At 46.1% G+C, this 72,089-nt stretch overlaps 1 long non-coding RNA gene across 1 annotated transcript; it reads right to left on the bottom strand.

The window, feature by feature from the left end:
• Positions 1-29,445: 29,445 nt before the first annotated feature.
• LOC134736689 (uncharacterized) lies at positions 29,446-57,454 on the bottom strand. Its single transcript, XR_010120940.1, has 3 exons — positions 56,916-57,454; positions 54,589-54,724; positions 29,446-29,667 (listed from the first exon to the last, which is right to left on the bottom strand). It is a non-coding gene; the product is annotated as an uncharacterized lncRNA (long non-coding RNA).
• Positions 57,455-72,089: the final 14,635 nt, after the last annotated feature.

The raw sequence follows: 72,089 nt of genomic DNA, 5'->3' as shown, positions 1-72,089 counted from the left end.
GAGCGAGACTCCGTCTCAAAAAAAAAAAAAAAAAAAAATGTGGTGCCCTATCTGTGTTTGAACTAGCTGTCTGTCAAATTGGACTAACTTTAGTCCAGGGGACTGTCAGGTAAACAGAGGGAAGCAATGGCAATGTACTCACAATAAAATAAAGAAACAAACGGTGAAAAAGGCACATTGGAATTCTTGAGGAAGGACCCCATTTTTTTTTTTTTTTTTTTTTTTTTTTTTTGAGACAGAGTCTCACTCTGTCGCCAGGCTGGAGTGCAGTGGTGCGATCTCGGCTTACTGCAACCTCCACCTCCTGGGCTCAGGTGATTCTACTGCCTCAGCCTCCCGAGTACCTGGGACTACAGGTGCCTGTCACCACGCCCAGCTAATTTTTGTATTTTTAGTAGAGATAGGGTTTCACCATGTTGGCCAGGATGGTCTTGATCTCTTGACCTCGTAATCCGCCCACCTCAGCCTCCCAAAGTGCTGGGATTACAGGTGTGAGCCACCGCGCCCGGCCAGGACCCCATTCTTAAGTTGTCAGCGAATGCATTATCTTTTTAAGACTGTTTTGCTTTCTCTCTCTCTCTCTCTCCCTCTTTTTTTTTTTTTTTTTTTTTTTTTTTAAAACTCCGGCAACGTTGGCCTTTGGGAGGCCGCGTATTGTTACCGAGGGGTGGTTTCTTTTCCTGCAGTCCCGATGTGTGATTGCAGATGGAAAACAAAGTATTTTATACCTACGTTTCTAAAATAGAAGAAATGGACTTGGTGAAAAGAAGCCAGTCTGTAAAGGACATAGTAAGAGAATTTCAGGTACCACCACCGGAGAGAAGTTGAGAGCACGTTTGACTTTTGGTTTTGCCAAACGCGACGTTTTCCGTTTCCTTCCGGGCCAAGTTGAACCTGCCCAGCCCCCGTAGGCCGTGGGTCAGACGTGCCGGTCAAAATGGAATTGAATCCCCCTAAACAGGAGCACCTGCTGGCGCTAAAAGGTCCTGTTTCGAGAAAAAAAAAAAAAAAAAAAAAAGACTGTTTTGCCATTGTCAGTGGTAATTAATCTCAATTATTCTTTTTAAAAATATCTTACGAGGAACATGTACAGTAATTATGCATTTGTAAAAGTCCGCAAAGAGATGCACTGAAAATGGTAAGGGAATTATTTCTGTGTCATGGAATCATAATCCGGTTTTCTTTTTTATTCTATTTTTACATTCTGTTTTTTTCTCTATTGATCATGTGTTAATTATATAATTTCTTAAAAGGTTAAAAAAAGGAAAAGGAACAAATTTAAATTTTTTCTTTTCTGGAAATGGCCAGTAAAGGAGAAAGTGTGTTTATGATGTGCCCCAAACATATTCTGCAGACACTGGTCTCCATGGTAGTGGCAACGGGATCCATGTTAAATAAATGTGGAAAGAATTGCCTTAGACAAAATTATAACTCAAAAAACACATACAACTGTGAGAGTTATTAGAGTTAATATCCTAAAAAGAGGGTAAATAGCTTTCCCAAACACAAGGACCACTGATTTCTTTTTTCTAGACAAGTGTTCCTTGGGAATTGTTGTTCTAGGCCATGAGTGCCAAGGCAAAAATTCTGCTGAAGTAAACCCAAGTAGGTGAGGTAGGCGAACTGGGCTGTTGCCAGCCAGGATACCTAAGGAAGTCTGCATTGCCTCTTCTGGCTTTGTGGATCCCCCATAACCTCTCCCATCTTCTTCATCCTGTGTACTCTCCCCTCTGTCCTCACAAAGCCATGGGAAGCAAGCTGGCAATAGCTGGGCTTGTACAGAATCCTCTCTCTAAGCTAGATGCTGCTCACCTGCTATGAGCTGAATAGCATCCACCAAAATTCATATGTTGAAGTCCTAACTCCCAATGTGATTATACTTGGAGATGGGGCCTTTGAGAGCTGATTGGGTTTAGATGAGGTCATGAAGGTGGGGCCGCAGGATAAAATTAGTGCCCTTAAAGGAAGAGACACCAGAGAGCTTTCTCCCTCTCTGCACCCTTCATGTGAGGACACAGTGAGGAGTTGACTGCCCGCAACCCAAGGAGAGAAGCCTCTCCAGACCCTGATACTGCTGGCACCTTGATCTTGGACTTCTAGGCTCCAGAACTGTGAGAAATAAATGTCTGTTGTGTAAGCCACCCAATCGATGGTATTTTGTTGTGGTAGCCCCAGCTAACCAACACATCATCTATGTTCTCGGCAGGCTGCACTGTCCTTTTACGTAATACACAGCATATTATTCATCCATTCAGTCTGTCATTCTTTCAAAGGATGTGTGCCTTATATGAGTCAGGCACTGTGCTGGGCACCAGGGATAAACTGGTGAGAAAAACAAACACTCTAGAAAATTTATAAAAGACAATGAATCAATAAGATTAGTCATGAGTAGATAGTGTTAAAACTGGGCAGTGGACACATGGAGTTATTTTTACTATTTACCCTACTTTTGCAAATGTTTGAAAATTTCCATAGTAAATGGTTTTTTTTTTTTTTTTAAAGTAAATACAAGAATCACACAACTAAATGCACAATTACAACTTTGGCAAGTATTCTGCAGAAGAGATCGATGGTGCCATAAGGGCACATAATGGGGAGAATCACTGTAAGAGATGGTGTGCTCAGATGCTGCAATGAATGAGCTGATTTTTATTTTTGTTTTTTATTTTTTGAGACGGAGTCTCGCTCTGTCACCAGGCTGGAGTGCAGTGGCGTGATCTCAGCTCACTGCAACCTCTGACTCCCTGGTTCAAGCGATTCTCCTGCCTCAGCCTCCCAAGTAGCTGGGATTACAGTCTCGAGCCACCACTCCCAGCTAATTTTTGTATTTTTAGTAGAAACAGGGTTTCACCGTGTTCGCCAGGATGGTCTCGATCTCCTGACCTCGTGATCCGCCTGCCTTGGCCTTCCAAAGTGCTGGATCTATAGGCGTGAGCCACCGTGCCCGGCCTCCTTTGTCTTATTTCTCTGAGGGATCTGAATCAGGGTAGGAAAGAGGAGTCCTATTGACTGGGCCTTCTCAGAGACCTTATATAGATGTACCCACCACCCCTCCCAGGGAGCACCAACCTCTAGGGCTCCCAGCGATGTCCTGGACACCTGTCTATGACTTCCAGGTCACTGCTATGCCTCCCCCTAAACTTCCTATCTCTTTGCTTTTAATCCTTGCTGGAAGGTCTGACCCTTACTTTGATTCATTTATTTAATAATTAAGATTGGGAAGATTCCTTTTCTCATAGGGTTTACCATTTTATGAGAGGACAGTCACAAGAAAGAAGTACATTTTTTTAAAAAAAAGATAATTTCAGAGAGTGGCAAATACTATAAAAGTAAAATGAGGAAATTTGAGGCAATGTAATGGAGAATATCTGTGGGCAATTTTAGATTGGGTGGTCAGGAAATGGTACGTCAAAGGACGCCTGAATGACAGGAAGTCGCCATGTAAGCATCTGGAGGAAGGGCATTCTGGACAGAGGGAATAGCATCTGCAAAGGCTCTGAGGCAGGAAGGAGCTTGGTAAGTTTGAGAAGCAGAAATAAAAGATGTTCTGGCTGAAGCACCATGAAAGAAATGAGCATGACACAGGGTGGAGTGAGAGAGGTTGGCAGGAAATAGATCACAAGGAGCCTTGTGGGCTGTGGTGAAGAGTGAGGGGTTTTGGTTGAAGTGCAAGGGGAAGCCATTGTTCACTTTCTTGACTAGAAGCTCCTGGAACTTTGGTGTTCTTGACCCTACACTATATTCCATCTACTTTGAACCTCTTTGTGACATATCAGGAAGAACCCTGGGTTTTTCCTGTGATAATTACTGTTCCCATGACAAGTCATCACTCCTGTCAAGTTTGTTGTTTTGTTTTGATTTTTTAAAAATATAATAAAGAGTTCACGCTTAACCCAAAGAAGTGAGTCACTAACAGTAAAATATCAGGGAAATCTGAGGAAAAACCTTAGGGATCCCTTCAGATCTCCAGACTAGGCAACGCCCTGCTTGGTGTGTGCATAATTCTAGACTCAAGGACAAGTACAGCGAAAATGGGAAGGAAGAGTAAAAAGAATGGGAGGCTGAGACAGGGGAATCGCTTGAACCTGGGAGGTGAAGGTTGCAGTGAGCCAAGATCGTGCCACTGCACTCCGGCCTGGGTGACAGAGCAAGACTCCATCTTAAAAAAAAAAGAAAGAAAGAAAGAAAGAAATGCTGATTATCTCAGCAAAGAACGCAAAAAATTGGAAGTGCATCTCCCAAAGACAGAAAGAACTCATGCCACACTCCTGGGGAAATCCCCTCCTTAACCAGTTTAACACTTTTTAAAGGCAGAGCTGAACAGAAAAAGGAGATAAATCATATCATCTAAGCAGTCTTATGGAGTTTTTGTTCAGAGTAGATGATGTTGGAGAACGTGGGTGGCAGAAGATTCTCGTGCTCATTTGAAATACATCCCATCCAAACTGAAAAACCCCATTTTTTTTTTTTACTCTGGCCTGCCAAAACCAAGCTCCAAGCTGGTGGCTCCTCACCTGTGACCAATGCGGGCGCTGCAGATGCACAGAGAAAGGCACCCACTAGGAAGCGCCCGAACTCTAAAAGCAGCCAGAAATTGGCTTCGTGCCAGGCTAACCTCATTGGCTGTAGAACCCTTCAGATTCATCTGGAGATGAGGATGAGGGTTTTGTTTCCAGTAACTGAGTCTCCAGCTAGGAAGAGGCTTCAGAGGTCATAGCCTGCCTATATGATACGACAATTGGAATTTCTCCGGCTCCTAAAACGTCCCAGAATCATAAGGGTCTCTAATTCATAGAACTTTAGAAAACCTCAGTGAGGTGCCCTCTGCTCTGCTCTAAGCTGCATACTTTCTAGATTCGCACACTTTCCAAATAGTTCTCGTGCAGCTGGAGGCAGAAGCTTTCAGCATTATTTGGAGCACTTCTTCCTTTGATCTGTGTGCCATGCTATCAGGAGCAGAAATCAGAAAGAAGCATTCTGATTTGCTACTCAGCCAAATGAGGAAGCACTAAATCCCCTGGAAGGTCCCTCTCTCTTGATGTGCCACAGGGACAGCTTGGCCCAGAGCCCAGCAGAGGAAGCTGGGAGCCTCTTCTTCTCTCCTTCAAGATCTCTATCTACAAATTGCAGTCTGAAACCTGCCATACAGAGATAGTGAGAGCTATAGACCTGGATAAGCCAGGTACCAGTGCAATCAAAAGTGAACAAAACTATTACAAAAAGCAAGTGAGGTATGCAGGGAAGAAGGAATGTCCCACGCTTGTTTGAGTTTAGTTCCTGTCTGAGCATGAAGCAGGATGGGGTTTCTGAAATGCCTTCCTTCTCCTCCCCCTTTCTAAGTTCAATTCCTTTCAACCCAACAAACTTCTATTAAATGTCTGTACTGTGCCAAGCTGACTCTAACATGGTCCCAGGCCCTGGAGAGCTTACGATGAGGTGGAAGAATCAGCTAGCAAGAACAGGGCTTAACAAACTAGGGATCATTGGCCTAATCCAGCCTGCTGCCTGTTTTTGCATGGCCTATAAACTAAAAATGATTGGCTGGGCGTGGTGGCTTACGCCTGTAATCCCAGCACTTTGGGAGGCCAAGGCGGGTAGATCACGAGGTCAGGAGTTCAAGACCAACCTGGCCAAGATGGTGAAACCCCATCTCTACTAAAAATACAAAATTAGCCAGGCCTGATGGCAGGCGCCTGTAGTCCCAGCTACTTGGGAGGCTGAGGCAGAGAATTGCTTGAACCTGGGAGGCGGAGGTTGCAGTGAGCCAAGATCGCACCACTGCACTCCAGCCTGGGTGACAGAGCAAGACTGTCTCCAAAAAAAAAAAAAAAACAAAAAGATTTTCACTTTTTTTTTCTTAAATCAAAAGAGGAAGTATATGTTGTGGCATATGAATATGATATGAAAGTAAAATTTGAGTGTCCCATGCCCATGTTCCCCTATTGCCCACGACTGCTTTTGCCCTGAGTGGCTGAGTTGGTGCAACCAAGACCATAAGGCCAGGAAAGCCTAAAATATTTACTATCTAGCCATTGACATAAAAAGTCTTCTGACTCCTGAGCTAGAATTACGTCCCCAGCAGCTTTTGCACGAAAAATCATACTATAAGGTCATTTCCAAAGTTAAGAAAAATTCAGTGTTCCCCAAGCATTCTTGTGTATACTATTATGTATAACAAATTACTTAATGACCTGGCTTAATTGCCTCTCCGTTATGTAGATTGGGTGTGGGCTGGTACAGTACAGCAGAAGGTACTGGAGGTCATAAGGGTCATGGGTGATGCTCATATTCGGACTGCCCAGGTTCAAATCCAAGCCCCGCTGCTAACGAGAGCGTGACCTTAGGCAACTTGCTTCACTTCACTCTGCTTCAGTTTCATGATCTATAAGTTTGACATAATAAACAATCTACCTAATACAGTTTTCCTAAAGATTATTTCATTAAAAAGGTATAAAGCACCTAAAACAGTGCCTGACACACAGGAAGTATTAGCCATTATTATTATGAGAAACGGTGCATTTTTGTGTTTCTTTAAAGCTTGCTGTACTTACACACCATTGTTTAGTTATTAGTGATGCTGGCTAATATTTACTGTGCTTTTCCGATGAAGTTGGTTTGCTTGTTTGTTTTAAAACAATCCTTGGCAATCAGTGAAGGGAAACTCAACTAGTTGCAAAATCAAGGGGAAACCTCTCCAGGGAAAATCCATAACAAAGACATGACATAAGTTCATTTTCTACAATGTAGACACATACAGGGACCAGCAAAGAGCTAACCAAACAAGATAAGCAGGATGTGTTTTTCTGTCTAACATTAAAGACGTTTCTTTATGGCAGCTAAATACAGAGCAAAGAATTCAAAAAGTTAAAGGGAGAAATTTAAAAAACAACTGCACATTTATAAACAACCAGAACAGAACAGAAAAGCTAGTGATTGGCTATTCACAATAGAATGCAGACCCCTCCAGTAGGTGAAAATGTTATTTAGAACTGTTCAACAACTTTGAAGTTAAGTACCAAGATACCTAACACTTTCCCATGTATTATATTATTTTGAACTCTGATCTAATTTCAAACAAGTAGAAATGAGAGAGTAATTTAAATGGGTGTTGTGAACCTAATAAAGAACAACATTTTTGTAGAAGATGCACTGAAGAGCAGACCTCAAACGGTATGGCCACTTTTTAAAGTTATCTTCACCTATGGGAAAAACTTGAGGCCTCTAGACTCTGTGGGCAGACATCGGCATTCTTTGAGGGTACCCAAAGTGCACAAAAACCACTAGGAAGAGCTCATCAGCTTCTGAGACGCTTGCTCTGTGATCTCCAACCTTTGAGAGACAGTCAATATCGTGAAGTGACAAAGAGGGTGGTGATCCTGGTTAAGAAGTTAGAAACACCAACTCTCACCATGTAGCTATGTGACCTTCAACTAACCATTCACCTCCCTGACCTCAGTATGCTCATCTAAAGCAAGAGGGGAAGCCGACTGGTCGAACTTTAGGTTTCCTCTAAATTTTCAGATACCGTGACCTTTAAGTTGCAAACTAGCAATATGACTTTTGTCATCTCTGCTACTGTATTTGGTCAACTCTTGAGGGCTGATAGCAGAGGCAGGTGGAAGGAAAAGGAATGGGTAAAATGAGTAAGGCAACTTACAGATATTCTGAACCTTTGTTTTCTCCTGTTAGAGAAACTCATAAGAAACAAAGAAGATTGAATTCAGTTTGACCTTTCCTCCTTCTATTAAACATCTGTCATGGCCAAGCTGAAAAGTGCCATGGTCCATGCCCTTAATGGGCTCACAATGAGCTGGAAGAATTGCTTATAATAATTATAATTAAACATAATGTCCATGGCAAGTTTCTGTACTAACTGATTGTACGATGGCAAGGTAGGAGCCAGGGAAACCTGGGTAATCCATGAAGCAGATCCCTTTAGTTGCAGAAAGTAAAGCATTTATAATTTCTTTTGAACCGCAATTTGGCATGCCCCATTTGTTTTCCCATCCTCATCTCTCCTGACTTCCCCACTCACCTTCTTAACTTTAGTCAAGCAAATCCACTACTCTGCTTTGCCCTTGCAAAGTTCAGGCTACTTTCTTACACATTAGATATGATACTTGGCTCTTCAGCAGTGGGGATGACTGTAACCACCAAGTGCAATCATATTGCTTTAAAAAGACAAAAATAAAGAAGTTCCCAGGCTGAGGATGGCCACTATAGACCTGTTAGAGCTGCACTTCTCAGACCTGTGGAGCCTATCACAGCAACCCTGTTTTGAAACACAAGAAAGAAAAATAATAAATATCCTCAGAAAGAGAGGTTCTCCTGAAATTATGGGCCACCACCTTCCAAGCTGTGTAGTGACAGCAACAACTGGACATGGTGGGAGTAATCAAAAGGCAAATCAGAGCTTAAAAAGCAAATTTTTATTTTGTAAATGAGTTAAAACTGGCAAGTTTTAACTGGAGAGAGGTACAGTACTTTTCAATGATATGGGGAGGAAGAAGGACACAGGTGAGGGAATGTGAGAGATTTTCAGAAGGTATTAGAGGCCCTGAGGAAGCAGGAGAAATATGGGGGTTGGGAGCTGCAAGATCTGTAAGGCCTAAAGCCATCTGATGCAATTTGGAAGGTCAATGGAATGGGCAGCACTGGGAAAGGTATCTTAACCAAGGAAAGGAAAGCAGCTGTAAAAGTTTCAAGCAATTAAATAAAACCAAGCTGCTGGCTGGGCACGTGGTGGCTCATGCCTGTAATCCCAGCACTTTGGGAGGGCAAGACGAGTAGATCACGAGGTCAGGAGTTCAAGACCAGCCTGGCCAACATGGTGAAACCCCCGTCTCTACTAAAAATACAAAAATTAGCAGGGTGTGGTGGTGGGCACCTGTAATCCCAGCTACTTGGGAGGCTGAAGCAGAGAATTGCTTGAACCCGGGAGGCGGAGGCTGCAGTGAGCCAAGATGGCGCCACTGCACTCCAGCCTGGGCGACAAAGCGAGACTCCATCTGAAAAACAAAAACAAAAACAAACCAAGCTGCCCTGAGCAGCTGCAGATGGAGAAATCTGTACCTGGCTTGGACCTGGAATTCTCCCCACACAAGCATTTGCACACAAACTAGGTAGCTATTTGTATGATGATAAAGAATCCCTGAGGGGAAGCGTTACCCCTGGAAAGGTGAAGATGAGCGGCTTCATCCTGGAACTACTGCCTTTGAAGGAGTACTGTGCTCCCACCATGAGAACATCTTTACACCCCACAAAGGCAGGGATTAAAAAATATTTATTTGTTTGTTTTTGGAGAGGCGGAGTTTTTTTTTTTTTTTTTTTTTTTTTTTTTTTTTGAGACGGAGTCTCGCTCTGTCGCCCAGGTTGGAGAGCGGTGGCGCGATCTCGGCTCACTGCAAGCTCCGCCTCCCGGGTTCACACCATTCTCCTGCCTCAGCCTCTCCGAGTAGCTGGGACTACAGGCGCCCGCCACCACGCCCGGCTAATTTTTTTTTTTGTATTTTTAGTAGAGACGGGGTTTCACCGTGTTAGCCAGGATGGTCTCGATATCCTGACCTCATGATCCGCCCGCCTCGGCCTCCCAAAGTGCTGGGATTACAGGCGTGAGCCACCGCGCCCGGCCTGGAGACGGAGTTTTGCTCTTATTGCCCAGGCTGGAGTGCAGCAGCACAATCTCGGCTCACTGCAACCTCTGCCTCCCGGGTTCAAGCGGTTCTCCTGTCTCAGCCTCCTGAGTAGCTGGGATTACAGGCGCCCTCCACCACACAAGGCTAATTTTTTGTATTTTTAGTAGAGTCGGGGTTTCACCATGTTGGCCAGGCTGGTCTCAAACTCCTGTCCTCAGGTTATCCACCTGCTTTGGCCTCCCAAAGTGCAGGGATTACAGGCGTGAGCCACCGGTGTGGCCTAAAAAAAAATGTTTACATCGATGTTTTCATTGGTAGAACCCACGTACTCAGAACAGTGTACATAGCAGGTACTCAGTAAATTTGTTGAATAAATGAATGATATCAATTCTCAGGAAACCATCTCTTTGAATTTGTCTGAGGCTTGCCAAAAACCCAAGTCACACAGACTAGAGACAGGTGGCAGCAGACCCTACCCCTTCTCATGGATTACTGCCCTGAGTGGGTGTCTTAGGTCAGTTCTTCAGGAGACAGAGGTTTGTTTACAGAAAGTTTACTGGGGAATTATTGCAGAAAAAAATATTACTGGGGAGTGGAGGAAGTAAAACAGAGCAAAGGCGAAGCTGAACTGCAATATAGTTATGACGGCCTCAGACGATCTCAAGAGGAGCTCTGGGACCAAAATGGCTTCTGAGAGTGATCCTGTCCTGAGGGAAGTGGAGTGGATCTCTACGTACCCCCATCCACCTACACTTCCAGCAGCTGGAGGAATGTATGCTTCATCCTGAAGTACATCTGGGCAGTACGTCACAGCATTCATCACAGTGGTTTTTTTCTGTGAGTTTGGGGGTGGGGAGGAGAATTACATCATTTGTGTACCCCACATTGGAGGTGACTGTTTCATCTTTGCTCTTGGTAGCAGCTCATAGAAACCAATTCTGGCTCCCTTCAGCTACTTATGAAATAAGAGAGAGATCATAAATGGATAAGAAGCTGCAGAACTAGACATGGACACAGAAGAGGGATCAGAACTGGCATCAGAGCACCTTCTGGATCACCTCGTTTATTTCTTTTTTTTGAGACAGAGTCTCACTCTGTCGCCCAGGCTGGAGTGCAGTGGAGCAATCTTGTCTCACTGCAAGCTCCGCCTCCCAGGCCCACGCCATTCTCCTGCCTCAGCCTCCTGAGTAGCTGGGACTACAGGCGCCCACCACCGCGCCTGGCTAATTTTCTGTATTTTTAGTAGAGACAGGGTTTCACCGTGTTAGCCAGGATGGTCTCGATCTCCTGACCTCGTGATCTACCTGCCTCGGCCTCCCAAAGTGCTGGGATTACAAGCATGAGCCACCATGCCCGGCCAATTTTTTTTTATTTTTATTTTTTGTTTTTGAGACAGAGTCTCACTCTGTCACCAGGCTGGAGTTTAGTGGTGTGATCTCAGCTCGCTGCAACAACCTCCACCTCCCAGGTTGAAGCAATTCTCCTGCCTCAGCCTCCCCGGTAGCTGGGACTACAGGCGCCCACAACCGCACCCAGCTAATTTTTGTATTTTTAATAGAGACGGGGTTTCACCGTGTTGGCCAGGGTGGTCTCGATCTCCTGACCTCATGATCCACCCACCTTGGCCTCCCAAAGTGCTGGGATTACAGGCATGAGCCACAGCGCCCAGCCTCTTCAAGATCTTGAGTGTCAGAATAGATCATCTAATTGCCTTAGCTTAGTTCATGTACCCACCATTAGCTAGGGATGGACATAGAATGGTCCCATTAAAATTGCACAGTGGGGGTGGGGAGAATGTATGCTGAAATACACACACATATTTACATATACATAATTTCAAAACATGCCAAATAACCAGCTAGAAGGATAAATTCCTTCTCCCCCACCTAGGCAAAAAAGTATGAACAATTGACTCATACATCACTGTTGCAGAGAGGGTGGGAAATATCTCATGAAGAGTCACATCACACTTCCAGGTCATCAAAGAGGATGGCCTTTTAAAATTAGCAAGATACAATTCTAATAATCTAAACAGGTTTCTTTTCTAAAGGGAAAAATAAGAGCAATGTCCTCATTTTCCAGAGAACAAAATAGCAAAACTTGTTTTCAAGAGTAAGCAAATTAAAATCAGACCTTTCTGCAATTTTTTGCTGCTCTTTTCCCTTTGCCTTTGTTTGCTTGTTTCCTTTTATACCTAGTCCTGCAGACCCTTTGCCTTTTTAAGTAGATTATCCCATGGAGGTTAAGACTAAGCAAGGCAATGAAAAGGAGATAAGAGTTTCTTTTTTTTTTTTTTGAGACGGAGTCTCACTGTCGCCCAGGCTGGAGTGCAGTGGCGTGATCTCGGCTCACTGCAGGCTCCGCCCCCCGGGGTTCACGCCATTCTCCTGCCTCAGCCTCCTGAGTAGCTGGGATTACAGGCACCTGCCACCTCGCCTGGCTAATTTTTTTGTATTTTTAGTAGAGACGGGGTTTCACCGTGTTAGCCAGGATGGTCTCGATCTCCTGACCTTGTGATCCGCCAGCCTCGGCCTCCCAAAGTGCTGGGATTACAGGTGTGAGCCACCGCGCCCGGCCAAGAGTTTCTATTCATTGCTCATAAGTGCTAGTTAGGCCAAGGCTTACAGCAGGTGGTCTTCAGATTCCTTCTATAGTGTCGTAAGTTACATTTGATGCTGCTCTTTCCCCAGGAAACAGGGAGGTCTCATCACTGAGACAGCACAGTATCAGACACTGAGTAGCCACTCAATATGTGTTGGAAAAAAGTAAGGAACAGAGAAAGAGAGGAAAGGAGAGAGGAGGAGAGAAAGGGGCAAGGAAGGTTACCCTTTGACTCATAGGCTTTTAGGTTACAGGTGGATAACACATCTTACTCACATATGACCTTTTCTGACTACCAACCATGTGGCAAGATCTATAGAGACTTGGGGGATGGGAGCCAGGAACTATTGAGAAATCTCCTTCTGATTAGTTGAAGAGTATGGGTTTTTGTAAGTATAGAGTAGAGCACATTCTGAGAATCTTTTACTGATTGGTGATTTATTCAAAAAACTATTGAAAGGCGGCTGGGCGCGGTGGCTCACACCTGTAATCCCAGCACTTTGGGAGGCCAAGGCGGGTGGATCACGAGCTCAGGAGATCGAGACCATCCTGGCTAACACGGTGAAACCCTGTCTCTACTAAAAATACAAAAAAAAAAAAAAAAAAAAATTAGCCGGGTGTGGTGGCGGGTGCCTGTAGTCCCAGCTACTCGGGAGGCTGAGGCAGGAGAATGGCATGAACCTGGGAGGTGGAGCTTGCAGTAAGCCAAGATTGCGCCACTGCACTCCAGCCTGGGCAACAGAGTAAGACTCTGTCTCAAAAAAAAAAAAAAAAAAAAAAAAAAAACTATTGAAAGGCTAACAGTTTTGAAGGGTAGACATGGAAAAATAGAAATTCATAAATGATTTCTAATCCAACAATCTTGTTTTACAGATGAGAATGCTGAGGACTAGAAAAGTAAGGCAAGACTTCTGCTTCTAGCCAAAATGGAGTAGCAGAGACCATATTTACCTCCCACTCACACTGGACAAAATAAAAGTCTGTATCTATAGCTACATATTTACACCAATCAATGGTTTTCTGACATTTGATATCAGGCAACACAGGATGGTGATCCACAAGATAAGGAAAACAAATGGGTTGAGTTTCCCAGGTTCCTGCCTGGAAAGAGTTTCAAGGGTACAGTACAAGGAGGGGAAATCCAAGCAGAGCCCAGCAGTCTCTCTAAGTTGAGGAAGTGAATCTGGGAATCCGGGAGGATCAATGGAGCTAGAGTTCCCAGGGCAGAATATCAGCATACTAGAGAGGAGAGAGCTGCACAGAGAGAGCAGCAGAGGTCTGCAGAGGGTTCCCCAAAAGTCTTCAGCTGGGTACCAATCAGTGAATGTGTGTGAGGAAACTGTCCAGATCAATTGGAAAGAAGCAGATGATACTCCTGATGCTCACACAGGGCTGCAAATATTTCATGATCCCATTCCTACCAGAGTAGAAAACTTCGTAATTCATGGAGCAATGGGTAGAGTACTTACAAAGTGTTGCATCAGTGATGGAGAAAAATACCCCTAAATTAAAGACTTCCTGGTTTTACCTAATGAAGCTCAAAATAATGCCCCAAAGGGGTCAAACTGTTTCCAAGTAACATAACTTTAGGACAAAGTTTAAAATTATTTCTAGGAATACAAAAATAGCTAGTGCCCAATGAGGTCAAATTCTTGATGTCTACCGTTAAGTAAAAAATTACCAGCCATAAAAAAAAAGAAACAAACAACAAAAAAAAAAACAGAAAAGTAACACTAATAAAGAAGAAAAGAAACTGATCAATAGAAGGAGATCCAGGAATCATACAGATGATACAGTTAACAGATAAGGACAATGAGACAGTTATAATCTACACATTCAAGAAGCAAAAGAGCATGTTGAGTAGAGATATGAAAAATTCAAAAGGACTCAAATTGAATTTCTAATGATGAAAAATATAATACATGTAATAAAAAATGCACTGGATTGAATTAATATCAGATTAGACATTGTAAAAGAATAAAGTCAGTCGGGCATGGTGGCTCACGCCTATAATCCCAGCACTTTGGGAGGCAGAGGCGGGAAGATCACCTGAGGTTAAGAGTTCAAGACCAGCCTGACCAACGTGGTGAAATCCCGTCTCTACTAAAAATACAAAATTAGCCAGTCACGGTGGTGCATGCCTGTAATCCCAGCTATGCAGGAAGCTGAGGCAGAAGAATTACTTGAACCCAGGAGACAGAGGTTGCAGCAAGCCAAGATCGCGCCCTTGCACTCCAGCCTGGGCACCAAGGGCAAAACTCTGTCTCAGAAAAAAAAAAAAAAAAAAAAAAAAGGATAAAGTCATAGCAATAGCAACTATCCAAAATGAAACAGAAGAAAAGACTGAAAAAAATAAAAAGGGCAGAGTGAGCTATAGGACAACTTCGGGCAGCCTTTATATTAATATGTATAATTAGAAACACTAAGGGCAAGGAATAAAAAGTATATTTACAGAAATATTAGATAAAAAGCTTCCAAATATGGCAAAGTTAAAACTCCACAATTCCAAGAACTTCAAAGAACCCCAAGCACAAGAAACATGAATAAAATTACACAAAAACACATCATAAAGAAATTACCTAAAACCGGCCAGGCACAGTGGCTCACACCTGCAATCCCAGCACTTTGGGAGGCCGAGGCGGGTGGATCACAAAGTCCAGAGATCAAGACCATCCTGGCTATCATGGTGAAACCCTATCTCTATTAAAAATACAAAAACATTAGCCAGGCGTGGTGGTGGGCGCCTGTAGTTGCAGCTACTCAGGAGGCTGAGGCAGGAGAATGGCGTGAACCCGGGAGGCAGAGCTTGCAGTGAGCAGAGATTGTGCCTCTGCCCTCCAGCCTGGGCAACAGAGTGAGACTCCGTCTCAAAAAAAATAAAATAAAAAATAGAAATTACCAAAACCTATGATAGTCCAGGTGCAGTGGCCCATGTTTGTAATCCCAGCATTTTGAGAGGCCAAGGCAGGAGAGTTGTTTGAGTCCAAGAGTTTGAGACCAGCCTGGGCAACAAGATCCCAGCTCTACAAACAAATAAAAAATTAGCTGGGTGTGATGACACACACCTGCAGTCCCAGCTCCTCAGGAGGCTGAAGTAGCAGGATCTCTTGAGCCTGGAAGGTTGAGGCTACAGTGATCTATATTCGTGCCACTGCACTCAGCCTGGGTGACAGAGTGAGACCTTGTCACACACAAAAATTAAAACTTATGATAAACAGAAAATCTTAAAGGTAGGCATAGAAAAAAGTCCCATTACGTACAAAGGAACAAATACACAAGTGACAGTAGATTTCTTATTTTGTTTTTTTTTGAGACGGAGTCTCGCTCTGTTGCCCAGGCTGGAGTGCAGAGGCACAATCTCTGCTCACTGCAAGCTCCACCTCCCAGGTTCATATCATTTTCCTGTCTCAGCCTCCCGAGTAGCTGGGACTACAGGCACCCACCACCATGCCCAGCTAATTTTTTTGTATTTTTAGTAGAGTCAGGGTTTCACCGTGTTAGCCAGGATGGTCTTGATCTCCTGACCTCGTGATCCACCCGCCTCGGCCTCCCAAAGTGCTGGGATTACAGGCGTGAGCCACCGCGCCCGGCCAGAACAATATTTTTTTAAGTACTAAAAGGAAAAAATTAGTCAACCTAGAAATCTCTACCCCATGAAAATATCTTTCCTTTTATATTTATATTTTTATTTTTATTTTTATTTTGAGATGGAGTCTTGCTCTGTCTTCCAGGCTGCAGTGCAGTAACGCAATCTCGGCTCACTACAACCTCCGCCTCCTGGACTCAAGCAATTCTCGTGCCTCAGCCTCCTGAGTAGCTGGGACTACAGGCACCTGCCACCTCACCTGGCTAATTTTTTGTATTTTTAGTAGAGACGGGGTCTCACCACATTGGCCAGGCTGGCCTTGAACTCCTGACCTTAAGTGATCTGCCCGCCTAGGCCTCCTAAGTTCTGGGATGACAGGTGTGAACCACCATGCCCAGCCATATCTTTCAAAAATTAAGTCAGGCCGGACACAGTGGCTCACACCTGGAATCCCAGCACTTTGGGAGGCTGAGGTGGGTGGACCACCTAAGGTCAGGAGTTCGAGACCAACCTGGGCAACATGGTGAAACTCCATCTCTACTAAAAACACAAAAATCAGCCAGATGCGGTGGTGTGTGCCTGATGTCCCAGCTACTTGGGAAGCTGAGGCAAGAGAATCACTTGAACCTGGGAGGTGGAGGTTGCAATGAGCAGAGATTGTGCCACTGCACTCCAGCCTGGGTGACAGAATGAGACTCCATTTCAAAAAAAAAAAAAAATTAAGACAAAGTGTGGCCAGGTGCAGTGGCTCACACCCATAATCCCAGGACTTTGGGAGGCTGAGGCAGGCGGATCACGAGGTCAGGAGATCCAGACCATCCTGGCTAACATGGTGAAACCCCATCTCTACTAAAAATAAAAATTAAAAAAAATTAGCCAGGTGTGGTCGTGGGCGCCTGTAGTCCCAGCTACTTGGGAGGCTGAGGCAGGAGAATGGCGTGAACTGGGGAGGCGGAAGCCAGAGCTTGCAGTGAGCTGAGATCGCGCCACTGCACTCCAGCCTGGGGGACAGAGTGAGACTCCGTCTCAAAAAAAAAAAAGACAAAGTGCACAACCTTGTGAATATACTAAATGCCACCGAACTGTTTACTATAAAATAGTTAATCTATGATATGTGAGTTTTGTCTCAGTAAAAAAAGTGAAAAATAAAGAATTTTATTTGAATGGGTAGTTTTAAAACTACCTATTGATTACTATGCTTACAACCTGAGTGACAGATTCTGTTGAACTCCAAACCACAATATCACACAATATACTTTTGTAACAAACCTGTACATGTACCCCCATTCTAAAATAAAAGTTGAAAAGAATTATTATATATATATACAGATTTTTTTTTTTTGAGATGGAGTCTTGCAGTGTTGCCCAGGCAGGAGTGCAGTGGCACGATCTCGGCTGACTGCAAGCTCCGCCTCCCAGGTTCACACCATTCTCCTGCCTAAGTTTCCCAAGTAGCTGGGACTATAGGAACTCGCCACCATGCCTGGTTAATTTTTTGTATTTTTAATAGAGATGGGGTTTCAAAATGTTGGCCAGGATGGTCTCGATCCCCTGACCTCATGATCCACCCACCTCAGCCTCCCAAAGTGCTGGGATTACAGGCCTGAGCCACCATGCCTGGCCCAGAGTTTTTTTTTTAATAAAAAATTTTCTGGCCAGGCACGGTGACTCATACCTATAATCCCAGCACTTTGGGAGGCCAAGGTGGCTGGATTATCCAAGGTCAGGAGTTCAAGACCAGCCTGATCAATATGGTGAAACTCCATCTCTACTAAAAATAGAAGGCCAGGCACGGTGGCTCGCGCCTGTAATCCCAGCACTTTGGGAGACCAAGGCAGGTGGATCACGAGGTCAGGAGATCGAGACCATCCTGGCTAACACGGTGAAACCCCGTCTCTACTAAAAAATACAAAAAATTAGCCGGGCATGGTGGCGAGCATCTGTAGTCCCAGCTACTCGGGAGGCTGAGGCAGGAGAATGGCGTGAACCTGGAGGCAGAGCTTGCAGTGAGCCGAGATTGCGCCACTGCACTCCAGCCTGGGCGACAGAGCGAGACTCCATCTCAAAAGAAACAAACAAACAAACAAACAAACAAAATTAGCTGGGCATGGTGGTACATACCTGTGATTCCAGCTACTGGGGAGGCTGAGGCAGGAAAATCACTTGAACCTGGGAGGTGGAGGTTGTGGTGAGCCAAGATCGTGCCACTGCACTCCAGCCTGGGCAACGGAGTGAGACTCAAAAAAAAAAAAAAAAAGAATTTTTCAAACAAATAAAAGCTGAAGTAATTGTAATTCATCACTAACAGACTTGAACCACAGGAACTATTAATGGAAGTATTTCAGGTGGAAAATAAATAATACCACCAGATGGGATCTTGGATCCACAAAAAAAAAAATTAGAAAGCCAGAAATGGTAAATATGTATATGGGAGAGAATGATAAAATATTTTTCTTAAATTAAAAATCACTTCAAAAGATAATTGATTATTTAAATAGACTTATGACAATGTATTTTGAAGTACATAGCAAATGTAGATGTAAAATATATGATAATCATAGCACAAAGGTCAGGAGAGGGGAGTGGAGAGGTGCTGTTGTAAGGCAGTTATACTGTGTAAAATAGTATATTACTTGAAGGTATATTGTGATAAGTTAAAGATTTTTTACTATAAGTCCTAACGGAAGCTCAAGTAAAAACTTCTCAATTCATAAGGCAGAAAAAAAGGAAAACAGAGAACAAAGAACAGATAAGACATAGAGAAAAATAATAGTACCATGATACATCAATAGTCACATTTGGTGGGGCGTGGTGGCTCACGCCTGTAGTCCCAGCACTTTGGAAGGCCGAGGTGGTCAGATCACGAGGTCAGGAGATTGAGACCATCCTGGCTAACATCGTGAAACCTCGTCTCTACTAAAATACAAAAAATTAGCCCAGTGTGGTGGCGGGCCCCCGTAGTCCCAGCTACTCAGGAGGCTGAGGCAGGGGAATCGTTTGAACCTGGGAGGCAGAGGTTGCAGTGACTCGAGATTGCACCACTGCACTCCAGCCTGGCAAAAGAGCAAGACTTTGTCTCAAAAAAAAAAAAAAGTCACATTCAATGTAAATGGTCTGAACAGCAATTAAAGGGCAGAGATTGTCTGACTGACTAGCAACCAAGCAAGACCTAATTATATGGTGCTTATAAGAACATATAGATAGATATAGATACAGGAATGAATTAAAAGAAAGCCACAGCAACTATATTATTATCAGACCAAGTAGAATTCAGAGCAAAGAATATTTACTAATGGCAAAGATAACAATTCCTCAAGACAGTCTGAAATATTTATGCACCTAATAACAGAGCATCAAAATAGGTGAAGCAAAAATTTACTAAACTGCAAGAAAAGCAGAGAAATCCAGTTATAGTCTAGGATTTCAACAATTCTTTCTCAATAATTGATAGAACAAGGAAATAGATAATCAGTAAGTATATAGAAGACTTGGAAAACTCTATCAACCAACTTGACATACGTGATATTTATAGAACACTCCACCCAACAACAGCAGAATACACATTCTTTTCAGGTACACTCAGAACATATACTAAGATAGGCCAAGTCTTAATAAATTTAGAAGGATTTGAGTTATACCAACTATATTCTAAGTATATTCTCCTGACCATAATGGAACTGAATTAGAAATCCAGGAGTAGACTTACCCATGTATGGTCAGTTGGTTTTTGACAAAAATGTCAAGGTAATTTAATAGGGAAAGTAATTTTTCACTGAATCATTCTGGAAATTTTAGTTAACTATACGAAAAAAAAGAAGAAGAAGGAGGAGGAGGAGGGAAGAAATTCAACCCTTACTTCACACCATTTACAAAAATGTAAGAGCTAAAACCATAAAACATAAAGAAATCACAAAAATCACAGAGGGAAATATTAGATATCTTGTGTTTAGCAAAGATTTCTTATATATGATACACAAGAAAACAAATTTTGAAAGACAATAACGGCAAAGGTAAGTACCTGAAAGCTCTGTCAGTCTTCTCATGATTGAGGGTCTCTCTGAATCATCATGGCCAGCTTGCTTTCAGTGGTGCCAGGCCACACTTGATTAATGACATGCCAGTGCTACTCATTCCTCTCCCAGGGTCTATAAGAAACCCTCCTTGCTTTTCCTACATTTTCCTGTGAGGGTCCTCATTGCTGTGCTTTAATTTACTTTATTTTTAGTATAAAGTATGTGAGATACACAGAAAGCTTAAAGAATACCCATGAGCCCACCACCTAGCTTAATATCTCATTTTTTAAAACTATTTTTAAAATTATTTTTATTATTAATTATTGTGGGTGTATATATTTATAAGGAAGAGATATCTGCATTCCCATGTTTTTTGTAGCACTATTCACAATAGCCAAGATATGGGATCAACCTAAGTATCCATAAATGGACGAATGGATAAAGAAAATGTGCCATGTATGTACAAAGGAGTATTATTCAGCCATAAAAAAGAAGGAAATTCTGTCATGTGCAATAACATGTGTGGAACTAGAGGACATTGTGTCAAGCGGAATAAGCCAGGCGCATAAAATTATCTTCTACACAGCTGTTTTTCTGCCGTCAATAATTTTTTGCTTCTCAAGGACAGGGAGCATGACTTGAGTCTTACTGTCAACTCTAGCACAATGCCCAACAGACAGTGGGTATGAAGTAAATGCTTGAAGAGAGAGAAAGAGAGAGAGACAGAGAGGTTGCAAGCACTCAACTACCCTCTGGATTAACAATTGCCTCTCTTTGTGAGGACTTAAGAGGATGGAACAAGTGAGGCATGAGACACACTTGCAGGACTCTTAGAGTGAGGGTCTCCTTTAGCACTTCCCTTGCCTTGAGAGGAGGGCTGTGTGTGGTTGAGATAAAGCTCCAGGTAAAGAGGTAAAGTTCTTAACTCTGTGCTCTGAGCTCCACTTCCCTTTGTTGCCTCTCTTATGTGGTTCCAGTTTAGACTCTACTTTTAATAACACATACACTCACACCAGCCTCCCCGTCTCTTCCAGCAGTCCTCCCCGCACCCATCGACTGCCACTCAGCTGCCATTACTCAGGTGCCCCACTGTGGCTGCTGCCTTGAGCCAAGCTGTGGTCGAGCCCACCTCCCCACCGTGTCGTTCTGCCAGAGCTCACTTCACTGTCTTCCTGGTGCACTGGCTACCTGGCTTTCCTAGAAACTGTCCTGCTTTCCTTTTCTTCCCCCAGCATTGCAAGTTGTACTCAGGGCCCCTATGATTCATGTCCAAACCCTGCCTTCCACCTTCTGGGGGGAGTACTCAACGTAGAGAATGTGTGATCAGATTGGGCTGAGCTGGCCTTGTCCCTTTTGTGGAGATGATGACATGGAGGATTGGGTGGGTTTGGGAAGGGTGTACGAGGCGGGAATGCGCTAAGAGACAAGCTAAATGCCACTGTGGTTAGAAGTCTCTGTTTTCTAGCAATTGTGAAGCAGTGGGACTGCCCCTCTTTCTAGAAGTCAAAACAAACCTTAGAAAACCAGCGCAAATGAGCCTTTCTGCCCCGTATTTCTCAAGACCCACTGCTTTGCTTGTAACCAAAGTCCTCTACAGAGAGATACCAGTTCCTAGCCCAGGCCCTGGGTCACTCTCCTGCCCAGACAGAGGAAGGACAGATTCCTTTCCCTTATCAAAGCCAAGGATCTGACTTAAGATAACAGAATCTTGGGTTGGGAGGGCTCCCTCAAGAAACATGTCATCCATTCCCCTGCCTTCAGCTGAGTTTTCATTTACTCCTCAGTGAAGACACCCTTGGCTGTCTGCCCTCCCCGAAAGCAGCCCCTACTTACTCACACATTTTTGTTGATTGGCAACTCCATGAACATGGCACAGACTGGAAGAATACCTTTCTGAGATATGATCTAGATGTCACTGCTTTAATGCAAGACTAGTTTCTCTTGTCTTGTTCCTCATGGAGAAGGGAATAGAAAAGATAGGGGGCTGGTAGGGGGTCAGAGGGAGGAATAGAGATGGAAACCGAGACAACTGTGTCCAAGGCTGAAGGCACTCAGTTTTACCTAAACTCTTGCTATTCAAAATGTGGCCCATGGGACAGGTGCATGAGCCTCACCTGGGAGCTCAGTAGAAATGCAGAATCTGGGGCCCCACTGCAGACCCACTGAATCGGATTTTTGTCAAGATCACCAAGTGATTCATTTGTGCATTAAGTTTGAGGAGCACTGGGCTGGGGCTTATTCTCCATCACTCACTGTAAGTGTTGGGTCCAGAGCCTCAGCCCAGAGCTGGATTCTGTGTCAGAGCATCTGAATCTGTCTCTATGCAACACACACTGCCTTCAGCCCTCTCCAGGGCTCAGCTACAGAATTATCAAAGCCATCCAGCGCAACCCTTTTGACTTTGAAGGAGAGCGGGAGTGTTCCCCCAGATGGATGGATCAACTTGACTTTGATCACATGGAAAAGCCCTTCGTATATGCTGAGCTATGGCCGTGCCCACCACACCCCCAACAGAGCTCCACCTTGGAGCTGGTTTTGAGCTTATTACAGGGAACTGCATTTTGTTGGGTGGTGATGTTTTTTTCTTTATGTGTGCATGATTGATTTGGATTGCTTCTTTTTGTTTTTTAACAAGGGGTAGTTTTTGTGTTTTTGAATGACACCCTTGTGGCCCCCATTACCCCAACCCCCTTTGATGCAAGGCCTCTGTTTTTAAGCATCAGGGTTCTGCCACCCGGACCTGGTGAGGCATATTTAAAGCTGTTTAAATTGACAGACCGGGCAAACAGGATTAACTCGGTGGGCCCAGAAGGGGAGGTGGGGGCAGGGGGAGAGTTGCAGAATGGTTTACATGGATGAGCAGGACAGCCGGCTGGGCTGGGAAGGGGCCTATTGCTCGAGCCGGCCAAGAATTCTCGATCTGGGAGGTAGGCAGAGAGTTTGCAATCTGCCGGTGATTGGATTAGACATGGTGTGAAATTCGGAGCAGGGCTACGCGGCTGGGGCTGGGGCCCAGGCTGCTGTGGGGCCAGGCTGCCGAGGCCCCGCTGAGGAGACCGTGTCGGGATGCCTGTCCCTGCCCCAGCAGGCCTTGGCGACAGCGTCAATGTCACAGCCCTTGGAGGCTCCCCCACAGCTGGGCCGTGTTGTCTTCCCACACCACTGAGCCTTCAGTGCTTTCTCAGGGAAAGCAGAGGCCGCCTGGGCCCCATTCACAGGCCCCCTCACCCTTGGCCTCTCAGCGGTGGCCCGAGCTTCGGAGGAGTAAGACGCCTCCGTCTTTCAAGTCTTTGGGTTCTGAACAGCTTCCCTCTTGATATCTTTTTTTCGCCTTTTTCTTTCTTTGTCTCTCTTTCTCATCTTTCGAGTTTTCTCGCTCCCTCTGGCACAATCTGTTTCATTCAGTAGGATGCCGCTCCATCTGGATTTGTTCAAGGGCCCAAATCAACTTGGGTTTTCCACTTTTTCAGGGATTTGGAGGTTCTGATTAGCCTCTTTGAGGATTTTGAATCTTATTCCAGAACCCTAATCAGGCAACTGTGGGGTTGGGGGGTAGGGAAGCAGGGTGTGGAATTCATCATCGCTGGGACGTTGACAATTGGTGACAGAGGCAGTAACACAAGGTGCAAGGCTAAAGTGACGGGCGGTTGGGGGCCTGAGAGGATGAAGATGAAGGATGGAAGTGGATTTGAATGGGCATTCCTAAAGCCCATCCAATAATGAAATGGGCTCTTTTTGTCAGGAGAGCCAGTCCACCGGTAGTGAGAGCCAGAGTATGGACACCTGGATCCCTGGCAGAGAACTGTGAAGCTAGATGTCTCTTGATCTCCTTTCTGACTCTTGTCTATAAAAGGCAAATTTTAAAAACAAAAAACAAAGCAAACAAACAAGCAGACAACTCTAAGCTATCTTGCCCGCCTAGAGAAGTCTTTAATTCTAACTCTGTCTCCTCAGCTACTGCACAAGTATAGCTTTGGCCAAGTTTCTTTCTTCTCCATCTCGGCTTCACTGTGTCTGAAGCAGAGGTGTGAGTGATCACATTCACTTCGTCTGCTTTGAAAAGTCCTCCATCTGTTGATCCAGGAAAGACCTCCCAAGCGCATCTAGTTATATGACTGTAGTATTTCAGAGCAGAGAAAGATCATAGAAACAAGCTCTATTTCTTCACAAATAATGAACTTGAGAACGCTTCGGTCCCGGTGTCACTTCATAGTGTCCAGTCATCTCACCAGCTCCCCCTTGTTAAATGGTCAGTCCTCTTAACAGTTGGGGCAAAGCTTGAAATAGAACACAGGTCTCATACTTCTTGTTCAGGGCTCTTTTCTCTTCTGCCTGCTGGGTCCACATGGCTCTGCCTCCAAGGACACCTGAGCTTGGTTCCCAATAAACCACGAAAGCCTTGTTCTTTCTGTGATAGCCAGGAAAGTAGCTGTCAGGATGATACCTTTCTCTCTTCCCCTCTCCTATATTCTCGCTTGCTCTGAGTGCAAACCTAGGTGAAGGAGAACAAGTCCGGCCTCTCCCGGTCACAGGCATAGTTACTGACTTCTCTCGGCATGGGACTTTAGTGCCTCCTTGATGTCTTTTAGAGTGGATAACCTGTATTAGTAAATATATTTCATGTCATGGGCCAATTTGGATCTATTTGCATTGTCTACTCATGTTCCAAGTCCAACTCTGGGTTTACTACAGAAGAGTGTTGGAACTAGTAGGAATGCTCACCATGGATGAGGAAAAACTGCAACTTCTGAGCTTGGTATCAAAGGCAGGTTGGCACACCTCTGAGAGGACATGTGTCCCCAGATCTGCAATGGTCCCACCCATATTTCCAAAACCAGCCACTTCTCCTTCTAACGAGCGTCCCTCCCCTCTCTTGCTACAGCCTGCAGCATGCTCAGGGCTTCCCTTGCCTTTGTGTGGTCATTAAAACGAGCGGTTTTTCTGGTGGAGAGAAAAAACTTTTTGAACACTTCAATCACCAATATGCAAATCAAAACCCAATTATAGAGACACCGACAGATCACGGGGCTTGCTGAAAATGTTCCCAATTCTGCAGGCATCTTCTACCTGCAGTTGTCAGTGCACTGTGTGTGGCAGCAAGTCTCCAAAGGTGGCATCCCAATCATTCTTCACTTCCCTGTACTTGTATATGTTTCTCTAATTGACACGAGGAGACAGAGTCTATTTCCACTCCTCTGATTCTGAGCTGGCCTGTGACTTGCTTGGACCCATAGAATTTGGCAAAAGTAACTTTTTGGAATTTCCAAGCCCGGGTCTTCAGAGGATTTGTAGCTTCTGCTTCCTCTCTCTTTGGAAGCCAGCTGGGATGTGAGGAGTCCAGCTCGCTTAAGCCCACAACGCTGTGAGGAAACCCAAGGTGGCCACGTGGAGGAGCACCAAGGCATCAGACACATGAATAAAATCTTCTTGGGTTTTCAGCCCAGCCCAGGCACTGGTGGAATGCAGGCAAGTGAATGACCCCAGACAATAGGTTATGGTCAGAACTGCCTGGCTGAGTCCTGCCCGAATTCCTGACCCAGAGAATCATGAAAAATCATAAATTATTGTCATTTTAAGCCACTAAGTTTTGGAGTGCTTTGCTACACATAAATAGATAACTGGAAATACTGTCTTCTGTGATCGTAGATGTGGCACAGTCCCGGTGGAGACCCTCACTTCTTTGACCGTCTTGTTTTGCTCTTGCCTGGGTAGGCTGGAGATTGCCTAGAGCAAGAAATGCTGCACAGGTGCAAGGTGAGTCCACCAGTCATCACAACTTCTTTAAAAAAGTCAGTCTACCACTGGTGTTTGTTGCTTTGGCTGCAAACCACCAATATAACTGCCTTGGTCCTCGGAATTGAGGGAATCACCCAGCTTTCTGGACTTTGTGTACCGAGGATGAGGACAGGGCTGGAATGGTAGGGCACAGCTTTGGAAAGGAACATTTGGGTCTGTTACGTTTCTTTGAAGCCCACTGCCTGATGTCTCTTTCAATCTTCATTTCCTTTGGTCCTTCACTTCTTAGGTGTGTGTGCCCCTCTAAGAGTGGTGCAGCTTCAATTACGTGCAGGTAATTTCTAGTTTAATGTCAGGGTCATTGTTTTGATCCGTCCTCCCAGAAAGTCTCATCATTCCCCTCCGAGCAGTTCTGGAGTAAAAGCTCTTCTTGTTATGTCAGTTCCCAGAGTCTGAACAGATCTCGTTCTAAGATCCAATGCTCTGTCCCTGCCCTCCATCATGCATTCTGCTGTCCTGAGGGCATTCTGAGCTCTTTTGTGTGCAGCTGACCCTCAAGAGTGAGTCCCCAAGAATTGCTGTGGTAGGTATCAGGCAGATAAACCTCCAATGGTTCAGTAACACTATTGTTTTTTTATTTTTTTGAGATAGGGTCTTACTGTGTCACCCAAGCTGGAGTACAGTGCTACAATCTCAGCTCATTGCAACCTCCACTTCCCGGGCTCAAGTGAATCTCCCACCTCAGCCTCCTGAATAGCTGGGACTACATGCAGGCATGACCATACCTACCCAATTTTTTAGTAGAGACAGGGTCCCACTATACTACCCAGGCTGGTGCCAAACTCCTGGGCTCAAGCAATTCTCCCTCCTTGACCTCCCAAAGTGCTGGGATTACAGGCGTGAGCCACTGCACCCGGCCCCATAACACTATTTTAAACAGTATTAGAAGGTGGCTAAAACTGAGAAGGAGAGAGCAAAAATATTTTACTAATATAAGCTCAAGAGTACTTATTCTAAACAAACCTAGTTTCTATCCATAGAAGGCTGGTTAAATAAACCACAATATTATCACATGATGGAATATTAACAGCTATAAAAAGAATGAGGAACTTTAAAAATATATTGATATGGAAAATTATCCAATGTATACTGCTACATGGTGGGGGAAAGGCTCAAAATGGTGTATATAGCATGCTTCCCTTTTGCCTAAAGGGGAAGAACAACAATAATGTCCATTTACATGTGTCCATATTTGCATAAAGAAATACCAAGAGAATACACGTGGCATTTTAACAACGATTACCTGTGGCAGAGGGGAGAGGGAAAAGGGTAGAGATGGCTGACATGGAGGATTGACATTAACTTTAAACTTCTTTATTGTTTTGATTTTTGAACCACACAAATTGCATTACCTAGTCCAAAACAATGTTGGGGGTGGAGAAAGGATTTGTACTTTGCCTAATTTGATTAAAGACCAGCACAAGAAGAAAACCCAGGCCGGGCGCGGTGGCTCATGTCTGTAATCCCAGCACTTTGGGAGGCCGAAGCGGACAGATCACGAGGTCAGGAGATCGAGACCATCCTGGCTAATACGGTGAAACCCCGAAACTCCGTCTCTACTAAAAATACAAAAAATTAGCCGGGCAAGGTGGCGGGCGCCTGTAGTCCCAGCTACTCGGGAGGCTGAGGCAAGAGAATGGCATGAACCCGGGAGGCAGAGCTTGCAGTGAGCCGAGATCATGCCACTGCACTCCAGCCTGGGCGAGAGAGCGAGACTCCATCTCAAAAAAAAAAAAAAAGAAAAAAAAGAAAAGAAAACCCAGCATCAGAAGGTTTGAATGGAATCATGCCTGTTTAATTTGCCTGGAATAACCCCAATATGAACAAACTTGAAAATAATATGAAGGAGGCTAGGCAAAGGGGAATGCTACATCACTGTTTCCAAGAATCCGAAGGATGTGTGCCTGAGGCGAGAGCTGGAAGAAACAGGCTTCTCTAACCTGAAGGATTACAGTAGTCTTGAAGACTTGTGAAAATGGGTTTCCCATCTGGCCTTGGAATCTCACACTCTGATTTATGTGAATTTTGTCTGACCTTCTGGACCCATGATTCCATGAAAGTTATTCCAGTGCAGATGCTCCTTGACAGGGAGAAAGAGGTCTCTAGCTGTGTTTCTGAGCATCCCAATCAAGGGTGCAGGGCAGTGGGTCAGAAGCTGTGCTCTGTGGTTCAGGGGGCTTGCAACTTGGGTATTAATCCTGGACATGGTGAAATCAATTGTACTCATTAAATTAGCATTCCTGTCCACTTTTTAGATAGATAATAACTTCTCGAGACCAGGGCATACACATCCTAACTCATTTCAGTTAGTACTTGTTGAATGAACGAATAAATATGAAATACACTTTATTTGCAAATTGTTTGAAAAAGTATTTGCGATAAGTATTCAAAATTTTTTATCTGAAGCAATGAAGGCTCTATCCAGGCATATCTGATACTGGAAAGATGATATTGTTGCCAGTAGAGGGCAGTGGTGCCTTTATCAATTAATAAAAGAGAGCGGGAGCGTGTGTGTGTGTGTGTGTGTGTGTGTGTGTGTGCGCGTGTGTGTGTGTGTGTGTGTGTGTGTGTGCGCGCTTGATTTTAAAAATCCAAACAATTAATGTATTATCAATTAATAAAAGAACATGCACACACACTCACACACCCACACACCTCTCTATTCTTTCTTTCCCAAATTAGCTTCTTCCTATTGTTTCATCAAGACAGAAGGACCTGTACATATACTTCAGTGATGGACAGTTGAAGTCATAGTCATTGACCACAAAGCCCCCTTGGCCAACTTGGTAAACCCACTGTGTGCTGGAATGAACTTGAATTCTACATCAATACCTTCTTAATAATACTCAGAAATTGTGGGGACTGGAAGATACCAACCTCCTTCCTTCTTCCCTCTCAGGGCCTCTGACCCACCCCTCTGGCTCCTACAGGGTCCACATCTAATCATGGGAGTCAGGGGTAGCCTCTGCAAGACCTGAGTTCTTCCCGAGTGGCGAAAGCAGGCAGGGACATGCAAGCGGCCATGACTGCAGGCTGCTCAAATATTTCAGGGTACAAAGAAGCAGCTGTCAAACCAGTGTGGCTCAGTGAGGGAGAAACAAGTCGGCCTGAAAATTACCTGTGCTGATTCCTGCCATAGAGGATTTCTCATCCCCCTGCAGCGCCTTGTACCCAACCTACCACGTTCAAATTAGCACCAGATGTTGTTGCCCTGAATTCCTTTCATCAAAAACTCTGGGAAATAAGACTTTCTGCTCTAGAGTAGTAAACTGGTGCTCCATAGACCTTGGGAAAGTCCTTCACCCTTGAGTTCTTCTGGATTTCGGTTACTCGATCTGATACATAGGACAATTAAATTCACCAATTCACCACTTCCAAACCTGTTGTGTGTGCACAGCCCCTGTGGTCTGCTAAGTGCCCTTGTTGGGTGCCTCCTGTGCTTGAAGGGCACATGTCAACAGATTGAGGAGCCGCATGGTGCCTAGCAGAATGCAAATGGTGGCCCACTAAGACCAAATGAATTCCAGAAAGTCAGGTATATGTAAAGTCAGATTAGACCTAAGCGGGTAGAGTATAGAATGGAATGTAATGAGGGAATGAAGGGGTGTCAGAAGGAAAGGGAGGATCGCTGCAGTATTCAAATAAAATATCTTAGTGCAACTCCTTGCAAAGTGCTTCCACGCCCACACCTCACTAAAACCTCAGGCTGGATGGTAATGTAGGCCAGGGTATGGTGCTCCCCATTTTAAAGGGAAATTGTTGCAAACACAGGTTAAGTGACCTCCCCACGTTTATACAACTCACTTATGTCAGAGCCAGCTCTCCTGGGTCTATCCTTTCTGTTTCTAGGAATGAGTAGAAGGTGCTTTTGGAAATGAATAAGATTTCGGTGTTTCACATAGCGAGGACACGAAGTTCAGTCTGGAGGATCCGGGAAAGGCCTTCAAAGCGGGAGGCCCCCACAGGCACACCAGATTGCCGCCAAGCACTGCCGGTGGGAAGGTGCTCGCTAGCGGTGAGCCCGGCTGTTACAGAGCTGAAAGGAAGAGAAGAAAAAGGAGAAGCCATCAGTCTCACTTTTCAGAGGTACAGATCAGGAGCTGTTTGGTGTTTAGGGTTCATTTTACTCCAACACTGCAAATAACTACAACCCTACATATACACTGAGTCCAGAAGAAATTACGCAAAGGAGTAGAGGGTACGAAGCAAGTGTCATCTACTGCCCTCCTCCTCCCCAGTAATGAAGATACCTCTCCTCTCCCTGGTGTTAGATGGGTCTTCACAAATAGTAATTATTGGGAGCCTATAGGATTACTGCTGAGAGCACTGGCTTATCGTTGACCTGAAAGAGGTGGAAGGAGAGGTGTACCCTGTGGCAGGAAGCCACTGTAAGTGCGGTCGCTACCACTGTCTGTGGCTGGTACAAATCTCTGTCCTGAAGATATTTTAGAAACATTGTGAGACACAGTTGACTGGGTATATTACTCCTCCCAGGCAAGAAATTACTGAAAATAATAATTATTATATTGTCAATACCTTGGTGTATTACATTTCATAGCTTAAAGTTTTCATACGCATCTTATCTTGCTTGATCCTCAACCATCTAGAATACATACAAGGCAGGATTTATTACTGTTCTTCTACAGACAAGGAAACTGAGACCTACGGAAGTGAAGTGGTTTGGCCAAGGTTTTGTAGCTGGTACATCACTGGGTGGAACTCAAACATAGGACTTCTGACTCCAAATAGTCCCAGTGACGTTGAGTAGTGTTGAGCGAAGGAAGGGCCCAGCTGCCACCGTGGGCCTCCAGCCCCTTTGGAGAGCCTCGTTGGATCCGGCTCCTAGGGAAAGGCAGTGCAGAGCTGTCTGTGTGCAGGCTGAGGCGCCTGGCAGAGCTCCTCATGATTTCAGGAATGTTGCTTGGCCTCTCCACTGGAGCATGAGGAAAAGGGAAGGGTTGAGTATGAGGGGTGGAGAGGGGTGCAGAAAAGAATGAAGAAAACGCATCAGACTGAGTGGTCTCAGAGTCCTGTTCTGACTGTACTGTAGCCTGGGGCAATCCCCTTCTCCCTGAGCCTCAGGTTCACCTTGTGTCGAATAAGGTGCTAAAGCAAAGGATTCTAAGGTCCCTCCTAGCTCTCAAGTGTTAGAATGATGACAGGCACACGTGTACATACAGTGTTGCAACCAGCTTCTGAATTGTAACATTAATTAATTCATTGAGTCATTAAGTAGCTATTGAACATCTATTATGTGCAAAGCAATGCTAGTGCTTGATAATGGATTAAAGGTGAGCATAGGCTAGATGCAAATTTGGCTTTCAATATAAACCAAGATATTAATATTAGTATATCAAGCTGTATATACCAAGAAGAGGGTTGAAAATTTGGAATAGGCTATCAATGATTTGGGCTTGCAGGAAACACTGAATCTCCACATATCCCAGCTATTACTAAGCTAACAGGGCGTGTCCTGTTGTACATTAGCTGAACCTAGCTATCTAGAAACACGTGAAAACGTGGTGAAACCAAATGCACAGGTTCAATGAATGATTTCACCTGCCCAATTCTTCAGCAATGGCTGGATTTGCCCTTAAGATATAGATCATCCTAAGAGATACCATGTAATCTGAGCATTCTCCTGCATTAATGTAGCTGAGTGGCTGGAGAAGAGAAGGGGTTAATAAATGGTAGTTTGCTGAGAAACGATGATTTTATGAGGCCTGGCAGGGTAAACATCTCTCCTGCCCACTTCTGCCTGGTGGCACTGTGGAATGAGACACTTCCTCCTACTTTCCAATTGCATCTGTCCTCCTAATCCCACCATGTGGCCAGGGTTAAGGGTAGGAGCCAGGAAGGAGAGCCAGCTCACCTAAGACACAGAGAGAAGAAGCCAATTGTCCTGGCCCACACAGGAAATCAGAGGCGGGGGCCACAGCCAGCCCTGGAATTCATGAGCTCCAGGCTTTGCTTCCAGACAGATGTTTGTGTTTCCTCCAATGTTTGTTTAATGCTAGAAACATTTCAGTAGAAACCAGAGAGCTGGCTTCTCTGAAGCTCACCTGTTGCTTTGGAATGTATTTATTTGTACCTGGGGCCCCCTCTCAGCAGACTGTTCCTTTCCTACAGCCAGAAGGCTGATGTGCTCACGTCACTGTCTCCACAGCAACTGACTGTGATATTACAAACAGCAGATTGTGCCTGGAGGTAGACAGCAAATGGCCTGAGCAGGTAAAGTGGGCCAAATAAACTTCCTGTTTCCAGGCAAAGGTCTCAAAGAACAGTGAAACGTTCCCTCACCCTCCCACCCCCAGACATGCTCTTCTCCAAAGAAACAAATATCTCACAAATTGTGGTCTTGTTTTTTTTTCCTCTCATTATTCTTGCAAAGGGAGGCAAAAGCATTCCTGCTTTCCTTACTGATTACCCCCACCCCATATCTCTGCCTCTAATTTACTCATAATGAATTAAAAACAAAGAAGGAACTCTTGCTCCTCTTGGCATGGTTATGACCTTGGTATTTAAATATGCATTGTGGTCATGGTGGTAGCGAATCATTGCGGGTCTACATTGCGTTGTCCTCAAAGGAAAAGAAAAAAAGGAAAACTGAACTAATGGAAAACCATGCCTCCACTAGTCAACACATCTATTTACCATGAAGCCCAGGGTGGCAGGGCCCTCCTCATAGTTTGACTCCAGTGTCCCTGACAGCGTGACCACCAGTTTCTGGTGATCACCAAGCTACTCCACTGCCACTCACTTTCATTTGCTCTGTGATGTTTTCCACATCACTAAGCTTGGAGCAACCTCTCGCACCATGACATTCTTCTAGGTCTCGGGAAATAGAGTCATGCATCTCAGAGGAAGTGGATATGACCAGAAGGCATATGCCAATCCAAGCTCTCCCCTTGTCTCCCTGACACCACCTACCTATGACTTCTAAGTCCTCTGCCAGGGCATGGCCTCAGCTGGCTGAACATTCTCAGTTGAGCTTTTGAGACTTCAACTCCAAGGCGCTCAAGGAACTGAGCTAAGATGTTGCAGTACCAACTCAAATCTAAGTCCGTCTAACTCAGAAACTGAGTGCTTACCTTGTCTTCTTCCTTTAGCTTTAGATGATTAAAACATCCCTCAAAACACCTGTATTTCCTACAGAATACACTCTTGCCTATAGCCAACACCTCTAATATCCATATTCTTGGGAGGGGGTGTTTAGTCATCACACTGCAAAGATGGGGACATCTTACAATCGGTTTGGAGAAAGAGCGAACCCGAAGAAGGCATTTCTGTCCCCAACAGTCCTGCATGTCTGACTCTTTCCCATCCTGCAAGACCACAGAGGCCACCTGCTCCACAAAACACACCTGGTAAAGACCTCTTCTCCCTCTGCAGACCCATAACACCTTATCCAAACTTCATGTTCACAGCTAAATGTCACCTTACCTTCCCTATTAGACCTTATAAGCTACTTAAGAACAGAGTCTATGTCTGATCATCTTTTCATCCTCTTTTGCCTTGAACATAATAGCTGCTTAATAAATTAGGGTAAATGAATAAATGTCAATAATGCAATGGACTGTGTGTGTCTTCATTACCTGGACTATTTCCACCCACTCTCTCCTTTTACTTCTTAAATGGATCTTATGCCTGCCTTCAACACCTGAAGCGGCCATTTTATACCCAGCTGTACTGTAAGCCTCCTCTCCCCACCATAGCCTAGCCAAACTTTCAGTTATTGCTTATTATCCTAGGTGAGGCATGGGGGTTAATGCCACCCAAGCAGTTTCTTGTGGGCAGTGACCTCCCCAAACAGGTATTTATTCTATTTTTCAGTCAATACAAACAGAGACCTTTATTTTATTTTTCATTTTAAAAGTTGAGGTCTCGCTCTGTTGCCCAGGCTGGAGTGCAGTGGCATGATCATTGCTCACTGCTGCCTTGAACTCCTGGGCTCAAGTGATCCTCCCACCTCAGCTTCCCCAGTAGCTGGAACTACGGGTGCACACCACCATGCCTGGCTAATAAGAGATCCCTTTTTGAGATCTTAGGATTCTAGAAACTATCTTTGAATCTTAGGCAAGAGATCTCCTCTTCCAAGATTACTTGATCTTTTCTTCCACACAAATCAAAGTTTTGCCTAATCTAGCATATCTCTAGAACTATTTCCTACTATACGCACCACAAACTGTCTACTTGTAAGAATTAGTTTTAGCTTCGGCTACAAGTGACAGAAACTCAAAATTCACGGTCTTCAACAAGATGGAAATTTATTTCTTCAACTCATAGAAAAATTCTGAAGGAGATAGCATGGGGGGTACCAGGGAAGCTCCCAAAGGTCATCAGGGCCCCGGATCCTTCTATCTGGCCTGCTATTCTCAGCACTTGTCCCCTACCTCATGGATCAGTAAGGCTGCTTGAGCTCCACCTTTCATGCTAGCAGTCCACCAGCAGAAACAAGGAAGTAGTGAAGGATCTACCTCTTCCCTTTAAGAATGGTTTCCTAGAACATAGCCACAACACTTCCCCTAAATTCCACTGGCCACAGTGGAGGCTAATAAATGTCGCCTTTATTCTGCTTAGGTTGTAAATCCTGAAACTAAGGATTCTGTTTCTTTTTTTATTTTTTGAAATGGAATCTCGCTCAGTCGCCCAGGCTGGAGTGCAGTGGCGTGATCTCCTTTCACTGTAAGCTCCGCCTCCCAGGTTCACGCCATTCTCCTGCCTCAGTCTCCCAAGTAGCTGGGACTACAGGCTCCTGCCACCACACCCGGCTAATTTTTTTGTATTTTTAGTAAAGACGGGGTTTCACCGTGTTAGCCAGGATGGTATCGATTTCCTGACCTCGTGATCCGCCCACCTCAGCCTCCCAAAGTGCTGGGATTACAGGCCTGAGCCACCGCGCCTGACCTAGGATTCTGTTTCTAAGGAAGAGAGCAACAACAGATACTAGGGGCAACTGGCAGACCTGACCTGACTTTTTGCCCTGAATGGTTAATTTTCCGACTCTGAGGGACGAGTTTCCTTGTTCCTCAATGGTCAGGGTAGGCAGAATATCTGTCTACCTTTGCTTCTCATAAAGAGCTTAGATAGGTTTGGGGGACTCTAAGGTATGGCAGGGTCAGATGACTTTCCCACCACACAAATAAAGCCCAGACAGGAATGACACACAGCTGTCCCGACTCTCTCTTGAGGAGGCTCAGCTGGGTCTGAGTCAGGAGCAGAGACCATCCCTCTCACTGCGCTGATGAATGCCAGGAAAAAGAGAGGCGTGGGAGTCCTGGCCAAAAGCAACCTCAGGAAGCTGAAGATAAGAAATCTGTGCCCAGTGGCACTGGGCTCCGGTGTGCTCATTCCAGCCACAGCACAGGGACCTGCAGCAGGCTTCCCTGGTGCCATCTTGCCTTTCAGGGCACCATCATCCTCTCAGGGCAAGAACAGCACCTCCTGGACTCGCCAACTGCCCCCACATAGCATCACAGGCTCCTGCCACCTGGCAGGTAGCTTGGGACCATGAGAGGCAAACCACGTGACTGCACCCATTCTTGGGGGCCCTGGGCTTCCAGGCAAGCCAATCCCTGTCTGGGCTGGTAGCTGCGTGCAGGCTTTCCTGTTATCGTCTTGAATCTGGCCCGGCCCCTCCAGCTCTAACGCTGCCTATCTGAGTGGGGCCTGCCCTCCCACTAATGTTTTCTCCTCCACAGGGCCTCGGGAAAGGTATTTGGGCTGGCAGTTTGCCTGTTTCCTCTCCCAGGGTGCCCGGGCCTCTGAACATCCCACAGACTGTGGGGTGATGGTTCCAGCTTTGAAACATCTTGTACACATAGGGTGCAGTACCGTGGGGAGGCTAGGATATGCCAGCTGCAGGACTACCTTGGGCTGGAAGGCAGGGTGCCTGGGTTCTATTCAGGGTTGATGGCCCCATAAGACAAGAGGGACACTATCTTACCTAAGATGCCCTTCTGGGGAACAGGGTGGTACCTATTCAGTGGGGTATATGGAAGCTCTCCAGGTATCTGCCCTTCAAATGAATTCTCCCTTCCACGAGCAAGATGACCACCTCCTGTCTTCAGACAAGTAAATTATTCTTATTACCATTTCACAGGTGAGGCTGTTAAGGCCCAACTATGAGGACAGGGTACAATTTCCCATTCCGTCTATATATCCTTCACAGCTAATACAACCTCCCTAAAGGGGACACTGGGACCACTGCCAAGTCCACCACTAGTGCTGGATCTGCAATGTCGAATTCTCCTTTTTTTCTAAAAAGTCCAGAGTCACAGGTTTAACCTTTAAGGAGAGTTAACCTTCTTCATTATCAAGCAGAGTCACTGTTCCCCTCCTCCTCCTCCTTCTTCTCCTTTTCTTCTTCTTCTTCCTGAAAATGCTTTTCTTTAAAAATGAAATATTCTGCCACAGGCCTGAAGTCTTCTATCCTTTCCCCATGTCCTGCTCCCCACTCTTCTCCCCAAAGGAAACACCATTGCCAGTTTGGAGTGTGTCTTCCTGGTTTCCATCCACACAGCCACCCATGGATGTACATGAAGGGTCCTCTTTTCCCTACAAGGTGATGGGTCTAGAGAAATGGTTTTTTTGGTTTTGTTTTGTTTTGTTTTTTTTGAGATGGAGTCTCACACTGTCGCCCAGGCTGGAGTGCAGTGGCGCGATCTCGGCTCACTGCAAGCTCCACCTCCCAGGTTCATGCCATTCTCCTGCCTCAGCCTTCCATGTAGCTGGGACTGCAGGCGCCTGCCACTACACCTGGCTAATTTTTTTATTTTTTATTCTTGTATTTTTAGTAGAGGCGGGGTTTCACCGTGTTAGCCAGGATGGTCTCGATCTCCTGACCTCGTGATCCACCCACCTCGGCCTCCCAAAGTGCTGGGATTACAGGTGTGAGCCACCGCACCCAGCCAAGAAATGGTTTTGATGGCACACTCTTTGCACCAGATATAGACAGTTTTTTCCCTCTTCCCTTCTCTCCTCAAAGAATCCTCTAACAACGGGTTCACTGCAATCCTTACTCTACTCTAATTGCGTTCTCTCTTTCACCATCCTCTGCACACCCCAAACAAAGGGGCCCTGGGAGAGGCAGCCCTGGTGAGGAGAATAAGCAGGCAGCAGTCCGGTGGCTGGGGAGGAAGCCTTTCCCGGGCAGTGGCAGAGAACCACAGAGGACTGAGCTCCTGCAAAATGATCTCCAGGGACGAGGCATCATGGGAATGCTCCCAGCTGGCTTTGGAGACATTGTCCCAGGCTGGAGAAGGACTGAACAACCCTTCTTTCCAGACAGGCACTATGAGATGTGGAAAAGTGAATTTGCTTGAGGATATTCTCACTTCCATACCAGTTAGGATCTTGCCAGACTCTGCAGAGAAATTGCCTGCTATGGAACCCGGTATGATTGAGCCTCTCTTCCGGTTTTAGGAAAATAAGGTGAAAGAGATCGTTAATGGTTAGCATCAGAATGCCCAGGTTCTGCTCTTCTCGCACAGCTAATTTTTGCTTTTTTTTGTAGAGATGGGGTTTCACCATGTTGCCCAGGCTGGTCTCAAACTCCTGAGCTCACGCAATCCACCTGCCTGGGGTCCCCAAAGTGCTGGGATTACAGGCGTGAGCCACCATGCACAGCCAAGATTTCTATATTTAAAAGATTCATATTCTAGAAGGAAAGAGCTAGAAATTAAAGTAGCAGCACACAATGGAAAAAGCCTTACATTCAAATCCTGACTCTTCTACTTACCAACTGTCCTCCCGGGGCAGGTTTGTTTATATCTCCAGGTCTCGCATCCTTTCCTATTTTAAACTAATTTAACTGATCTTGCAAAGTTGTTCCGAGGAATGAATGAAATAACACTCACAAAAGGAGCTAGTTTGGTACCTCTCACATCATGAGCATTTAGTAAATAGTGATTTCAGAACCTGTTTTGTTTTGTTTTCTTTCTTTTTTTTTTTTTTTTTGAGATGGAGTCTCACTCTGTGGCCCATGCCGGAGTACAGTTGCGCGATCATGGCTCACTGCAACCTCCGCCTCCTGGGCTCAAGCGATTCTCCTGCCTCAGGCTCCCCAGTAGCTGGGACTATAGGCGTGTGCCACCACGCCTGAGTAATTTTTTGTATTTTTAGTAGAGGTGGGGTTTCACCATGTTGGCCGAGCTGGTCTCAAATTCTTGACCTCAGGTGATCCACCCGCCTCAGCCTCCCAAAATGCTGGGATTACAGGCGTGAGCCACCGTGCCCAGCCACCTGTTTTGTTTTCTTTGAGAGAGGCATTGTCTTCCTCCAATTCGTTTAATCCAGTGGACGTTATGCACTTAAAAAAAAAATGGAATTATTTCTCCACTCCGAGTCTATGAACTGTCAAAACCCCAATCTCAGTGACAGGTTGGAAGATACTAAAAAATGTTTATAACAATGGTTCATTGAGAAAGCACTGAAAATGAAATGGACAGCTGAGGCAATTTTCCAGATAATCCCCACCCCAAATCGGGTAATGCCTGGCCTGATTGATTGGGACAGTTGCCTCAGGTCTCTGCTCCATCTTGCCCTCTGCAGCCTAGTTGTTTCATAAATAGTTTAATTAAAAATATATATATATATATAATGTCGATTCATTACGTATTTTAGACTGTATCAGGTAGCTCAAAGATTCTCTCTTTGAAGAACAGGAAATGGTTGTATCTGTTACTCAAATGCTAATTTGTAATAGAAGTCCCCAACAATAATCATAATATCATCACTAACAATTGTCTTTGCAAAAGCCAAAAATGAAGCCCTGTCTATTGCCTTGTTTTTACTGTGTTTCTAATGAAGGGCCCAAGGGCGTATATGAGTACTACCAATCTGCAAGGAGAAAAGTGAAGCTCAGCGAGGTTACCAGAGTGGTCGAAGGACACACAGCGAAGCTATGTTCAAATGTGAACCACGATTCAAAGCTCCAGATCCCCCAAGAACCATTCTCAGGTGTGTTTAAAGAAGTTTAGAGTCCTCTCCTCTTCCTTCAGGGTGGGTCCAGCCTCAGGAGAGCCAGCTCAAAGCCTGACCCTGGTATAAGTTCAGGAATGCTGGAGGACCACACTTGCCCCCTCTTTACCCGCTTCAGCCAAAAGAATTCCTCCCACTTAGATACCTGAAGTGATTCACTCCTTGGAGGGCTTCCAATCACAGGTCCAAAGATGATCTGGGGCTGGTTGCATCAAACCCACTGAGTCAGCCTTGGGTGGAACCCAGGGATTCATATTTATTAAAAGCTGCCCAGGTGACACACAGCTAGATTTTAGAACCATGGCTTTAAAATTGAGCCTTGCCTTCCCAGCTATCCTAATTTGAAAAGGCAGGACTCCTAGGAGGAATGAGCCGTGAACTGGACAGAACCTAAATGCAAAATTTCCCTAGTCTTGAGAGAAGTGCTCCCTGATCAAATCTGTTCAGCCATGCCAATGATACTTTTTGCCTTCTTGGAGATCCACCGTTCATATCAGCATAGTAAAAGCTCTTATAATTCTTAATAAAACCTGGTTGGCAGAGCATTTCCAAAACATATTTGATATAGAAACTTTCCCCCTTCACATTTGTTAATATTCCATAGGACACACCTTGAGGAGTGCTGACATTGTGTAAACCACTTTAGCAGCTTTTCCTCTGGGTAACCTGGAAAAGTAAGAGGACACAGGAGCAGGAAAAGTGTGAAAAGGCTAAACAATATTACCAAGAAAAAGCATCCTTGTGTTTTGTTTTGTTTTGAGATGGAATCTCTGTTGTCCAGGTTGGAGCCCAGTGACATGATCTCTGCTCACTGCAACCTCCGCTTCCCTAGTTCAAGTGATTCTCCTACCTTAGCCTCCCGAGCAGCTGGGATTACAGGCACGCGCCACCACACCCAGCTAATTGTTTGTATTTTCAGTAGAGATGGGGTTTCACCATGTTGGCCAGGCTGGTCTTGAACTCCTGACCTCAGATGATCCACCCGCCTAGGCCTCCCAAAATGCTGGGATTACAGGCGTGAGCCACCACACCCAGCCAAAAGCATTCTGTTTTATAGTTGCACAGCTCAATTTTTTTTTTTTTTTGAGACGGAGTCTCACTCTGACACCCAGGCTGGAGTGCAGTGGTGCGATCTCGGCTCACTGCAACCTCCGCTTCCCGAGTTCAAGCAATTCTCTGCCTCAGCCTCCAGAGTAGCTGGGATTAAGGTGCCTGCCACCATATCCAGCAAATTTTTGTATTTTTAGTAGACAGGGTTTCACCATCTTGGCCAGGCTGGTCTTGAACACCTGACCTCATGATCCACCTGCCTCAGCCTCCCAAAGTGCTGGGATTACAGGTGTGAGCCACTGCGCCCCGCCGGAAACAGCTCAATTTTAAGGTTTTATGCGATACTGTGTAGAAAAATCCCACTGACGTGAATGCAAACTTTATATATTTTCCTAATAAAGTGAGTCTTTATACATCAAAATTATTTCTCTATTAGAAAAGTAATATGCAATTTTAAGTGGCTTTAGAGTTTACAAAGTCCTCAATATGTTGATATAATTCTTGTAGGTATTAAAATGAGTATTAATAGTTTTATTTTATGACAAGAATACTGACATTCAGTAAGCTTAAACAACTCATTTGAGAACTGAAAGGGGCTCAAAAACAAGCTAGTCCAATGGCTCCTAAGCCTAACGCAGAAAATTCAGTGCCCTTGTTAACATCGTAGGTTCCTAGAAATTCTGCTTCTGTAGGACTTGAGAAGGCACAGGAACCTATCCATTTTTGTTTTCGTTTTTTGAGACAGGGTCTCACTCTGTTGCCCAGGCTGGAGTGCATTGCCATTGCAGCTCACTGCAGCCTCAACCTCTCAGGCTCAGGTGATCCTCCTACCTACCCAGCCACCCAAGTAGCTGGGCCTACAGGCATGCGTCACCATGCCTGGCTAATTTTTGTATTTTTAGTAAAGATGGGGTTTTGCCAAGTTGCCCAGGCTGGTCTTGAACTCCTGAACTCAGGCAATCCACCTGCCTTGGACTCCCAAAGTGCTGGAATTACGGGCCTGAGCCACTGTGCCTGGCTGGAACCTATCCTTTTAATTAACCAGGTGACTCTGATACTGCCTGTCAGTAGACCTACGTTTGGGTCTAATCCTCTCTTTTTGCATTGAGAAACCTAAGGCCCAGAAAGTTAAACTGAAGGACCTGAAATCACAGAGCCAGGACTCAAACATAGATCGTTCTCATTCTAAGTGTACTTCTATAGCCCCTGAATCCTTAATGCCTCACACTGGAGCCAGGAAAGTCATGATGGCTCATGGAGGTCCATGGAAAATATTCAATTAGCACATCTGGAGGTAAGACATAAAGGCACCTGAAGAGTCAGCTAATCTTTACAAACTGTAGGAGCCACATCTGTCCAATATTCCTATGACAACATCAGGAGGTAGATCAAATCGTTTTCCTATATGAACAAAGTAAAATTCTCACATTTGACATGTAATTATTTTCCTTCTAAAGCTGACTTGGTCTATCAAAATCTGCCTCCACACAAACCTTTCAGAAATCCCTCCTAGAATCCTCCAGCGCAACTCCTAACTCTTCCTTGGATCTCACCCCTCTTCAGCAGCTGTGTATCCAGTTGCCCTTGATGCGTTTTTGCTGACAGGTTGACTGCAAACGTTTTTTGAGACCTGTTCATAAGGTCAGAGGTCATAAGGACTTGTGGAGTCTCCAGCCTTCTCTACAGGTACAATTGTGTCTTTTCATTACTCTGGATTGGCCCCCACTGGGTCTATACAATGTTAATAAATGTTGTCGGCCAGGCGTGGTGGATCACGCCTGTAATGCCAGCACTTTGGGAGGCTGAGGCAGGCGGATCACTTAAGGTCAGGAGTTTGGGACAAGCCTGGTCAAAATGGCAAAATCCCGTCTCTACTAAAAACACAAAGATTAGCCAGGCGTGGTGGCAGGTATCTGCAATCCCAGCTACTCAGTAGGCTGAGGCAGGAGAATCACCAGAACCTGGGAGGCAAAGGTTGCAGTGAGCCGAGGTTGCACCACTGCACTCCAGCCTGGGCAACAGAGTGAGACTACATCTCAAAACAACAAAACAACAACAACAACAACAACAAACAATATTAATAAATGTTGTCAGCTGTAGAAGAAAAAAACTCTGGCTGAGAGACAGGAACCCTAGATCAGATCCCTGCTCTGCCACTAACTCACCGGCTGCCTTCAGGCAGGTAATTTCAACACTTTGTGCTTCAATGTCCTCATCAATAATTGAGTGAATAAGACTAGATCGCTATTTCCCAAGGCATGTTCCAAAGGACGGTTGCTAAGGAGGCTGATGGCTATTGTAAGAAAACAGCACTCTCTGGTTAAGGTGGCTGGTGCAGGACATCTCAGAGCCTTTCATGTGCATTCTGAATCTCCACTGGGGGCTCGGCTGACACAGAACCCTTTTTTAGGAGGAATCTCATTAGGTTAATGTTCTACAAAACTCACTTGGCCAGAGGCTGAAAAGAATGAGCTCCAGGGTCGCTTACAGGATAAAGAGATGTGAATAGCAGAGTAAGCACTGGACAGGAGTTGGGAGACGGGTTCAAAACTCTTCCACTTACAAACTATATGATGGTAGTAAGCACATCAACCTGCCCGAGGCTCAGTTTCCTCATTGTACCTCACAGGATTGTGGTGAAGGTAATGCATAAATGCCAAATGCATGCTTTGAATAAAATAAGTGCTTAACTTCTATCAGAACTTGGCTATCTTGCTATCTGGCATTCAATTTTATCAGTAGCTTTATCAACAGCTCCATTGGATTTCCTTCTGAAACAGTTCTATGCGTCCAACCCTAAACTATATCCTTTTTTTTTTTTTTTTTTTTGAGACAGAGTCTTGCTCTGTCACCCAGGCAGGCTGGAGTGCAATGGCACGATCTCAGCTCACTGCAACCTCCACCTCCCAAGTTCAAGCGATTGTGCTGCCTCAGCCTCCCGAGTAGCTGCGACTACAGGTGCCTGCCACCACGCCTGGCTAATTTTTGTATTTTTTGTAGAGATGGGGTTTCACCGTGTTAGCCAGGATGGTCTTGATCTCCTGACCTCATGATCCGCCTGCCTCAGCCTCCCAAAGTGCTGTGATTACAAGCATGAGCCACTGTGCCCAGCCAACTGTATACTTTTTTTTTTTTTTTTTAGGCAGAGTCTCATTCTGTCGCCAAGGCCGGAGTGCAGTGGCGCAATCTTGGCTCACTGCGAGCTCCGCCTCCCGGGTTCACGCCATTCTCCTGCCTCAGCCTCCCGAGTAGCTGGGACTACAGGCGCCCGCCACCATGCCCGGCTAATTTTTTTTTTTTTGAGACGTAGTTTTGCTCTTATTGCCCAGGCTGGAGTGCAGTGGTGCAATCTCGGTTCAGTGCAACCTCCGCCTTCCACTTTCAAGCGATTCTCCTGCCTCAGCCTCCCAAGTAGCTGGGATTACAGGTGCCCGCCACCACGCCCAGCTAATTTTTTTGTATTTTTAGTAGAGACAGGGTTTCACTGTGTTAGCCAGGATGGTCTCGATCTCCCGACCTCGTGATCTGCTTGCCTCGGCCTCCCAAAATGCTGTGATTGCAGTCGTGAGCCACCGCGCCTGGCCATACATTTTAAGAAGAGTTCTGCAAACAGCCCCGACCATTCACTCAACCTGCCCGAGACCTTTGTGCTCCCTTTCCTTCACTCATTCTCTAGCAGGAAGGTATTATAACCAGACCTGGTGTTTAACATAGCCAGGTATGTGACTGAACTTCAGGCTTGAGAGTTTGTGCACCACAGCCCTAGAGCTCCTCCAACAGAGGTGGGTACCTTGGGAAGTTTGCTGGGAAGACTTCAGTCGGCTGATGAGTGGTTTTAGGCAGTGAGTGGAACAGACTGTTTCCAACACACAGCGGAGCCCACTCAAGCCTCAGGAATGTTATAACCTTTCCTCACCGGAAGTCAGGTGTTTGTCTAGCTTGACCCAGGTCAAGGCCTGCTTGGACTGAATACAGCCAGTCTTTTCCCCCAGCTGAGCCTATCTGTTTTGACCCAGTCAGGGCCAGGAGTCACAGGAGATAGAGGCTGAAGGTTAATGATAGTGGTAGAAGGTAGATTTCTTGTGCAATTTGCATTCAATGAAGAGCCAGAAAAAGTGACTTGATTAATAGGATATCAACATGGGTTGTGGGGAGCCAAGACCCCAGTACTTGGGATAGAAATTCTATGGTTCTGAACCCAAGGATTTTGATGCTTTCTTCATCAAACAATGAGCAATGCCAGGCACAATTCTAAGAGCCTTACATGTGTTAAGTCCTTCAATCCTCACTATTCTGTGAGGTAGGTTCCATTATTATCCTTTGTATATGCACAGAGAGGTTAACTAACTTGGTTAAATTTCCATACCTATTTAGTGGTGACTTTGCTGAATTCAGGTTCTAGAACCTGTGATGCTATCCACCTTACTAGATCGCTTCTTTAAAGTTAAATAAGGGCCTCACTCTGAAGTCCCTAATTGAGCTGTGAAGAGCAGTTTCATTCAAGCTAGTATTTCATAAAGCAAGGCAGCATGACCTTGCAAAGAACACAGGCCAAGAAACCAGAAATTGGGACCCAAGCATGCCACCCACCTAAATTCCACTCAGATCAATGCTCCTCTGGTTGTTTTACTTCCTGGACTTCCCTCCCCTAAGGGCACAGCACTCTCACCAAACCTGAGATTTCACACACAAGCGGCCTGCTTAGCAGGTACCATCTCCACCAAAACACGTATTTGAAGAGCTGTAACCTCAGCTCCATCTTCCTGGTATCCTTCCTTCCTAACCTTAGAAGGTACAAAGAGGAGGGCCAGGCACAATGGCTCATGCTGGTAATCCCAGCACTTTGGGAGGCCAAGGTGGGCAGATCCCTTGAGTCCAGGAGTTCGAGACCAGCCTTGGCAACATGGTGAAAACCCATCTCTATAAAAAATGCAGAAATTAGCTGGGTGTGGTGGCACATGGCTGTAGTCCCAGCTACTTGGCAGAAAGCTGAAGTGGGAGGATCACTTGAGCCTGGGAGGTTGAGGCTGCGGTGAGCCAAGATCGAGCCACTGCACTGCAGCCTGAGTGACAAAGAAAGACCCTGTCTCAAAAAAAAAAAAAAAAAGAAGAAGAAGAAGAAGGTACAAAGGGGAGGGATGCAACTTGGAGAGGTGAGAGTCCAGTTCATGTGACACGACTGTTTATTTTTTCACTGAGTCAACAATTATTTTATAAGTGCCTCCTGCAGGACTGGCACTGCTGGGCACTCAAGGGACCAAGGTTAGTCAGATCAAGATAGTTCCCTTTAGCAGCTCCCAGACTAGTAAGAGAGAAAAGAGCTGTGCAATCATGGGAATATGATAGACAGGGTGTTCAGTGCTCCATGAGGCACAAGAAAGCTCTATAGGACTTGGGAGAGGAGTAGCTGGCTAGAGGAATCACAGAAGGCTTCCTGGAGGAAGTGGCTTTGAGCTTCTGCCATCTCCATGCAGCTACTCCAAGCTCCAGAGCCAGCCATGGAGCACTCCCGGAACTCTTTGCAGGATCCATCTCAAAGTTCTGACTGCCAGCAGAGAAACAACACTGGTAGGCTGAACTGGCCCAGGGCCCTGCCAGCCACATTCTCCCTCCACTTATTCCAAGGAAACTCAGATTTTCCTGAATGCATTTTTTGCTTTAAAGTGGCAAAGGTTGGGGAGTTGGGAGTGGGCTGGGGATAGCTTCACAAGTTAATCCACTAATATTTCGCCTGCTTCTTCTCTGTGTTGCCAGGCCCAGCCCCTAGGAGAAAGCCTAACTGCAGTAAAGGAGTCCTGGAGACAGGACAAGAATGAAGTCAATGAAGCATAGCAGGAGTGGAGATAAAGGCGCTTTCTTGGGCCTCACTGCCCTGGGGTGACTTGTCCAGTTAATTTTTTTACCCCCTCCTCTCTCTTTCTTCCCCCTCACTCTGCTGACTCTAAAGGCCCTGGGAAGATGTGTGATCATGTTTATATGAGATTGTCTTAGGAGATTGCCAGAAGGCCTGTTTCTCTAGTTGTATTTGCCTTCTTGTGCTCCTGCAAGAAGACACAGAGATAGAGGATTACGTTGCCCTGTGACTCAGATGGAGGGGTAAGGGGCAGAGGCAGACACAGAGAGGGTGAGAGGCATAGTGAAGACCACACAGCAAGCTGCTACCCACATCCCTAAGAAGCATCCGAACCCCCAGAAGTTCTAATAAACATTATCCCCATTGCTGATGGTTAATTTTTCCCAATCATTCATCCATTTCTCCATTCCATAGAAATTTATTGAATTACAGATGCAACAAAATAAAAGTCTGGGTGTGGTGGCTCATGCCTATAATCCCAGCACTTTGGGAGGCCCAGGTGGAAGAATCTCTTGAGCCCAGGAGCTTGAGACCAGCCTGGGCAAACTAGGCAAGACCCCATCTCTACAAAAAAATTAAAAGTTTAAGTTTTGCCAATGGCCATAGCTTATTCTCAAATATTAATCTCCCTAAAAACTGTAACACAAAAAGGGAAAGTCTTGATACATTTTTAGGTTTAATTCCATTTGTTTCAGGGGATGGTTTGTATGTGCCTGGTTCAGCTCCTTACAACGCTGTGAAATTCCATAATCACTCAATTGATTTATTCTTAGAGAACAGATGTCCACATATATTTGCTGCCATTAGCAATGTATTTATTCATTTATTCATTCATTCATTTGGAAAACATTGTTCAAATACTTCATGCTACTGAGTTCATTCTGGTGGGGACAGCAGAGTTAGTGATGGGGAGGTGGACACACAGGTGGCCCCAAAACAGAGAATTAACGCTCCTTCATTGTCTAGCACTTGATATCTGCATCTTGTTGGAGTTCCCCTCAAGCCCTATGAGGTAGTGCTATGGGCCTTTTTGTACAGAGGGAAAAACGTGGAGACTCAGAGAGTTTAGATAACTGTACCAGGGCCCCATAGCTGCAAGCAAGAAGCAGACACACCCTAATAGATTCCCACACAAAGCAGGCACGTGAACACTGCTGAAGGAAGAAGAGGAGGAATCAACGACCTATGCTCATCTGCTGAACATCTCTCTAAGAGCACAGACCCCCGCCTATGGACCAGGGGCAACCATTCAAGGTCTTTACAGAGTTAGGAATGAAGTTATCTGACCCAAGGCAGGAAGATAAGGATGTTGTAACCGTTCACTATGGTGTGCTCCTTTCAAAGGCTTCTTCATCATCCCTGGAGGGGGATTTGTACGAACTCTCAGGGTTGGAAGAGGAAGGGGGCAGCTAGAGAGAGTGCACCTTGGTGGGTGAAATGGAAGCAGCGATTGCATGCACCACAGCTCGCTTCTTTGTAACCAAGGCAGAATGGAAGAGGAAGGCCTTTGGAATAACTTTCCTAAATAAGCCAACCAGGCCATTTAGGTGAAGGTGGGGGTGGGGGACACAACGTGACTTAAGTGGGTGGCAGTAGCAGAGGTGACAAAGAGGAAATAGCCCCCTGGCCTTGGCCCCAGGTTTCAGGATGAATGAGGCCTCTCCCAGCGACCTGAAGGTCACCCCAGGGCATGTCCCAAGACCTTGTACAGACAAGGCTTCTGATTACTCATTAGCCAGCCTGGGGACTGGCCTCCATGTTGCTGTCCTTGGCCATAAACAGATGAAAGCCTCAGCCGCCAGCTCGGGGCAGGCAGGCCTGATAGTCTAGTAGCTATCTCAGCCCCTGGAATTATCAAACCCTGGAGCAGCCCAGACAGAGGAGGGAGGCTGGGCTTTCAAACACTTCTGTGCCCTTCACAACTCCTCCTCCCCTCTTACCCCTCACCCAAACAAACAGAAGGAAAAAAAAATCCCATCATACTAGACAGGATTTTAACGGATGGCTTCCAGGGCAAAGATGGCCTGAGCCAGCTTTGGCAAGGACATGCCAAGATATGCTGATGAGAAGGAAGGAATCCTTCTGAAACCCCTGGAATGGACTGTTCTATCCTTGCTTCAAGGCTGAGAAAAAAGGCATCTTGGATGCAGATTCAGGGTGGGGCCAAGACACCCGAAGGCATGGGTCCTGCTCAATCTCTGCCTTCTCACTTCCCCACCTCTTTAGAGGGCCGTGGGTAGGTACCCACATGGGCATGACTTCTGTTGCTTCTCCAAGCCTCTCCCACGCAGCCCTCTCTGACTGAGATTTGAAGTCTAGAAAGCAGCAAGTCCTTCCCTCCACCTTGTCTGAGAAAACCCAGTTATCCACTCCAAGTCTCTACTCCCCTACCCTGAACCTGGCCCTGGGACCAACCCCACAACCAGGCTGCTTTCTTGACCCTGGGTCTTTGTCCGCTGTCCATAAATCGAAGTGGTAGGTTGATATTCTGCAGAGAGAAAAGGAAACAGAACCAGAAAGTCCTGGTATTCAGAGCCTCCAGAGCTCTATCTTGACTAATACCTAACAGTAATAAAACACCAACATGGCAAAACGGCCAGGGCAGCAGGCCAGACAGCAACAGGATATCTTCATTCATTCGTTTTCTCAGCATTCGGAACACATTTAGAATGACTATAACGTGGTAGTTGTCAAATGAGTAATTAGGCTAGATCCAAAGACCTGGTCCCTGATCTCAAGAAGTTCCTGAACTTGGGGAAGAATAATGTAAATAAACAATAACATCAGGAGTTACCATTTATTGAGCACCTACGATGTGCTGTTTCACACAGCAATTACGCAGCATGGCACTATCATCCCCCTTTTACAAAATAGGCCACTGAAGCTCAAAGGGTACAAGGCCAGATGAGAGTCTGGGAGTCATACCTAACCTGGTAGGTGCGACTCAGGTAGGGAGGCTTGTTAAAAAATTATTCAATGACACTTGCTAAAGCATGGTAAAGCAAACTGTATTCAGGGCCATCGAGACAGGGCTAGGGACCATGGCAATGGAATTTTGCAGTGGGCAGGAAGCGGGGAGAGGTTGGGCTCAATTCTGATGCAGCAGAAATGTATAGCCAAGGGGCAGGGTAGGGGTCAGTGGTGGAAAATTACTAAGAGGAAACATAAGGGGATTCTAGCTGAACAACTTAGCAGGATTCACGCTGAAGTTGGGCCAGGGTGATGAGATGTCACCTGGGGCATGGTGGAGGATGTGCAGCCTAATCAGATATTGAAGGTGGGGTGGTGGTGAGGTTCTTGCTAAACTGAGTTGGCAAGGCTCTTGCTAAAATTAGATTTTACAAGGAAGTGCACAGATGGGCCTTGAAGAAGGTTCGGGAACCTGCCTCAAGTTTGGTCAAGCAAGGAATCCATCAGGAGAAGACATATTTAACACTGTCAGCCACTTGGGAATTCTTCTCCTCATTCGGTGTCCCAAGTTGCTTCTCCTTACCTGTCGCGCTGTGTCTTTTCTGTCTCCTTTGCTTTGTACCTTCCCCTTTTTCCCCTTGAGTCTAGATTGGATCACCACCTCTCTTTTCTTCTGCTACCCATTTAATCCATTCCTAGGGCTTTCATCATCATCTTTTCACTTGCAGTTTCCAAGCCTGTATCTGCAGCTCCCACTTCACTCCACGCTTCAGATCCCCATCTCCATCTCGTCATTTCAGACACCTAAAACCACCTTGCCATTCTCAGGCTACTTTGTTCAGTATCTCTTTGCCCCTTGCTTGGACCATTTTATTTTATTTTATTTTTTTATTTTTTGATACGGAGTCTCACTCTGTCGCCCAGGCTGGAGTGCAGTGGTGTGACCTCAGCTCACTGCAACCTCTGCTGCCCGAGTTTCAGCAATTCTCCTGCCTCAGCCTCCTGAGTAGCTGGGACTACAGGCATGCGCCATCACACCTGGCTAATTTTTTGTATTTTTAGTAGAGACGGGGTTTCACCATGTTGGCCAGGCTGGTCTTGAACTCCTGACCTCAAATGATCTGCCTGCCTCGGCCTCCCAAAGTGCTTTGCGGACAAAGACCCAGGGTCAAGAGAGCAGCCTGGTTGTGGGGTTGGTCCCAACGTGCCCAGCCGCGTGGACCATTTTAATGGCTTGAATCTCCTCTGTCATTTTATTTTCTTCCTATTCCAAGTTACCTTACGTGTGTCGTCTTGATTTCTCTTCCTAAACATCTCTTTTCTTACATCACAACCGTACTCAAAATCTCTTCAGTGGTGCCCTAATGCCTACAGAGTTGTGCCCAGATACAGGCAGAGCTCTCTACATTCTGGTGCCAACCTGTTCTCTCCTCTTCTCAGACCCTATACCCCAGGGCCACTCCTATTTCCCCAGTGCATGTCAGTGCTTTAAATGTCTCCCATCCCCTCTACAGACTCCTGCCCCTGCCCCTTCAGGATACTGTTAAAACAGTTGTCTTTTATGGATCCAGTCTTGATTCCCATGGCCAGATGTGGGCCCTTCCTACCTGAATTACCATAGCACTTTGTTGTTTCATGTCCTTGGGTACTAGAGTTTGGTCTCACCTTGCAGTGTGGTGCCAGGTCAGGAGCTTAAGTAGTGAAGTTGCAATGGGTTTGAATTCTGGCTCAGCAACTTTCTAACAGTGTGACCATGAGCTCTTTAATTTGAGCCTTTTTCTACCATCTGTAAAATGGGCAAAAGGATATAACCTTGCTAGGAAAGTTTGAAGTAATACATGTAAAAACACCCTACACAAGCAAGTGATAGTAGGCAGTAATTATTAATACTATGATGCGGCCGGGCACGGTGGCTCATGCCTGTAATCCCAGCACTTTGGGAAGCCGAGGCAGGTGGATCACCTGAGATCCGGAGTTCAAGACCAGCCTGACAGACATGGAGAAACCCCGTCTCTACTAAAAATACAAAATTAGCCAGGCATGGTGGTACATGCCTGTAATCCCAGCTACTAGGGAGGCTGAGGCAGCAGAATCACTTGAACCTGGGAGGCGAAGGTTGCGGTGAGCCGAGATTGTGCCATTGCACTCCAACCTGGGCAACAAGAGTGAAACTCCATCTCAAAACAAACAAACAAACAAACACCCAAAAAACTCTGATGCAATTATTTATTCCTCACTAGAACATAAATTCCTTGAGATTTGGGCTGACCAGCTTCTATTAATTTTTGCATCCACCCCAGTCATTAGCACAGCACCAGGAATACGGAACTCTTTCAAGCAGTGTTAGTTAAATGCTGACTGAGAAGGAGGAATTGTGATTTTCTTGTGTCTCCTTCGCCACTTGTTTTGTCAGTCTGACCCACTGCCTCCCTGGGGTCAGAGCGCCTCCACAGTCTCTACCCCAGCCCTTTGCAGCTGCCTGCCTCTGATTCTGCACACCACAGTGCTTCAGTATCTATGGGCATGCCATATGTATAAGATGTTATTTAGGGACTTGCCTGAAAGAACTCAGTCGGGTCAGACGTGGCGGCTCATGCCTGTAATCCCAGCACTTTGGGAGGACAAGGAAGGCGGATCACCTGAGGTGGGAAGTTTGAGACCAGCCTGACCAACATGGAGAAACCCCATCTCTACTAAAAATATAAAATTAGCCAGGTGTGGTGGCGCATGCCTGTAATCCCAGCTATTCAGGAGGCTGAGGCAGGAGAATCGCTTGAACCTGGGAGGCGGAGGTTGTGGTGAGCCGAGATCGCACCATTGCACTCCAGCCTGGACAACAAGAGCCAAACTCCATCTCAAAAAAAAAAAAAGAAGGGAGAAGAACTCAGTTGAAGGTGCAAATGAATACTGAGAGCTTCTCAATGGAATAGGAATTGTAAATCACTCTGAAGTTGGGATGAAACCCTAGGAAGTCCTGCCATGCAAATCGCAATACCCTAAACCTCTGTCAAAGTGGCCCTGACACCCCTGGAGACCTGGCAGGAGATTCCTTTCTGTTGCCTGGCACTTAGCTGTTCTGAGTCTGGCTAAACACCAGCAACCCGGAGGCATATAAAAACTTAAAGCCCCAACACTAGGCCCTAGATGAGAATGCAGTCTCGCCCCTTGGCACTTTCTCTCTCCATCCCATAAAGCAGAGTGAAATCCTATACGTGGGAAAATGTGGGGCAATTGGCTAAGGTGGCCTCTTTACCCCACCCATCCTTCTTGCCTACTTCTGGTGGCTTATCCTAGAATCAAGGCCCGAGATTGTCTGTAACTCAAGTGGACGTCCGAGCCATGGGTGACCACAGAGAGCCCCAATCTCCGGCCTTTGCAGCTGTGCTGGGGAATGCTCCAGGCCAAGGCCCTTGAGCCTGGGAGGGGAGAGCACTGGTTGCAGATGCGAGCTTGCAGGAAGCTTTGATGTTCCGAGTAGGACTGGGGAGGCGTGGGAAGTGAGACTTCTGTTCCCTTGAGCTCCCACGAAGCGAAGCCTTTCCGTTATCTTATAACCCGCAGCATAGCCTAAAGGTGCTGGCTAAAGTCTGCCTTGGCCTAGAATACATCAGGCCAGAACCAAAGAATGCACTTAAATGAAAGTGGAAAATTAGACACTGTGCAGGGGAAAGCTCTCCTCTCCAAAATATATGTGCATCAAAGTGTACCCCTGCCTAGCTGGGACAGGAGCCATCAAAATGCAAATGTGGGTTTTGGGAATGCTAATGTTGGAAGTGGAGAACAATACTGAGACAGACTTCTTGGGGCCAGGGAGAGGGCCCCAGGGCAGGATGTGGGAGCCGAGTGGGGGGCAGGGATGAAAGGGGCAAAGGAAGCAGTGTGAGAGAGCCTGGAGATGAGAGAACAGCAGGAGTCGATTGAGGTTGAAAGGCTGCTGGGGCAGGACTAGAAGAGGGGAGCGCTGAGAGACCGGTCAGAGGACCTGACCGCTGACCGCTGACACCGCTGACCGCTGACCCGAGGCTGCGTGCCCAGGAAAGAGGAGGGTGAGTTCAGGGAAACTTCTCTGAGTGGCAGCCCAGCAGGGAGGAGAGTCAGGACGTGCCTGGAGTCTCAGGCCAGGGCTTAAGGTCAAGGCCTGGAGAAGCAGACAGAAAGATGTGTGTTTCCGTAAGAGCAAGGAAGCCAGGAGGTATCCTCCGCTTTTGTGCTACTGGCATGTGAGCGAGAGGGCTTGAAGGAAGGGCTTGAGACCCGGGAGCCAGACTGAAGCCAGGGTTGGGTTCAAGGGGGTCTCACTGAGAGCCGCTTCCCTGGGTTTAATTTTGCTCTTCCTGGGAGGACTGAATACATTAAAGCAGAGCCTGGCACAGCGTCAATGCTTTATGGATGTTTGTTGTTATCTTTGTAGATGAAGAAACTGAGGCTCAGAATGGCATATTAACGCGTGCAGCTCTAGACAGCAAGGAAGTGATGGCAACTCTATCCGAACTCAAATCTGCCAGACCTATACCAGTAGGTGCCTGTGTGCAGTTGGGGACCCACCTCTGCCAGTGCTGGCATGAGCTCGCTGTCTTGAACTGAAAACAGACACTCAAAAGATGGGCTGTGGGATCCCGGAGAGGTGGCAGAGTGGTCAAAGCTATGAAGCCAACAGCTGCTGCCAAGAAGAAAGCCCTGAGCCCTGAGTGATTGTAATTTAAAAAAATTAACGCTGGGAGTGGGTGTTTATTTTGGAGGAGTGGGCTGCTTATTTTTGGTTTGGGGACTTGTTCATTCATCTTTTCTCAGCGGCGCCTACTGCTGCCCTGGCCCGAAGTTAGAGCTCAATAAATCACTGTTGCACAACTGAGTGCCCCCACCTAGATTGTAAGTTCCTGGAAGGCAAGAATTTGTGTCCCACACTTGTTTTGTTACCCTCCAAAATCTTGCACAGCACTTGGCAAATGGGCATTGAATGAATTCATTCACTGAAGCGTCTCTCCGGTGCCAGGCCCAGTGCTAAGTGATGGGAATACACAGATGAATACGATATGATCCCTGCTCTTGGGTAACTCATTATTCTGGTGAATGAATAAAGGAAAGAAAGAATGAATGGAGACTGTGGGAAGGGCCAGGTCATTCTGCTAATTGCATTATGAACTGGTAGATAGCAAAGAGATGTACCCCTCAGATAACCTGCTTTCTCTTGTGTTTTGGCAAGCGGCTGCTGAGTGGGTCTCAGAGCTTTAAACAAACGCTGTCTTTTATAGAAAAAGGGACGCACCCCCTTCTTTCTTCTGCACACACTTCAGGAGTGGAGGTTCCCAGAGGGATGACTGGGTGCCTGGAGCTATTCGCATCCTTTCCTCCAAGCTCTCTTGGGACCAAGGACTGCCAGGGGCCACAGGAGGCAGAAGGCCAGGAGACCAGGGACTTTTCCCTGGTGTGAAGCTAACTGTCCCCCAGCCAGCACAGTGGGGAGTCACTGTGATTCCTACTGTGGACAGCCAGCCAGACTGGATTCATGGCTCAGAGGTACCCACAGCACTCTCTTTTTAGGTGGAGACACCCTCAGAGTTCAGTAGAGGAGTTCAATGAAAAGACTGGATTTTGTAAGGGCGCACAGCTTTGCAAAATATTGAAAAGCACACATTTCTCAGTTATACAAGGCTCATTTCCCACATGGGTGACCTGAAGGAGCAGGTGATGCATCCCCGCTGCACCACAGCCTGAGGCAGCCACACGGGTGTGTGTGTGTGCACGCGTGGGTGTGTGTTTGTACCAGGAAACTGAAAGTGAAACAGGCCAGTGACATTTCCAGGGCTCACATGGAACAGTATGCAGGAGGGGGGCAAGATTGGCCCAGGGCCTGCGAGCAGTGATGGACAGGACTGAAATGAAATGGGGCCTCACGCTGGCCACACCCTTCCCACCAGCTTTGCCCGGAGTCCACACTGCAGACTTTGCCCACAGAGTCCATACGGTAGGCTCTGAACCTCCACTGTGGAACCATATGGGGAGCCACAGGGACCAAGGGCAACCCCTCTCCTGGAGCCAGTCCCACGGAAAGGCCAGGACATGCTCCAAAAGATGGCCCAAGGAGGTAAGGACAGAGATGGTGGACTGAGTCACTGGAAGGCAGAGAAGGCAGGAAGATACAGACACATGTAGGAGACTTACAGTTCTGTGGATCCGCATCCACGTCATCTCTGCCAGTATTCCAGATGAAGGAGAGCAAGCACAGCAAGCACGGACCAGGCCAAGCGTTGGTAGACTTGGAACAAGCTGGAGTTTCCAATCTGGTATGCACGTTTTACTGGAAGAAAATGTGTCAGGGATGAGAAAACTGAGCTTTGAGGACAGTTCAATACGGATGAATTCTCTTCAATCTGATGACTCGCTCTTCCGCACTATCATCACTACAATCCAGTTTTCCATCACCTCTGATCTCTGAACTTGTCTTCTCACTTCCACTCTTCCTCCACCTCTCCTCACCTCACTTAATTCATGCCCCATGCCTCAGCTAATGATATTTCTAGAGTAAAAACTAGAACTTGAAACCCTCATCTTAAAACCTTCCAGTGGTTTCCCATTGCTCTTCGGATCTATATCACAGTCCTCACGTTCTCCGGAACACTGCACGATTGGTTGGCCTCCTCTTTTCCTTTCCTCCTGTCTCTCTCCGGCGTGGCTTTCTGTGGTTCCTTGAATGCAGGATCCCTCCTGCCACAAGGCTTTAGCACACGAATGCACTCACCCATAGCACTCAGTTCAGTGCATGATTATGTGTGAATGTGTGATTGCTAGCTTGGTGGTTGTTTAATTGGATGGACTGATGGTTATACCAGTCTTTTCCTTATTGGAGGGTAAGCTTTTTGAGGACAGCAACCACAAGTTTTGCTCCCATTATAGTCCCAGTACTGGAAAGGTGCCTGGTGCACAGCACATGACCAGTAAATATTTGCTGAATAAGTGAGGGAATTCTTCATTTCATACATTCTTCATTGCTAGAAAGCATTCAGGCCAGATGAGGAGCATGAGGCTTGGAAGGACAGTGACTTGATAGAGGGGCAAGAGGGAATGGGAGGGAATACCCAGGACCCGTAGGGGTGAAGGCAGGCCAGCTTCTGAATCACAGCTGAGGTGATAATACCTAGAAAAGTTTCTTGCCATGCGTAAAGCTTCCCTGTCTTAGCATCTTCCTTTAGAGATAACTATGACTAGCAACCAGATCACATTGGTAATTCAAAGAAACAGCAGTACAAATTTTATTTATTTATTTTTTAGATGGAGTTTTGCTCTTGTTGCCCAGGCTGGAGTGCAGTGGCATGATCTCGGCTCACCGCAGCCTCTGCCTCCCAGGTTCAAGCGATTCTCCTGTCTCAACCTCCAGAGTAACTGGGATTACAGGAATGCGCCACCACGCCTGGCTAATTTTGTGTTTTTAGTAGAGATGGTGTTTCTCCATGTTGGTCAGGCTAGTCTCAAACTCCCGACCTCAGGTGATCCACCCGCCTCGGCCTCCCAAAGTGCCAGGATTACAGGCCTAAGCCACTGTGCCCCACCTAACAGCAGTATACATTTTAAAAGAAATTTATTTTTTGACCAAGTTTGGGAATGCATTTTTTAGTCCAATAAAAAATACAGGCAGCTGGGCATGGTGGCTCACACCTGTAATCCCAGCACTGTGGGAGGCTGAGGCGGGAGGATCACTTGAGCCCACGAGTTCAAGATCAGCCTGGGCCAATATGGCGAAACCTTGTGTCTAGAAAAAAACACAAAAATTACCAGGTGTGGTGGGGTGCACCCGTAGTCCCAGCTACTCGGGAGGCTGAGGCAGGAGGGTCACTTGAGTCCAGGGAGGCCAAGGCTGCAGTGAGCCATGATCGTAACCACCGCTCCAGCCTGGGCAACAGAGTGAGAACCTGTCTCAAAAAAAAAAAAAAAAAAGGATGTGTGCATATATATATATATATATATATACACACACATATGGTAGGTATACATCTATATATACATGTGTCTGGTAGGCTAAGCCTACCACATATCAGAACAGACACCAAAATAAACAAAATATCAGAAAAGATGACCAAAATTTTTAACTAAATGGACACTTTGGATACTGCTCCATGGCAGAAAAGGCCTTACTGTGTAACTAGTGTTCTCTAGATTCTGGAAAGGAAATCTCTTGTTTACGATTGTGCTGCTTAGCTTATAATAGACACACCATAAATATTTGTTGAATGAATAAAGGAATGGAACTTTCATTGGTATGGAAAGAGTCCTGAAGGGCAGGGGCAAAACACAGCATCTAAAGTGCTAAAGCCATCTGTTCTAGCAATTTATTTGCTATTTCTTGGAAGGCCTATTATTTTATAATCCAATTTCCTGACAGAGTAGAAGACTAGAAAGATAGGTTCTAACATCTTTGGCTATCTGAACCTAGGTAAGTTATCTCAACTTCCACAACCTTATCTGTTAAATGGGTATGATAATTCTTTACTTACCTGGGGATGATTTAACTGTCCTGAGGATGGGGTACAAAATAGAAGTGGCCTCTGTCCTTTCTAGTGGAAGAGATAGTAAGTAAATAAAATTAGAAAATTACAGCTTTGAATATAGGTATGAAGGAAAACCGCAGGGTGCCACGTGGGAGTAGCAGTGGGACCTCATTCAGATTGGGGCACAGGGAAGGCTTCACTAGTAAAGTGCCATTTATGCGGAGACCTGAAGGATGAGTTAGGAATTGGCCAAGAGACAGTGAAGGAAACAGCATGCGCAAAGGCCTGAGGCAAGAGAAAGCTGGAGGAGAGGGGTAGTAATTTCAAGCAGCCCAGAAAGACCACTGGGATAAGGCTGGATGGAGAGGGACAGAGATACTCAGAGGTTCTAAGTGGGGGAATGACATGATGCCATTTACATGTTGAGAAAAGCACTTGGGCCGCTGCGTGGAAAATCGTTTGGGGCTGAAGTACAAGAACTGGATCTCAGTTCTTACAAGAGCCTGAATCTTAGCGCCAAGGACTTTAATGATCCTGCTCAAACCTCTCATTTGAAATACGAGAAAAAAACCAAAAACACAAGAACTACAATTGTGAGAAGCCTTGGCCAGGATCGCACGTTAATCTGGTTGTAATGTAGCTGTGAACTAGGGTCTTTGACTGCTCTTTCGCGATTTATGAGCCCGTGCCCCCCGCCCCCCGCTGCCTTCTGCAATGGTGGGGTGGCCAGGAGATGACTGCTGGGCGTCGGAGTTTTGAGGCAGGCGACGGTGGCTCGCAGGCCAGGCTCCTGCGGTCCGGGGAAGATGCGCAGCAATGCGCCTCCAAGCCGGGCCCAGGCCGAGCGCCTCTCGCAGGGGCGCACATTCCGGAGACGGACCTCGGGGCTCAAAGGGCCTGCGGCGTAGGTGGCTCGGCCCTTTCCTTGGCTTTGCCTCCCGGGCCCTACTTGCCGAAACCCACTGCCTGAGCCTCCCGCGCGCCACGCCCCCGCCCGGGGCCAGGAAATCAGCAGGGACGACTCCCCGCCCGCGCCTCCCCGCGCCCGGCGGCCCGGCTAGCAACCCAGAGGCGCGGCGCTGCGATTGGCTGCGCGGGGGAGAAGCGGCGCTGCGCTGCTCCAATCGCCGGCCGCGCCTGGAGGCCGCGCCGCCAGGAGGCCGCGGACGCGTGCTCGCATGCCTGTGGTATTTGCTCAGAGGGGCATGACCACTTCGGGCAAGTCTTTAAATGTGAGTCAGCTTTCGGCCGATCCCTGGGAAAAATTCCTTCGGTGTTGTCAGGCAGGGTTCGCTAGCTGCAGCTTTTTTTTTTTTTTTTTAAACAATTCAAAAGGGATAATCCCGCTGAATGGGGGAAAGGCATTCGGACCCCGTCCCCCGCTCCCCGGAGGAGAGGCCGTGGGCAGTGCCGGGGGCCAGGCCTCCCCGACTCCGGGCGGCCCCGAGGGGCTGGTTTTGTGGAGGGTCAGGGCACCTGCCTTTCTTCCCCGCGCCCTCTCCCCAACTTCAGCAGGTCACGAAAGGCCGGGGGGCACGTAGACCACGGGGCGAGCAGTGCCCCGTGGAGTTGTGCGCCACATCTACCCGTCGTGGGGAATGCCCGGTCCCGGCCTCCCTTTTTCCTCTCTCTCCGTGCTTCTGGTCCTGGACCCGGCCTGGGGAAGCCGAGCGGTCCTAGGTCATCTCTCCACCTCCCTAAGCTTCAGTTTCCTCATGGAAGAAGGGAAAGGCGGACAGTAGAGGAAGTGAGCTGGCCCGGGACTGTGGAAACTTGGCGTGTTCTCCCAGCTTAGTCTTACTAACTTTCTTGGGCAAGCCCCTTCTGCACTCCCGGCCTCAGTTTCCCCATCTGTAAGATGAGGGAGCTGGTCTGGAAGAGTCCATGAGTGTAGTGACATCAGGTGATCGCCGTACCCCTTCCTGGGGCCTGTGGGCGCGGGGTGGTTAAAGCCCTGTGACTTGCCCGCCTGCTCCAGCACAACTCCGTAGCTGCTCCCCCAGGCCACCCAGCTTCCCCTCCCAACGTCATCTTAGAGACGCTCAGCAGGCAGGATTGGGAGCACCACGGGGAAAGAAGACCAAAAAAGGCCGAGGGCTGAGGGAAATGAGTTGGGACTGGAGGGATTTATGTGCAATTTGATTTTAAATGAACATCTTGTGCAGAAGAAGAGGCGATTTGGCACCTGTTACTGGTGAGTTAATAGCTTAGACACTCTTGGTAATGGGGATACAATACTGTGAAGACCAGATTAGCCGATTGTGGCAGCAAATTATATGAGTTGACCGGAGGCCGGGTGCGGTGACTCATTCCTGTAATCCCAGCACTTTGGGAGGCCGAGGTGGGTGGATCACCTGAGGCCAGAAGTTCGAGACCAGCTTGGCCAACATGGTGAAACCCCGTCTCTACTAAAAATACAAAACATTAGCCGGGCGTGGTGGTAATTGCCTGTAATCCCAGCTACTCAGAAGGCTGAGGCAGGAGAATTGCTTGAACCTGGGAGGCGGAGGTTGCAGTTAGCCGAGGTTGCGCCACTGCACTCCAGCATGGGCAACAAGAGTGAGACTCCGTCTTAAAAAAAAAAAAAAAAAAAAAAAAGAGTTGACCAGAGAGATGCCGTAGAATCTCTGCGCTTGGGAATCTTTGAAAGATAAGGCAGGCACCACCCTCCCTCCTTTGAAGGGCTTTGAAATCCAGGTAGAGTGAAACTCTTAGAGGGCTCTAAATCAAGAGACCATTGGAGCACTGGCTGCTTCTGTATGTAAGAAGTGTAGTTTGGTAAAAAAAAAAAAAGAGCATTGCACTGTGCTGCTAACACGGGTGTGACCTTGGGCAAGTCACTTGCCTATTCTCAGTCTCCTTTTCATCTGCAGCAGGATGAGGGATTAAGCTAATTGACCTCTTAAAGTCCCTTACAGCTCTGACACTCCACGATGAAATGGAATACTGTGTGAGTAATTGCTTTGAAAACTGCATAGCACTAGGGGTCTTTTTGTTGTTATTTTTATATAGATAAAGGTGACCTGAGAGTTCATTAAACTCTGAGACTGGTTGTAAATCAGGCCATCCACAGCCTACCAGCTGAGACTGCAATAGGGCATTTGTTTGGCAACAGGGTTTCTCTGGCCTGTGAATCGGTATTATTTATTCTGTTTGTACTGTCAGTTCCTGCACTGGTTCTGTAGCCTGAGCCAGCCACTCTTCGCACTCTGCCTTGGTTTCTCCACCTCATCTTGCCTTTTCCAACTTCTTGTGATTCAGATGAATCACGTTATGCCTTTGCCAAGCTTGGATCTCCTGGAAACAGGACTGCAAAATTGGAGGAAGAAAAACAAGAACCAGATTGGTTTGCCACAACTAACTTTGACCATTCTCCTTTTTCCTTCCCTGTGATCTTCCAGTTGTATGGGGGCTCTGGGATGTACGCAGATGGGGAGGGGGAATAGGCTGAAGATTGAGAAAGAAAAAGGCAGGTGCCAATCATAAAGGAAAGGATTTAAAAGTGTATTCCTACCAATTCAGAAATAGGGAAAGACATCTAAGCCACCAGGAGGATCAGATGATCATTACACGCTATACAAAAAAGAATTCCTAGACTGTGGAAAGCTGGTGCAGAGTTTTGTTCTGCTTGGGCAGGTCAGGGAAGTCTTCAGAAGGGGGTGATGTCTGGGATATTTCTTAAGGAGAAAGGGCAGTTTTTCTTGTAGTGAGAAGTGCATCTAGCCTGTGGGTAGGGCCTGAGCAAGGCAGAGAGTGAGACTGTGTAGTGGGGCTTGGGTATCCTAGGAAAGGCCAGTTGCCAGGTGTGTTGTGAGCTCAGGTGAAGATGGCAGAACTGGAGCTAGAAGGCAGAGTTATAAATGGTTTTATCTGTCCTCTTAAGAAATTTGGACTTTATTTTGTAGGAAATGGAGAATAGCTACAGTCTTTTGAATAGGTGGGAGAGATCAGTGGTGAGAACATGGTTTTTCAAACTTCAGGTTATACAGGGAAATTCAGGTCATGACTGATATTTAAAATATAGAATGGATGAGAACAGAATGGAATAGAAAAATATGAAAATCTGTGTGTGCTGTAAGTATTGGTTCATGAAATGTGTTTGTGTGTGTGTGATTGTGTATGTTCCGGATCATGGTATGAAATATACTTATTACTGTGGGTCCTGGTAACAAAAAAGTCTGAATCCACTGGAATTGCAGACCCTTCATGCTGAATCGAGGAGGATGGATTGGAGGGGGAGGTACAAGAAGTTCTTGCAGGCAGGACAGGTGACTTGCATTCCGTCCCACTTCAAGCTTTCAAGAAGGAAATTGCTTAACTTTTGAAAAGAGTTAACCGATCTCTTCAAGTCCTCCTCCGCAGAGGAAAGATGATTATATTTGCCCTGCAGAGTAATGGAGGAGACTACTAAAGTATTTGGTACCCTGCTTCATTGGCAGGGCATGTTGCCTAACAGTGCAGATGCTGTGGATCAATAGTTGGGATTCGGTTCCTTCCACTCTCTACCACGCATCCACATGGCTGTGGTACAAATCGTGATCCTGTGAACTAAAAATGATGCTAGTTTTCCATTTTACCAATGAAACATTTGCAATTCCTATAGCCAGCATTTTGGGATAGCATAGCTACACTGGTATTCAGGCGTCAGTGTAGTGAAGATGGGAGACATCATCCCCAAAACATGAATAATAGCCTTATATTTAAAGCACTTAAGAAGGCTACTTCATAACCTCCCTCAGTCAGTAGTATCAGTGGTCTTAACAGACCTGAGGGTTGGGGAGCCTTTGGGGATAATGAATTCCCTCCTGATGCAGTCATAGAACATCTCCTATTCTGCTGGTCTCAGAAAAACTGGAGAGCAGCTGGCTACCATCTGCCCTATGACATGCCCATTACTTTAAGACTGTTTCTGGGAGTCAATGTTTGCTTTTTCTCAGGCAGCCTTATATGCAACAAGGGCCCATTTACTTTCCTGAGTCCAGCCGTGTGGAGAATGTTGCTCTCTTGCAGCAATACAACATGGTCCAATTCGTTTCTTTTTAAGGTGACTGACACTGTGCACATTTGGTTACATGTACACATCCATGTCCTCTTCCTCTTTCCTTACCCAAACCAGACTCTGTGCATTTTGTCCAGACACCACTTCAGTTTACATAACTCCAGACACGGTCTCATGGCTGCACCTTCAGGGCAAGCATACCTACATCTCTCTTCCGACTCTGTACACGTACATGTTCTTTTTCTGAGCGGGGACTGTTCAAGTTTCCTTGATCCTGACTGGTTCTTAATCCATAATAACAAGAGCAACGTGCCATGATCTGAATACCACTTTGTGCCAAGCATTGTGCCAGGCACTTTTAAGCAAACTTTAAGAGACATTATTAACTGTCTTTTGCAGATAAAGAAATTGAAGCTTGGATATTGTTCATAATTGCACATCTAGTTAATAATCAAGTTGAGTTACAAAACTAAGTTTCTTTAGATTGCACTCTCGTGCTTTGACTCCTGAGATACTTTCCTTTCCCTGATTCTTTTCTGGTAGAGTCCTTCCATGACAGCTAGGAATGCCTTCTCTTTCTCTTCCCATTTTGTTTTAGTAAAATTATGAAAATCCTCTTTAGAGAGAAGGTCTAAGTGGAATCTCGTTTTGCACTGGCACTATACAGAGGAAGGACATCCAAAAGTCATTATGTCTAGACTTCTGCCTCTTGACAGACTTCCCTTGCTGTGAGAGAAAGAGCTGTTCTCAGCATAAGATAGAGGAAGAGACAGAAGGAAAGTGCCCCAGGTCACACAGCTCTGGATCTAAAGATGCTGGAACAGTGAGGCAACCATGTGCTCCACTGTACCCATCCTACACCTCTTTCTTTTCTTTTTTTTTTTTTTTTTTTTTTGAGACGGAGTCTCGCTCTGTCGCCCAGGCTGGAGTGCAGTGGCATGATCTCGGCTCACTGCAAGCTCTGCCTCCCAGGTTCACGCCATTCTCCTACCTCAGCCTCCCAAGTAGCTGGGACTACAGGTGCCCGCCACCATGCCCAGCTAATTTTTTTTTTTTTTTTGGTATTTTTAGTAGAGACAGAGTTTCAACCGTGTTAGCCAAGATGTTCTCAATCTCCTGACCTCGTGATCCTCCCGCCTTGGCCTCTCAAAGTGCTGGGATTATAAGCGTGAGCCACCGTGCCCAGCCCACCCCTTTCTTTATCACGTATTCATTTGTTATTTACAGCTTTGCCCTCCATCCCTACTTTCCTTTGGTCATCCACTATTGTGTCAGGAACACCAATCAGTCATTCCACAAATAATGAGTATGATCAAAGATCAAACATCTTTGATGTGAATAGCACTTGTCTTGGCTATTATCCAATGTCTGGGCCTTGGCCATTCTCTATGGCCAGGGATATGATCAGGGCTGGCCAGATGCACAGGGAGGGCACGACATGGGGAAGTGTACGCATTTACAGCTGCCAGGCTGGAAGACCATCCTTTTGACCAACATGAGCTCCTACGAGACATAACAATGCTTTTTTCCCTTTGCTTGGAATGAGGAACCATAGAATTCCCTGAGTTGGGGAGGTTCTAGTGGGTCATCAAATCTAGCCTCTCCCATCTGATGCAAGAATCGGCGTTACAACTTCTCTGACATTGCTCATCCAGTTTCTCCTTGAACACCCGCAGATGTGAGCTAACTTGATCTCCTCATCCCATTTTTTTGGAAAGCTTTATGTGTTAGGTAATTCGTATAATTTTCTATCAGGCTTGATCTGATTCCCTAATCCACCCATGGGTCCCATTTCTACTTCTTGGGATGACATAGAAGAAGAGCTCTAATCCCTCTTCCACGTGATAGCTCTTCAAATATTTGAAGGCAGACATGATGTCATTCTTAGTCTTTTCATGCTGAGGATGCCCAGTGTGTGCCAGTTTTGCAATTCTTAGGATTCTTGGTAATGTCAATCTCACTTGCAGGGCATACTTAAGTTAATGCATAAATAATGAGCTTTTACCATGTGCCAACCCCCTTCAAAGACATTATGGAATTCAATTCTCATGTCCAACCTGTGAGATAAGAACCCTTTATATTTTATAGAGGAGAAAACAAATTAATGAGGTTAGGGGTTTAAGCCAAGATCATGTAGTTAGACATGGACAGAACTGGTACATTAACCTGAGCCTTTTACCAAACACATGTGTGTTATTTTTTTCTCTATATGAATTTCACCAGGGCAAGGATGGTGCAAACATCCAAGATACAGGTCTTGTCATCCTTAATACATACGATCATAGAGAAGCGATGATCTATATCTCTGCAGTCTTAAGTCTTAATTGCTAGAGCCATTTTCTGCCTCTACTTCTCCCCCACCTAATTCTGGCTGTAAATTGTAACAAGATATGGGATAGCTTCTCCATTTTTTGCACATAGAGAAACAGAGCAGAGAGGTTGATGTCCAGGATATTGTTTACTTGGGGACACAGTGTCAAAATCAGAATTAAATCTCCAAGTCTTCAAAGACAATTGCTTATGCACATAAACAGAAATTGCTAATTTCACATGTGTATGCTTGGAGTGCAAAATATTGGAGACATTTGTCATTTTCCATAATATTTTTGGAATACAGGAGCCCTCTGGTGGCCAAAATTGTAGCAAGGAGGTATCGTTGGGAAAGCTGATCTGAGATTTCCTACCAGAACTCCTCTTAGTGCCCTCTGGCTTTGTTTGAGGGTCACCCCTTTTCCATTTTGCCTCCTTCTTCCTCTTTTCATACAGGGTTACTTGCTTTCTGCACACCCTTTCCCCTTTCCCCCTCAAGCTCCTCTCTGCATCTTCCCCTTCAACTCCAGCTGTCACCCCTGATCTCCCTGGAATCCCTCCTTGCTGCCATCTTTGGCCTCGGAGGACCCTTTCTGAAATCTGGCCAGTTCCCCTGTGGCAGGTGCTGAGTGACAGCTGCTGCCTTGCTGCTGCTTCAGTAGTGAATTCAAATCCCTTGTGGGTGTTTAGAGCCTGCAGATGGATTAACTGATGATTCCTGTTCATCAACAAGCATTTGCAGTATCCTGCTAAGCATGTTAGGGATACTGAGCGGCCCCTAGAAGCAAGTTCTCTTGGAAGAGCAGGTGAGCTTCTTCCCCCTTAGGCACGAGGAGCTCACCACACATCACCTGGTCCCTGGGGTTGACCAGCTATCCAGACCCGGGCCATTCTAAGTTTCTGTGTATAGCTCTTAACTGTGCACATGTCTGTTTTCCTCATTATTGTGTGCATGGAATGGTCTGTCTTCTGTAAGATCGCACCTCACAATAGCCAACAGCAAGTGAGGACCCACAAAATAGCTGATCCACATATTGGTAATTGAGAACTGACCACTGATCCAGAGGCAGAAGCTATACTGGTGGCTTCAGTGGATTTCAGTGAACCAAATGAGGGGAAAGAAAGCTCAAACAGGACAGGCACAGAAATGTTGGCTAAGGTTTTAGACACAATCTTCTTGGCTTCTAATGCAATAAAGTAATGGGGCAGTATAACACTTAGAAGGCACTTTGGACTCTTGAGAAAAATATCTTCCATAAAATGAGCTGGTGACTTTATTACAGTGCGGTGCTTAACAGTTAGTGGCTTAATCACAGGGCAATTGGGTGAGAGAGGCCAATTCATGACCCTTACGGCAGAGACAATCAGAAAAGCCTTCCCAGGATCCAGAGCATGTTGCAAGAGGGTGGGGTGCCAGGCTCCTGGGCATGTTAGAAAGTGAAACCAGAAGAAGGGCTCTGGGGAGACTCACCAAGTTTGGAAAGCTACAGGTTTCTATAAATGGTAGAAGAATGGCTCACGCCTGTAATCCCAGCACTTTTGGGAGGCCGAGGTGGGCAGACCATGACGTCAGGAGATCGAGACCATCCTGGCTAACACGGTGAAACCCCGTCTCTACTAAAAATACAAAAAATTAGCTGGGTGTGGTGGCGGGCGCCTGTAGTCCCAGCTACTCGGGAGGCTGAGGCAGGAGAATGGTGTGAACCTGGGAGACGGAGCTTGCAGTGAGTGGAGATCGCGCCACTGCACTCCAGCCTGGCCGACAAACGAGACTCCGTCTCAAAAAAAAAAAACAAAAAACAAACTGTAGAAGAAAAGGCTAGGGTGGGTGAGGAGGTTGCAGCAGGCATTCCATTAGTTAATACGGTCCAACTTGATGGAGGGGTTGTGCAGTACTGACAAAGTGCAGCTGGGTTTCTCCTGCCACTACCACCCCAGCAAATGAGAGTGACCTTTGGATGAAGCAAGATGAATTTGGGCTCCTAGCTATGAGGATTTGGGCAGGATTAGAAAGTGTGGCCTGGGTGGCTTCAGAATTTTCTTCTCTCTAGATTTTAAGAAAATGCAGACAAGTCTTTTCAGAGGCCTTTTTGGAGGTGCATGTGGGTGAAGTCCTACCTCAAAGATGCATGAGCAGCCGAGCACAGTTGCTTGTGCCTGTAATCCCAGCAGTTTAAGAGGCCAAGGCAGGCAGATCGTTTGAGCTCAGGAGTTTGAGACCAGCCTGGGCAATATGGGGAAACCCCGTCTCCCTGCAAAAATACAAAAATTAGCCAGGCGTGATGGTGTGTGCCTGTAGTCCCAGCTACTCGGTAGATTGAGGTGGGAGGATTGCTTGAGCTCAGGGGGCAGAGTTCGCAGTAAGCCATGAATGTGCCACAGCACTCCAGCCTGGGTGACAGAGTGAGAACCCGTTTCCCAGATAAATAAGTAAAAAGATGCATGAGCTGGCCTCTGGCGATGTTCTTCCCAGACTTGTCATTCTTCAGTCACCTTAGACTTTTTGTTTCACAGCATTTTATGGACTTTTAAAGTTTGCCATTTCTAGGGTTTGCAAGTGAAAGGGTGATGCTGGAGTGTGTGCTACGTCTGTCATCTTAATTCAGTTTCCCTCTATAGGCCTGCCTTCTTGCCCTGTATCCTGCCAAACCACAGATACTCATCCACCTCCCAGTTTCTGACATAACTTACAGGAGTCACTGTAACTGTCATTCCACCAAGGATGGTTTGTGTAATTTTATGATAAAAGCAGTCCATGGTTTGTGTAATTTTTCCCCTGGTTCAGTGTGTGTGCACTTACGGCAGTGCCCTTTTTAATAGAGCTGTCTGCAGTGATGGGATCACTTCTCTGTTCTAAACATGAAGCTTTGGGCAAACAGCCTGGACCGTGTCTATTAAATGTGCTTTGTTTAGTATCTTATTCCAAAGACAGGTGCTAAATAATTTTTTATAGTGATTTTAATGACATAACAAAAAGCACACTAGATCAGAAATTAGATGATCTGGTTTAGTCCTTGGCTGCCACCAATTAGCTCCTCCAGGCCTCAGTTTCCACATTTATGCAATGAGGAGATTTAGATCAGATAATCTTGAAGGGCACCTCCAGCTCTGAAATTTACCACTTAGCTTCCATAATGGTGCCCTCCTCCAAAAAGACTGTCACCTTCTCAGGGGCAAGGGAACACCTTGCCTGTAGTGTTCCCAGAGTGCCTGGCAGGACTCTGGCCCTTGACGGCAGGGGTAGATGGGTGGAGAACAAGGAGCGCTCAAGTATCTGTTGATAGATTAATCATATCCATCCACTTTCCAAGAGAAAGGTAGTAGTACTTTAGGAGTAAGAGACACTGAAAAGAGCCAGGAGGGACAGGTTCTCCTTCCAATACCACCTCTTGTTTGTGTGTATACTGTGTGCTATAGTCTTGACCTCCATTCATAAGTAACTGCTGAAAGTTGCCCACTGCCTGCCCTAGATCTGGAGGAGAAGAACATAGCCGCACATTCAGGCTCATGCTCTTAAAACAGAGATTGGGACAGAGCTGTCAAGACCTGTAGAAAAATGCACTTCACCCCAGTAGGAGTTGGAACTGTCCTTTCTCACGACAAGATGGGATTTATGCTTTTCTATGAAAATGTTTGCATAAATTGAAAAAAAAAAAAAAGCTAGAAGGTTTGGGCATGGAGCCGAGGCTTTTGTGAAGGGTAAGATTCCTCAGCTGTCATAAATATCAGTGGAAAGGGAAACAGGTGTCGAATCCCTGCTTTCCTTACACACATATTTTAAGTGGATCATAAACCCCCTCTGTTCTCCCCACTGGTGAGTCCACACTGTGTTTTGGTGCCTGCAGCTTAGAAGGTCAGAGCCTTTTTTCCAAACCACATGGGAGCACCACTTTGCCAGTGACTGCTTGTGTTTGGGGAAAATAGACTTTAGTTCTAATAGACTGGCTTGAGTCCTCTCCCCTTACTCAGATAACTGATGAAGAGGCTGGTCCAGCTTCTTTTGCTCGGTGGACTTAGGGGTTGTCAGCGGAAACATGTCTCACTTTCCTTCTGATCACTGAGCTCCAACATAAAGGAGTTAAACGTTTGCCAGATGGGCAAGGTGGGAAGTCTTGGCAGCGACTCTGGGCGAAACCAGGAAGAACATGATGAGGCCAACTGAAAGAGAACGTCACTGGTTTCTAATGAGGGGGTGCCTATCAGGGGAGCAGGGCCTTCCGGGAGAGCCTTTTCCTGAAAGGAGGGAAGTGAGGTACAGAGAGCGAGGTCCTGGGTTCTACTCAGAGAAGGGCAGTGCTCTGAGAAGTGGAAGGGGGTGTAAAGTAAGCAGGCAGATTATCATCTGAGGGTCTTTTAAAGAAATTTGAACTTGCAGAGACAGGCAGGTGACTCATGAGAATGGATCTGCTCGCATCAAGCAGAGGAGAGAGATAATCACAGCTCTTAGAACTGCAAAGTACCTTAAGGGTCTCTCAGGTCAGCCCATTCATTTTACAGGCGAATAAACCAGAGCTTGTTCTTGGAGTAATGGAGAAGGCAAAACTTTTCCTAGTGCAGGATAGTTTTAGTCCGGTAGTACGATTTTGGGGGAAAAGCATGGGGCTTGGAGTCAAACAGGCTCGGGTCTGCATCAGTACTCCAATTACTAACTGTGACCTTGGCAGATAAGCATACTTACCTCTTGGGGCTGTTGAGAATAAGTGAGAAAATAGATGTGAAAGCCCTTACCCAAAAACTTGTCAGTGTGGCCGATGAGTCCTGCTGGATGGTCATATGCCTTCCATTATGATTACGATGTACTTGGCTAATAGAGACTCTATTAAGAGAGTGACTGAAAAATATTAATCAAGTGATTGCTGTATGCCAGCGCACTCATGTTATAGGCACTCAATTAATTATTAAGATCATATTAATCTGATGGATAATTATAAAAATATGAACTGTGATACTAATAAATAATAGCATCAGTGGTAATGGCCATGATGGTAATAAAGTGTCAGTGCAATTGCTCTAGAGATGTTACATGAAATGAGGGAAGGGCCAGGTGCCATGGCTCACACCTGTAATCCCAGCACTGTGGGAGGCTGAGGCCAGAGGATTGCTTGAGCCCAGGAGTTCCAGACCAGCCTGGGCCAACATGGTGAGACCTTGTCTCTACTAAAAATAAAGATTACCCAGGTATGATGGCACATACCTGTAGTCCTAGCTGCTCAGGAGGCTGAGGCTAGAGGATCGCTTGAGCCCAGGAGCTCGAGGCTGCAGTGAACTATGATTGCGCCACTGCACTCCAGCCTGGACAACAGACAGAGACCCTGTCTCAAAAAAGAATGAAAAGAATAAAAAGAAAAAGAAAGGAAAAATTTCTTTTGGAAGCTAGCATTGGCTTTGGTGTTCAACAACAAGTAATCTGAGAAACATGAACTCTGTGGTCATTCATTCATTCACTGGACAAACAGTAATTGAGGGCCTACTTTGTGCCAGTCACTTTACTGGAACTAGAGACACAGTGGTCAATAAAAGCAAAATTATTTCCATAAATGGAGATTACGTTCTAAAGGAGGCAATGAACAAACAAGGAAATAGAGAACATTTTTAGGTAATGGTCGGATTTATAAAAAACAAGCAACAAACAAAAACAGGGCAAGCGGATGGAGATGATTGGAGGGAATGCTATTGTAGGTAAGGTGAATATCTCTAAGTAGGTGACCCTCGGAGGAGAGATCTGAATGGGGAGGAGCTATGAGGCGTGATGGATTGGATGGGGATGGGATGGATTCCAGGCAGAAGGCAAAAGCATGTGCAAAGGCCCTAAGGTGGCCATGCGTGTGGTATGTGATACTGATCTATGGCTGGAAATGTATGTTCTATATTTCTGCCTGAATGCAGAAAAAAAATGAAGAGTTAATGTAAAGAGACTCTTCTCTGGAGAACTCAGCCTGGGACAGCTCTCTCAGGATGAGGCTAACAGTGATGGAGCAGGTTAGGGGCCATGAATCTTAGGACCTTCCAAGAGATGAGAAGAGTCCCGAAGACGCCTGGTGACTTGGCATGAGAGTTGGAGAAATGGTGCCTTGAATCGGAACGCAGAGCCTTGTGGCTCTGTCCAGGATTCTATCATTGTCAAGTGTCCAAATGCAGACTCATGATCAGCCCCCGAGGACCTGGAAACCCTCCTCAGCTGCCCACATTACCTCACTAACCTATTTGGCTCATCAGATATGAATTTTCCCAACTGCCTTTAAAGACATTTCTATTTCTCGGCAGTATTGTCTCTTAAAGTAGGCCCTTGAGGGCAGGGGCCATGTCTAATTCATAGAATTCCCATGGGAAACAAAGCACCTAGAACAGAGCTTGGCACACAATAGGGTTGCATGAGTGCCTGTTATCCAATAAGCATCACAAGTTTACTACTCACCTAATAAAAGCCTGCTTTTTATTTGTCTTACATTTTTCTCATCCAAGCTTTCAGGGTTACCCTGGGTTATGGGTTTGTGGAAGCTGTGAACAAGCTACATGACTTTCTAAACTTATCTCTATTTGCAGCCTTCTCTGTAACACGAATGAATGATTGTTAATCTGGGGTACAGTGAAAACAGTACTGGGCTGGGGGCACTTTTTCTAGCATTGACTAGCTGTGCCACCTTATGACCAAGCCTCTAGGAACCCAGGTTCCTTATCTGAATGGGTCAGACATTCATGCTGTGATTCCTGCATTTCATGGGGTACTGCTATAGATGTTAGGGAGACTAAATCCTTGTTCTATGCACTCTGTAAACCGTAAGGTGTATATCGAGGGTGCAAGCATTATACCGGGGACCCTCTCACCAGCCTCCTCCAGATCATTCATTGTCTCTTGCTTTATTTTTCCAGCTGTTAAGTTTTGATTTCTTTGTTTGTGGATAAGCAACTACTGGATTTGTTCATGACTGGATAATGTTTTTCTCTTTGTTTTGATATCTTACCATGACTATTCCCCAGCCCCCACTTTAGGAGTCCCAAGAGCCCCCTGAGTTGATGGCTTCAGTGAATAGTCTATAGTGATCCCCAGGTTATTTCCAGTGACACCAATATTCAGGACTCAGTTATCTGTCATTCGAGTAATTTCAACTCAGTACATGTGGAATGAGCTCCAGGTCTGTGTTGTGTATTAAAACTGGGGGCCGTAGCGGGTGAAAAGAAGAAGAAGGAGCTGTCGAAGAGCACAGGTCTCATGGGAATGAGGAATGCCCACGTGGTGGTGACTCCACACAAAATGCAGTGGGTGACTCTCCTGGAGCAAAGGGCTGTGAGCAGCAGGGTGAGGGGCACCTTGTCCATGTGGCTACCTTGTCTACTGGGCATATGCTGATCCCAACAGTGTATTATGTCCTCATCCGCAGCCTGGTAGATGTTGACAGAATGGGGCAGGGATGCTTTCTTACACAATGGGGAGTGGATTGTCAGGGAAAAGTGTACCCCATCCTGAAGGTGAGAGGCCCCTACCAAGGGCTGGAAGACCAGGAGGAAGGGTGAGGAAGGTTGGATCAGGGCTTAGAAAAAGAAGCAAACTTGGTTTAATGGGGGTTTGTCCTGTACCAAGACCCCTTGGGGTTTTCTGCCGGGGTCTGTGCTGTGACTGTCTGCTTAGCACAAGCCCTGGCAGGAGAGTTGGACTCGCCAGGGCTGAAAATCAGGAGCCTGGACCCTGTCATTGAGAACATCCAGCCGGGCTCTCTCTGTCCTTTGTCAGGGCCCAGGAGGCTCCATATCATTACTCCAGAGCATTCCGCTTCCCTCCGGCCTCATTACGCAGTGCATTAGCTGTGGGAACTAAACCCATTACAAAAAGGAGGGGGTGGAATTGGCACACGGGGAAAGAGGCCTTCTCAGAT

The sequence above is a fragment of the Symphalangus syndactylus genome, chromosome 5 (assembly GCF_028878055.3).
Source record: "Symphalangus syndactylus isolate Jambi chromosome 5, NHGRI_mSymSyn1-v2.1_pri, whole genome shotgun sequence".
Lineage (NCBI taxonomy): Eukaryota > Metazoa > Chordata > Mammalia > Primates > Hylobatidae > Symphalangus > Symphalangus syndactylus.
Note: the sequence above shows the minus strand (reverse complement) of the source record. Positions and strands in the feature narration are given on the sequence as shown.